The sequence below is a fragment of the Phocoena phocoena genome, chromosome 2 (assembly GCF_963924675.1).
Source record: "Phocoena phocoena chromosome 2, mPhoPho1.1, whole genome shotgun sequence".
NCBI classification, from domain to species: Eukaryota; Metazoa; Chordata; class Mammalia; order Artiodactyla; family Phocoenidae; genus Phocoena; species Phocoena phocoena.
In genome coordinates, this window is record NC_089220.1 from 107,614,817 (window position 1) to 107,682,887 (window position 68,071).

General features: G+C 46.4%; 1 protein-coding gene across 1 annotated transcript; it reads left to right on the top strand.

Moving 5' to 3' along the window:
• Positions 1–25,180: 25,180 nt before the first annotated feature.
• On the top strand, positions 25,181–60,663 carry ANKDD1A (ankyrin repeat and death domain containing 1A). The gene is given in 16 exon segments (XM_065872320.1): positions 25,181–25,218; positions 28,549–28,651; positions 31,052–31,201; positions 35,466–35,564; positions 40,337–40,441; positions 41,112–41,210; positions 44,802–44,900; positions 45,442–45,540; positions 48,418–48,516; positions 51,865–51,963; positions 53,384–53,479; positions 54,550–54,645; positions 57,373–57,577; positions 59,518–59,547; positions 59,550–59,621; positions 60,602–60,663. Coding segments are annotated over 16 exon segments (1,551 nt in total).
• Positions 60,664–68,071: the final 7,408 nt, after the last annotated feature.

Here is a 68,071-nt window from a genome sequence, read left to right on the forward strand (position 1 = left end):
GAGTGGCAGAGCTTGTGCCCCAGAACCCACTTTTCTAACCAACCCTCTGTACTAGATGGACCCCAGAGGGCCTGTGAGGATAGGCTTGCAGAGAGCTCAGCATGGAGCTGGCCCAGGGAAAGCGCAGAAGGGTGGTGCTGTTATCTGTGGAGCCCAGGCCCGGCTGTCCCAGAAGGTGCTCAGCCTGACTTCATGGGCTGGGGCAGGGCTTGACCCAGCCAGGTGACCCCACGGGATGCTGTGGGAGGAGGTCCTCCAAGCCAGGATTTGGAAAAACCATGGCCAGCAGGAGGGGCAAAGGCTCAGGGCCCTGAGGAAGGGAGTTGGGCCACCCCTGAGCAGGACCTTTACTCTCCCCTCGCCTTGGATGCCCCCACTGAGGGCTGGAGCCCGAGAGGAAGCCAGCCGAGTGAGTGATGGAAGAAGGAGCAGGTCACATTCAGTTCTGGCTGACCCCCAGAACCCAGGTTGAAGAGCGTGGGTCCCTTAGAGGATAATTTGGCACTCAGCAGTGAGTTTAAGAATGTGTGCACCACATGGCTCAATGCAGCATTTGCACATCTGAGTGCATACCTAATAGAACTCTTACACGCGCATACAAAGAGACACACACAAAGAAGCATTTCTCCTTAACAGCAAGATCAAGGGAATAACCTGTGTATGTACAAGTAGAGAAATGGATAAAAACATTCATATGTTAGGCCATGATCTCAGGATAGAGCATCATAAAGCAGAGAAACTGTGGATACATCTCAAAAATATAATGCCGCAAGAAGTAAAAGGATCTATCTATACATCATCTTTTAATGTGCGGCAGTTAAAACGTACACCAAAAATAATACTCTTGGATTGTTTGTGAATGCGTTCCTCTATGTGTAAAATGGACTAAAATGATAAATACTAAATGTCTGGTATTGGTTGCCTCTGGAGTTGGAAGAAGAATAGGAATGTAGATGTTGGTAAAAGGAAAGGTTAGTCATATCTATAATAGCCAGAGTGTATAATAATAATAATCTCTTTAGATTAAAAAAATCTAGAAGCAAATATGAAGAAATGTCAACCATTATTAACTCTAGGTCTTGGATATATTATTGTTTGTAATTCTGTGTACATTATCTTCCTCAAAAAATAAAAATAGTACCTTCTCTACATTAAAAAAAAAAAAAAAAAAAAAAGAGCGTGGGTCTGGGAGTGCCCCAGAAAGCAGGTCACCGATACGGCAACTCAGTCAGCTCACTCACTGGGGCTGCTTCTGGGGATCTGGCTTAGCTTCCCTTCCCAGCGCCCCAGGGGCTGAATCCACGGCTGACCCTGAACCAGGGACGTACAGAGAGATGGCCCTGAGCAGAGGGGGCTGCGTCTTGCTCAAGGACCCCTCCTGGCCAAGGCTGGCAGACCTCTAAGCCTGCCAGAGGGGAGATGGGTCTGCAGTGTGCAGCCCCAGGGACTGGAGACACGCATGCAAGCATGCGCGCGCACCTGCAGCACTCAGAGGCCCAGGCTGGGTGGATGCAGAGAAGCCACAAGAAATCCAGTAGCCCAGCTAAATCCAACAGGCCAGAATCCTTGGAGCACCTTTGCCTCCGTTGTCTCACACCCCACATCCAGTCGTTAGCAAACCCTGTTGGCTCATTCCTTCCCCACTGCCAACTGAGCCACCATTGTCTCTCCCCTGAGACTCTGCAATAGCCCCCTCACTGGCCTCCCTGTTTCCACGCTAGGCCTCCATAATCTGTTCTCAACACAGTAGCCAGAGTGATAACATTAAAGATCATATCACTCCTCAGACCGAAGCCCGCCGATAGCCCCCTTTCCCAACACATGTCGCTTAGATACCGCTTCCTACTGCTCCCCTCACTCTGCTCCGGCCACTCTGGCCTTTCTTCAAAAAAGTCAAGCATACCATCCTATCTCCAGTCCTTTGCATGGGCAGTTCCCTCTGCCTAGGACACTCTTCCCTTGGATATCAGCATGGCTTGATACTCAGCCTGCTCAAATGTCACTGTATTTCTCAGCGTTTCAGCAGAATACAGCACTTAAGTTAGGATTACTCGAGGACTATCTGCAGAAGTGTGGATGGGACGTAAGGAAACCCCAAGGGAGAGTGCAGCGCAGCGTGGGGCACCTTTGCTACTCCTTGGCCTGAGCGGGAGGGAAAGCAGTGGCTGCTAGAATCGGAAAGGAGAGCTTGGGGGCGAGGGCCACCTGGCCAGAGCCGTGACCCTCCCAGGGAAAGGCCCTCCTCTCCTCTCCTTCCTGCCTCCCCTGCACAGGCTGCATCCAGCTGGAGGGCAAATGCACGTCCCCCAGTAACCTCTGCTCCTCTGCCCCCAACTCCCAAGTCCTCTTACTTGGCCCTGTTTTCTTCCAGGGTACTTCTCCTAACATATTTACATTTTCACTCTGGTTATTTTTATTGTCTGTAAGCTCCAGGAGGGCAGGAATTTTGATCTCTTTTATTCTCTACTGTATCCCAAGAACACTGACTGGCACATAGTGGTCATCAATAAATAATCCCTGAATAAATGAATGCCCACTCAGTCTCCCTAGGCACCTGGGGGAAGGCCTTTGGGTCCCTTGGGCCCTGCCTGGTGAAGGAGTGGGTGGAGAACGCTATTGTCTGGGGCTCAGGATCGGCCCGGCCGGCGGAGCCTGACTGGGGTGGGAGGCAAGCCTGAAGGCCTGTGTTCAGAGCAGCCTCCCCTATCTCTGGTTCCCAGAGCAGATCCCTGCCTCTCCCCAAGGTTGTGATGTTGAGACCAGAGGATTGTCCTTGGCAAAGGCATTACTGTGTTTGATCTCCTGAACAAGGCACCACTCTGTGAAATCTCCTACCTTGTGAATCAGCTCTCTGAGGGCACATCTGGCCCCTCTCCTGGGCCTGTAAGGAATGTTTCTTTCAAGGAGGCCTGAGTTCACCCTGCAGTGGAGGTCTAGGAGTTATGGCCAGGCCTCAGGTTCCCACAGAGAGGGCTGTCGGGAGCCTGTCTGACCCCAGGGCTGCCCTTTGGGCTCTTGGGTTCTTTCTCGATAGGTACCCAGAGTGCTGGGGCTCCCCGACATGGCACTGCCACCCCCTCATTAAGCCTCGATGTCCTATGGAAGAGAAGATTCAAAACAAGGTGACTTCCAGCCCCGCCCTCCAATTGTAAAGTTGTGCGTTTTCTTTACAGGGTCTGTCAACTGAAAGCTATTTCAATCCAAGCACCAATAGGTGCTTCTGAGAGGAAGCCTCAGAAAATGATACGAATCTTCTTCTGGAAAAATAAACATTTGAAACTAGCAGGAAAATTCTGAAAAAGGAAAGGAACGCTCCACATAAAACTCAGAAGTCTTAAAGTAAAAGATTGATAAATTGAACATGTAAAAACATTGAAAAACCTGAATGGAGAAAATTACAAAAAAAGGCAAAAGGCTATAAAAACTATTTGTAACACAATGTCAGATAAAGAGCTAATCTCCTTAATATACACATTTCAGAAATCAATATAAAAAAAAAACCAAATTTAAAAATGGGCGAAGTATGTAAACAGACAATTCACAAGGAAAGAAAAAATTTTAATGAACAGTTATTACATGAAAAGATACCCATCTTCACTCAAAATTAAAGAAATGCATAATGAAACAGCAATTAAATATACCATTTTCAACTGCCAGATTGGCACCAATTAAAATGTTTTACAATGGATAGTGTCAGTGAAGTTGTGGGGAAAGTCAGACTTGGACATTTTTGGTGGAAATGTAAATTGACCAACATTTTGGAGGGCGATTTGGAAATAGCTACTGTGGTGAAGTAAAGGTATCCACAAATTCTTTGACACTTCTCCCACAGAGAGATGGGGTCTAGGTCCCCTTCCCTTGAACTTGGGCTAGTCTATGAGTTCTCTGACTAATAACCCTAAATCCAAGTGTATTCCCTTAACTTGTCCAGTGGGTTCCACTTCTTACCTCTTACTTAAACTGTGATTACCTGACATCACCTGCTCTTATGAAGGTCAAACCATGTGGCAAAGCCCTGGAGGATATAACAGCATGTGGAGAGAGAGAGGTCAATGAGCACTGAGCCTCAGTTATGTAAGTGATGAAACCAGCTCGGAAGAGAATAAAAGATGAGCCATCCAACTGAGCCCTTTCTGACCTACCAAATCATGAGTAAGATAAAATGGTGCCATTAAACACTGAGTTTTGGGGTAGTGTGTTATACAGCCATAGGCACCTGGAACAGCATCCAGATTTAAAGGTATTCTTTGAGCCAGCAATTGCACTTCTATGAATCTGACCTACTGAGATGTTTGCACAAGTGCACAAAAACACCTGACTGAAGAAATTCATCACAGCATTGTTTGTGATAGCACAAGACTGGAAAAATCTATCTGCCCATCATTAGGGGAATGGCTAAATCAATTCTAATATATCTAGTTATACACTGTGCCTGCTGAAACCCTGAGACAAGAAAAAGTCTCATTCATGGTCCTGTGAGCTTCAGGTGACATAACAGAATAGTTAAGAGCATAGATTCTGGAGCCATAGACCCTGTCTCTGCCATAATTTATGATCTGTGTGATTTTGGGAAAAATTGTTTAATCTCTCTACACCACATTGTCCTCATCTGTAAAATGGGGATGATAATCATCGTACCTACTTGATGGCTGTGGTGAGAAATAAGCGAGTTAAAATGACAAGCCTGGTATGTATCTGTGCTATATGTACTTTGAAGATGCAAAGAACTTGGAATTTAACTTGGGTTGGACAAGACTGTCAATATCCTAAAGGGATTGCATAGCAAAGGATCTGCCAGATTGCCATCCTAGGACAGGGAAGGGAGAGTCAACAAATAAAGGCTTGAAGGCAGTGGTGGGAGAATGTTTTTCAAGAAGTGGACTCATCCTGGGACTTCCCTGGTGGCGCAGTGGTTAAGAATCCGCCTGCCAATGCAGGGGACACGGGTTTGATCCCTGGTCTGGGAAGATCCCACATGACGCGGAGCGACTAAGCCCGTGCACCACAACTACTGAACTTGTCTAGAGCCCTTGAGCCACAACTACTGAGCCTGCATGCCACAACTACTGGAGCCCCCGCACCTAGAGCCCGTGCTCCGCAACAAGAGAAGCCACCGCAATGAGAAGCCCGCGCACCGCAATGAAGAGTAGCCCCCGCTCACCACAACTAGAGAAAGCCTGCGCGCAGCAACGAAGACCCAACACAGCCAAAAATAAATAAATAAATAAAAAATTTAAAAAAAGAAATGGACTCATCCTGTACTTTCTATTCTGCATCTTGCTATCTTTCGGAGATTCTTCCTACCTCAGTTCTTTTCAACAACTGCTCAGCATTCCATTGAATGGCTGCACCTCAATTTATTTCACCATCCTCTGTTGATGGACTCTTGGGTTGGTTCCAGCTCTTTGCTATCATTACAGACAATACTGCAGCAGACATCCTTGCACATTTATCTCTGCCCTCTCACTGCTATTACTTTTGTGGTGTAGATTCTTACAAATGGAGGTGTTCAGCATAAAGTCTACGTACATTTTTAAAAATTCTGATAACTCCTGTCAAATTGTTTCACTATCTGGTCCCAGTTTCCTTCCACTGCTTTTGTTTCCATACCTTTACTGTCTGTTTTCACATGTTTGTTTTTTTAAGTGAACTTTAGTATCGTTTTGCCAAGTATTATCAGGCCTTGTTTTCGAATGAGTTTAGGGATGAATCAGCCACCATGCATGCCTTGAAAAGTTCACCGTCTGGCAAGGAATGGAGTGGAGAGAGCAGTGTAGTGGGGGATGATAGCTGCAAACATTTATTTCCATCAAGGCCAGGGCTGGCACCAAAGGCTGGACCATGGGCTCTGGGAACCCCCAAGAAAGAGTAGCATTTTGGGTCTGGGGCAATAAGGGAAGTCCCCACTGAGAAGGTGTCCTGCCTAACCTTTGCCCTGGTTACAGTGCACTTTTAGAACACTGACTCATTAAGTTCTCACAATAGCCCTTTGCATTAAGTAGTAGTATTATCTCCACCTTTCAGATGAGGAAACTGAGTCCTGGAGAATGAAGGTCTTGCCCAGCTCCATCCTCCCAGCTCTTAAATGCCTTTCCCTTTCTCTTTGCTGTGCTTCCCCCATCACCTCTACCCCCAGCCTCCTGCCCCACATCCTGTGCCATGCTGGCTGGGCTGACAGAGCCCTGGGCTGTGGGCACTTGCCTATGGACTCTGCCCAGGGCTGGGTATCCTCCTTCCAGAGGCCTTGGACCCAGACCCCACTGTCCAGGTGGACTGGGCTTTCACAGCAGGCTCGCCCCTGCCACTGCTCTGAGGCCCAGACCACACGAAGCTGCCTCATTTCCCAACCCAGGAATGCTAGGTCATCCTATCCCATCCCTTCTCCAGGCAAACATCTCCTTCAGAAATTAGGCCTTCAGAAGTTCTTTTGGGTTAAGCATTTGCCACATTCTACATTTTTCTAAATGCACATCACCCTGACAGGAACCCACAGTAATTCCCCAAAGTTCTGTGTGAATAAAGTCATTCTGTCTTTTCCCTCGGGTTAAGAAAGGCCTGAGGCTCTCTGACAGGTCCTTGTGAAGTGGGAAATAAGGGGAGTGGGAATTAAACTGGCAGTTAACCCCACATTACTAACATCTCTGCCGCAACTCTTTCTCCCTCACCCCGGCCTCACCCAAGTACTTAGCCTGGCGTTCAAGGACCTTCACTGGGAATTCTGGGGAAAGCCTCATAAAGCAGAGCAGCAGGAAGCCCGGAGTGGAGGACCCAGCAGGGAGAGCCTCCTCCTTCACTGGAGGACATGGCCAACCTCAGGTCAGACTACAGCCTGTGTCCATCAGCCTCTCTGGTGATGGGAACAGATTACGTATGCGCACACTGGAGGGAATTACGGTATTTCCTGACTGCGGCTCTTTGCCGGCTCTGGCTCCCCAGTGTGTCCAAAACAGGAACTGCAGTCGAGCCAAACCGGCTCCGCCCACTTCCGGCGGAGTTCCTGGAGGAGGCGCCGCTTCTGGAAGCCGGGCCGTCACGCGCGAGGTAACTCTCTCGTCTGTTTCCTCCGTACAGGGGGACTTGCTTGCGCTGTTTTCTGAGGTTTCCCCCCAAGTCGCTTTCCTTCCTGACGACAGAGCTGCCCCCTAGAGTTGGGGTGCCCAGCGGAAGCTGGCCCGAAAGACGTCCTCGGGCTTCATCTGTAGCCGCTCCCGCGGCCCTGCCCGGGACCAGCACTGGCTGCGGCGCCTTGGGGACCACTGAGTTCGCCTTTGGAGAAGCCCACTCTGAACTCTTCAGTTGCTTGCAGTGTGTCTCTGGGCGAGTCATTAACCTTTCTGAACTTCACCTGTCTCCTCTGTAAAATGGAGCTTAGATTTACTAGCCCTTGGGTTGTAAGGTAACTCAGTGGGATGATCCAGGTGGCAGGTGGAGAGCAAGATAGTAATCACCACCATAATGGGACACTCACTGTGTGCAAGGGACTGCTCTAGGCATTTTGAAATGGCCCTATAAAAAGGTATCATCCACAGATGAAGAAATTGAGGGAAGAAACTGAGATTTAGTGATTTTCCCAGAGTCAGACGTCCAGAGAGGCAGAGCTGGGACCGGACTCAGGTAGACATGGGTACACAAGTGCTGGGGGTGTGGGTGGTGGTCCAAGGTGTGTGAGTTTAGGGGTGTGCTCAGAGGCCTGAAGAATATCCAGCTTTGCCTCCTTTTGTGTCGTTAATCAATGCTGGCTTATAATGAATTATTCATGCCTTATTGATACAATGCCTCAGTGGGCAGGGACCTAAAAGACCATCCATGGGCTTCCCTGGTGGCGCAGTGGTTGAGAGTCCGCCTGCCGATGCAGGGGACGCGGGTTCGTGCGCCGGTCCGGGAAGATCCCACATCCCGCGGAGCGGCTGGGAACCGTGAGCCATGGCCGCTGAGCCTGTACGTCCGGAGCCTGCGCTCCGCAACAGGAGAGGCCACAACAATGAGAGGCCCGCGTACCGCAAAAAAAAAAAAAAAAAAAGAAAGACCATCCATGCCTATTTCCTTATGAAGAGCCAGGGAGAGACTTGTCCAGGGTCACATGGTCCGGCAGCTCAGAACTGGACTGGAGCTCGGTTCTGTCCCTGTGCTCCTGCTCTTCCACCCATCCTCCTGATTTGGGGGGAGCAATTCTAGGAGAGGGGGAATGCTCCTTCCCACCCACAATCAAACTGCCCACTCAGTACAGGCTCCTCTCCAGGGGCTGCCCACTGGCCACTCCTGTCCCCACTTGTCAGGACCTTCTGCCACTCCCTTCTTCTCCCTCCTGCACACACTCTGGGCCTCTCTCCCCTCACAGGGGTAATGCTCTAAGCAGAGAGGAAACCAGTGCAGCCTCTGGCTCTCAAGGGCTGGCACAAGATCAGCCAATATTTTACCACTGTGTGTGCTTGTGTGCCTGCGTGTGCACTTGTTGTCAGAAAGGGGCTAACATATATAGCAAGTGACTGACAGCGGCATCTTTGGGTAGATGAATTGTGGGTGTTTTTTTCCTTCTTTGCATTTTAAATTTTCTTTAGTAATAAACAAACATTATTAATAAGACAAGAAATAAAAGTTGCTCTAAAATTCTGTTAAGAAAAAGGCTGGGACTTCCCTGGTGGCGCAGTGGTTAAGAATCCGCCTGCCAATGCAGGGGACACGGATTCAATCCTTGGTCCGGGAAGATCCCACATGCAGGGGAGCAAGACTGCGCAGCAACGAAGACCCAACACAGCCAAAAGTAAATTAATAAAAATTTGAAGAAAAAAAGGCCAACAATCATAAAAATGAGCTAGAGGTAAGAACAGATTGTTCGCTGAAAAAAAGAAAATGTTTCTTAAACATAGAAAAAGACTGCTCATAATGATAGAAATGCAAATTAAAATTACACTGCGTTAGCATTTCTTACCTATCAGATTGGCAAAAATCCAAGTTGGACAAGTTCTGTTGGGAAGGCTGTGAGGAAACACTTTCATACATTGCTGACGGGAGTGCAAAATAGTCTAGATCCTACCTAGGGCATCTGGCAATAGCTAGCAAAATTGCGTGTGTAGTGTGTATTGACCCTTTGACCCAGAAATCCACTTCTAAGAATAGATCCTTTAGATGCACTGGTTAAAAAATTACCAAATGATGCTTGCAAGAGGCTAGTCACCATAACGCTATTGTAATAGCAAAAGACTGGAAACAGGGCAAACATCCATCAGCAGGAACTGGTTGAATAAGCCACATGCTGGAGGACTCTGAGGCTGCAAAAGGCATAAGAAAGCTTGTACGACTGCAGAGAGATGGCTGAGGTGAGCTGTTCTGTAAATAAAGCAAGGTAGGTGTCCAGAATAGGCAAATCTGTAGAGACAGAAAGTAGATTAGTGGTTGCCTGGGGCTATGGGAGGATGGGAATACTGGGGAGGGGAAGGAAAACTGTAGGGTATGTGGGTATGAGGTTTCTTTTGGGTGATGAAAATGTTCTAAAATTTACTGGTGATGATTACACATGAAAACCATTGCATTGTACACTTAAATGAGTGAATTGTACAATATGTAGCTTATATCTCCATAAAGCTGTTACTAAGAAAAGACAATGTGAGAAAAGTGTGTATAGTATGCTACTGTAGGAAAGGGAGAAAAAATTATGTACATATGATTGAATTAAACAATATAAGGGTAAGCAACAACAACAATAAAGGTTTTATCAGTCAGGATTCAGTTGGGGAACAGAATCACTTTGAGGTTGTGGTATGGAGGCTTTTTAAAAAAATTTATTTATTTGGGCTGTGCTGGATCTTCATTGCTGTGCACAGGCTTCCTCTAGTTGCGGTGAGCAGGGGCTACTCTTCGTTGCAGAGCGTGGGCTTCTCATTGCGGTGGCTTCTCTTGTTGTGGAGCACGGTCTCTAGGCGTGCATGCTTCAGTAGTTGCGGTGAGTGGGCTTAGTAGTTGTGGCTCACGGGCTCCAGAGCGCAGGCTCAGTAGTTCTGGCGCATGGGCTTAGTTGCCCCATGGCATGTGGGATCTTCCTGGACCAGGGCTTGAACCCATCTCCCCTGTATTAGTAGGCAGATTCTTAACCACTGGACCACCAGGGAAGTCTGGGATGGAGGCTTTTTGATGGTAATTCGCTTTGCACAATTGTGGAAGAGCTGGGGAAGACAGAGACCAGAAGGGGAGTAAGAGCATCAGAGGAGGCACTAGCCACTCTGAGAAACCAAGTTGGTCCAGCTGTGAAATGCAACCAGAGGTGAAGCTGCAGGAGGTCTGTGGGAAGCTGTTTCCTCTGTGTAGAGGATGCCACTGGGTCTGCCGCTGAGCATCTGTGGTGGCAGGAGGCCACTATTGGTCAACTGTGTCATCAGCTGGGAATAAAAGCTGGATATGGAGTGAAGGAGAGAGAGAATAAGGTGGAAGCTGCAGGTCTTAGACAACTGACTATGACAACCTTCAGAGACCTGACTTTGAAACTTGTAAACATTTTAAATAATTCTAAAACAAAATTAATGTTAAAAAATATCTAAAGGGCTTCCCTGGTGGCGCAGTGGTTGAGAGTCCGCCTGCCGATGCACGGGACGCAGGTTCGTGCCCCGGTCCGGGAAGATCCGCGGCTGGGCCCGTGAGCCATGGCCGCTGAGCCTGCGCATCCAGAGCCTGTGCTCCGCAACGGGAGAAGCCACAACAGTGAGAGGCCCGCGTGCCGCAAAAAAAAAAAAAAAAAATCTAAAGAGTCACTGCTGTATGTTATATATCGTAAGACTTCTCATCACAGGGAAAAAAAATTTTTTTTCTATTTCTTTAATGTTGTATCTACTTGAGATGATGGATGTTCACTAAACTTATTATGGTGATCACTTCATAATGTATGTAAGTCACATCATTATGCCATACACCTTAAAGCTACACAGTGCTGTATGTCAATTATAGCACAATTACAGCTCAATAAAACTGGAAGGAAAAAAAATCTAAACAGCAAAATGAAACAAATAAGCCTATGCCTGTTGAGTTAGTAGCATAATCACATAGAGAGGAACTGTTCCAAGTGGTTTTAAAACAGTAGTGTGACTATACAGTTATCCCTCGGTATCCTGGAAGGATTGGTTCCAGGACACCTGATACCAAAATCTGCAGATGCTCAAGTTCCTTATAGAGTGGCATAGTGAAACAGGAGGGAAGGGGACAGGGCACGACCTTTAAAAGAATGACACAGCCATAGGACATGACAAAAACTTGTTAGAACCGATTAGGTCCAAGATGGCAGAAGATTCAACTTCCAGTGGACCTTGAGCCTCATTACATGCTCCTTGTAATATGTTAGCATGTAAATAACATACCCACCAGCGCCATGACAGTTCTGAGGCTGACCATAAAAGGCCAAAACGTGGGCAGTGGTCCAATTTCTGGAAATCCCTGCCCCTTCCTCAAAATAGTTGTAATAATCCTCCCACTCATTAGCCTGTGAAATTACCCAGTCCATAAAAACTAACCACGCCATATTTCAGGGCCTCTTGCCTTCTGAGATGGCCCACGCTGTCTATGGAGTGTGTTTCTCTCTAAATAAATCCACTTCTTATCTATCCCTTTGTCTCTCACGGAATTCTTTCTTCGAGGAGACATCAAGAAGCTGAGCTTCATTAAGTCCTGAAACCAGATGTGTGATCTCAATTAAAAGACCTACAAGGAGTAGGTCAAGTCCCAATCTGGGTTTTGGCAGGGTTCGAGTCCAGGTACGTGGGTTCAAGTCCCAATAGGAATCGCACGGTTTCAATAGTATTTGCATATAGCCTACCCACATCCTCCCACATACTTTAAATCATCTCTAGATTACTTGTAATACCTAATACAGTGTAATGCTATGTAGATAGTTGCCAGTATGCAGCAAATTCAAGTTTTTTTTTTTTGAAATTTTCTGGAAGTTTTTTCCAAATATTTTCGATCTGGGGTTGATTGAATCCTTGGATGCAGGTCTTGCAGATATGAGGGCCAACTGTATGCCCCTAGTGGGATATATCCAAATGACCAGACAAACTTTAAAAACAGTTTTCAGGAATCATGTTATTGGTTATTATGTTGAAATTGTTATTCCGAGACTGCTGTGAGTAGATTATAGGGTAAAGTGAATGCAGGATTTCCAACATGGGAGAAGGAAAACACAGATGTAATTTTGATGATGTTAGGTAAAACCCTGTTGTCTTGAATTTGAGTTGATAGTCATGAATATGAATTCATGATGCATTTTATCAGAAGAAAAACAAATGAACAAACATTTCCTAGCCCTATCCACTGAAAGGTCCCAGAAATAAGACCAACCCAGTAGCAGTTATCATCCCTATGTTTACCAATGTATTATAAAAGGATATAACCCAGGAACAGCCAGAGGGAAGAGATGCACAGGGCAAGTATGGGAAGAGGGTGTGGAGCTTCCCCATCCACTCTGGGTCGTTGCTCTCCTGGAATTTCCACGTGTTCACCAACCTGGAAGCTCTCCGAACGCCCTCCTTTTGGATTTTTATGGAGGCTTCATTACATAGGAATGATTGATGAAATAATTGAATACTGTTGACTGATTCAAACTCCAGCCCCTCTCCCCTCCTCAGAGGCTGGGGAGGGAAGAGGACTGAAAGTTCCCACTGTCTAATCTCAATTGGTTCCCCAGGCAACCAGACCCCAATCTTAGGTCACCTAGAGGCTTCCCAAATCACCTCACTAGCATAACAAAAGACACCTTTCTCGCTCTCCACACGTGGGAGATTCCTAGGGTTTTAGGAGCTCTGCTCCAGGAACAGGGAAAAAGACCAAATGTATATTTCTTATTATGAATCACAATATCAGAGTGGTTAAAAAAATGGATTTAGGAAATCATCAACGGCCGCTAACATCACACAAAGAGGGACAAGACGTTGTGTATTTTCTGATAGAAAGGAGCCTCTCCAAAACTCCGTTTACAAAGCTTTGATCAATCTACCAGTTTATAGGAGACACAGGCGACAGAGGAACGTGTTAAATGACATCCTAGGGAAGTCATCAGCAAAACAGACTGTGGGAATCTCTACAGGTTACACGACCCAGTACAGTGAATCAACAAATAAATTGTGAGAGGGAGGGAGGGAGGGTGGGAAGGAGAGAGAAAGAGAGGGCGGGAGAGGGAGGGAGAGAAAGGGAGTGGAGTGGAACTTGTAGACTAAGAGACAAATCAGCCAATTTCCGTGTATGGAGCTTGTTGGAATTCTGATTCGAATAAACTGTAGTAATTGGAGAAAGTTGAACACCGACTGAATAGTTGATGATATTAAGGAATTACTGTTAGTTTTTAGGTGTGAAAATGGTATTTTTATTATGTTTTAAAATGAGGCTTTACTTACAGAGATACTCACCTTTATGGATAAAATGGTATTTATGAATATGCTTCACAATAATTCAGGAGGAGGAGAAAGTTCGTCATGGATTGTTAATTGTTGAAACTGGATGGTAGATAGGTATGTGGGGTTCATTATATTATTCTCTCTATCTGAGTATATTTAAAAATTTCCGTAGTATTTACGAGACATATCTCTTAGATAAGATAAATATGGCAAAATATTAATATGTGGTACTATTCTTTCAACTTTTGTGTAGGTTTAAATTTTTCTAAACAAAACATTAGGAGAAAAGAAATAGTTGCTTTGTCTTGATCCTTTTGCCCCAGCAGGAGTCCTCACAGCCCAGACCTTGTGCCCCCAGGGGCCCTTCTGAACAGTCCTTTGGGCTTGGAAGAAGTCTTATGGTCACAGGATACCACCTGGAGCAGCCTCCCGACCCAGCAAGGTCAGAGCTAGGAATAAAATCCAGGCATTTCTGGACTCCTCCCAAGTGTTGCCTGGGGCACCTGGAACTTCAGACCTTCTTTGTTCAGGGCTCCCATCAACTTAGAGAGTCCTGTACAGTTGAGACTTGCCCTCCACTGTCCCTCCCAGTGATTTAATGGTGAACAAAAGTGCTTAAAGGGAAGTAGGGGAGGTAGCTAACAAGCCAGTAAACAAACATTCACGTGACATATTCAAAAGTATTAAGCTGGGAGTCTTCACAGCCTCTGAAGGAGGAGACTGGCTGCTTGGGGGTACCCCACAGGGCTGTTGGGGCAGTGGAGGAGATCCCAGTGGCAGGAAGAGGTGCGCGGTGCGCGGGCCTCTCACTATCGCGGCCTCTCGTTGCGGAGCACAGGCTCCAGACGCGCAGGCTCAGAGCAGACAAAACTGTTCTATATGAAAAGCAAGGCTGCGCAGAGAATATTTGGATGTTACAAACAGTCTGGTTAAGGAGAAGAGCGGCAGAGGAGATTTGGAAGAAGTAGGGGCCCTACTGGGATGAGTGGACCTTTGGGGAAAGAGATATTGAAATACGGTTTTTAGGACATTTTTCAGTGTCTGAATTTCCCTGAAATCCTTGCCACTTGTGTATTGGTTTGATATGATTTCAAACCCACTTGTTTATGACTTACACGCAGCTGTTTTAATCTACTTATTTGTGTCAAAGACAAGCAAAAAAAGAGTTGTTTTTAGAAGTAAAGTTGTTTTGATATGAGTGAAGTAAGCTGTGTCAGGATGTCTTCATCTCATCTGTTGCTGTTGATAAGCACTTAGTAGCTCAGCTGCTGAGGGGCCGCAATGGGGGCTTATCAGTAAGAATGTGTGGAGAAGCCACTATGGCAAGGGGCATTTAAACTATAAATACTGAGAGTTTTGCGGGGGATATATGAGAGTTTCGGTCTGGGCAAAGCTACCTTTTGCTGATCTAGCTCTCCGAAGATCCTGGGACATTAGCTCCTGCCCTGGTAAAGACTACTCCTTTATCAGCGGTGGTGACAAACCTTGCAGCCTAGAAGGACACCTGCCTGCCAGATAATACAGGTGCCATCGTTGCCTAGCAACATGATCTAGCAACAAGGGACTTTTATTTTTGCATTGATAGCTGAATGTAGCTGTCTGTTGGCAAAGATGTCTCTCCTGAGAAACCAAAACTGGTAGAAAGGGTACACCTCAATTGAATTTGGGCTTTGTGCTCTACATCTGCCCCTGCCTGGAACAATAGTGTAATTAATCTATCGTTTGTTGCGGAGCACAGGCTCTGGATGTGCAGGCTCAGCGGCCACGGCTCACGGGCCCAGCCGTTCCACGGCATGTGGGATCTTTGCGGACCGGGGCACGAACCGTGCCCCCTGCATCGGCAGGCGGACTCTCAACCACTGCGCCACCAGGGAAGCCCTGTTATTTCTTTATTGGCTTTTTTTCTTTTTTTAGAAGATGTTGGGGGTAGGAGTTAATTAATTAATTAATTAATTTTTGCTGTGTTGGGTCTTCGTTTCTGTTCGAGGGCTTTCTCTAGTTGTGGCAAGCGGGGGCCACTCTTCATAGCGGTGCGCGGGCCTCTCACTATCGCGGCCTCTCCTTGCGGAGCACAGGCTCCAGACGCGCAGGCTCAGTACTTGTGGCTCACGGGCCTAGTTGCTCCGCGGCATGTGGGATCCTCCCAGACCAGGGCTTGAACCCGTGTCCCCTGCATTAACAGGCAGACTCTCAACCACTGCGCCACCAGGGAAGCCCGGCTTTTTTTTTTTATAAAACATCTTTATTGGAGTATAATTGCTTTACAATGGTGTGTTACTTTCTGCTTTATAACAAAGTGAATCAGCTATACATATACATATATCGCCATGTCTTCTCCCTCTTGCGTCTCCCTCCCACCCTCCTTATCCCACCCCTCTAGGTGGTCGCAAGACACTGAGCTGATCTCCCTGTGCTATGCGGCTACTTCCCATTAGCTATCTATTTTACATTTGGTAGTATATATAAGTCCATGCTACTCTCTCACTTTGTCCCAGCTTACCCTTCCCCCTCCCTGGGTCCTCAAGTCCATTCTCTAGTAGGTCTGCGTCTTTATTCCTGTCCTGCCCCTAGGTTCTTCAGAACCTTTTTTTTTTTTTTTTTTAGATTCCATATATATGTGTTAGCGTACAGTATTTGTTTTTCTCTTTTGGACTTACTTCACTCTGTATGACAGACTCTAGGTCCATCCACCTCACTACAAATAACTCAATTTCATTTCTTTTTATGGCTGAGTAATATTCCATTGTATATATGTGCCACATCTTCTTTATCCATTCATCTGTCAGTGGACACTTAGGTTACTTCCATGTCCTGGCTGTTGTAAATAGAGCTGCAATAAACACTGTGGTACATGACTCTTTTTGAATTATGGTTTTCTCAGGGTATATGCCCAGTAGTGGGATTGCTGGGTCATATGGTAGTTCTATTTTTAGTTGTTTAAGGAACCTCCATACTGTTCTCCATAGTGGCTGTATCAATTTACATTCCCACCAGCAGTGCAAGAGGGTTCCCTTTTCTCCACACTCTCTCCAGCATTTATTGTTTGTAGAATTTTTGATGATGGCCATTCTGATAGTTGTGAGATGGTACCTCATTGTAGTTTTGATTTGCATTTCTCTAATGATTAGTGAAGTTGAGCACTCTTTCATATGTGTGTTGGCTATCTGTTGTATATCTTCTTTGGAGAAATGTCTATTTAGTTTTTCTGCCCATTTTTGGATTGGGTTGTTTGTTTTTTTGATATTGAGCTGCATGAGCTGCTTGTAAATTTTGGAGATTAATCCTTTGTCAGTTGCTTCATTTGCAAGTATTTTCTCCCATTCTGAGGGTTGTCTTTTCGCCTTGTTTATGGTTTCCTTTGCTGTGCAAAAGTTTTAAGTTTCATTAGGTCCCATTTGTTTATTTTTGTTTTTATCTCCATTACTCTAGGAGGTGGGTCAAAAAGGATCTTGCTGTGGTTTATGTCATAGAGTGTTCTGCCTATGTTTTCCTCTAAGAGTTTGATAGTGTCTGGCCTTACATTTAGGTCTTTAATCCATTTTGAGTTTATATTTGTGTATGGTGTTAGGGAGTGTTCTAATTTCATTCTTTTACATGTAGCTGTCCAGTTTCCTGCACCACTTATTGAAGAGGCTGTCTTTTCTCCACTGTACATTCCTGCCTCCTTTATCAAAGATAAGGTGACCATATGTGCGTGGGTTTATCTCTGGGCTTTCTATCCTGTTCCATTGATGTATCTTTCTGTTTTTGTGCCAGTACCATACTGTCTTGATTACTGTAGCTTTGTAGTATAGTCTGAAGTCAGGGAGCCTGATTCCTCCAGCTCTGTTTTTCTTTCTCAGGATTGCTTTGGCTTTTTGGGGTCTTTTGTGTCTCCATACAAATCTTAAGATTTTTTTGTTCTAGTTCTGTAGAAAATACCATTGGTAATTTGATAGGGATTGCACTGAATCCCTATCAATTTAGGGATTAGCAATTTGTAGATTGCTTTGGGTAGTGTAGTCATTTTCACAATGTTGATTCTTCCAATCCAAGAACATGGTATATCTCTCCATGTGTTTGTATCATCTTTAATTTCTTTCATCGGTGTCTTATAGTTTTCTGCATACAGGTCTTTTGTCTCCTTAGGTAGGTTTATTCCTAGGTATTTTATTCTTTTTGCTGCAATGGTAAATGGGAGTGTTTCCTTAATTTCTCTATCAGATTTTTCATCATTAGTGTATAGGAATGTAAGAGATTTCCGTGCATTAATTTTGTATCCTGCTACTTTACCAAATTCATTGATTAGCTCTAGTAGTTTTCTGGTAGCATCTTTAGGATTTTCTATGTATAGTATCATGTCATCTGCAAACAGTGACATCTTTACTTCTTCTTTTCTGATTTGGATTCCTTTTATTTCTTTTTCTTCTCTGATTGTTGTGGCTAAAACTTTCAAAACTATGTTGAATAATAGTGGTGAGAGTGGGCAACCTTGTCTTGTTCCTGATCTTAGAGGAAATGGTTTCAGTTTTTCACCATTGAGAACAATGTTGGCTGTGGGTTTGTCATATATGGTGTTTATTATGTTGAGATAAGTTCCCTCTTTGCCTACTTTCTGGAGGGTTTTTATCATAAATGTGTGTTGAATTTTGTCAAAAGCTTTTTCTTTATCTATTGAGATGATTATATGGTTTTTCTCCTTCAATTTGTTAATATGGTGTATCACATTGATTGATTTGCATATACTGAAGAATCCTTGCATCCCTGGGATAAACCCCACTTGATCATAGTGTATGATCCTTTTAATGTGCTGTTGGATTCTGTTTGCTAGTATTTTGTTGAGGATTTTTGCATCTATGTTCATCAGTGATATTGGCCTATAGTTTTCTTTCTTTGTGACATCTTTGTCTGGTTTTGGTATCAGGGTGATGGTGGCCTCATAGAATGAGTTTGGGAGTGTTCCTCCCTCTGCTATATTTTGGAAGAGTTTGAGAAGGGTAGGTGTTAGCTCTTCTCTAAATGTTTCATAGATTTCGCCTGTGAAGGCATCTGGTCCTGGGCTTTTGTTTGTTGGAAGATTTTTAATCACAGTCTCAATTTCAGTGCTTGTGATTGGTCTGTTTATATTTTCTAGTTCTTCCTGGTTAGTCTCGGAAGGTTGTGTTTTTCTAAGAATGTGTCCATTTCTTCCATGTTGTCCATTTTATTGGCATATAGTTGCTTGTATTAATCTCTCATGATCCTTTATATTTCTGCAGTGTCAGTTGTTACTTATCCTTTTTCATTTCTGATTCTATTGATTTGAGTCTTCTCCCTTTTTTTCTTGATGAGTCTGGCTGATGGCTTATCAATTTTTTTTATCTTCTCAAAGAACCAGCTTTTAGTTTTATTGATCTTTGCTATTGTTTCCTTCATTTCTTTTTCATTTATTTCTGATCTGATCTTAATGATTTCTTTCCATCTGCTAACTTTCGGGGTTTTTTGTTCTTTCTCTAACTGCTTTAGGTATAAGGTTAGGATTTTTATTTGAGATGTTTCTTGTTTCTTGAGATAGGATTGTATTGCTATAAACTTCCCTCTTAGAACTCCTTTTGTTGCATCCCATAGGTTTTGGGTCGTCGTGTTTTCATTGTCATTTGTTTCTAGGTATTTTTTGATTTTCTCTTTGATTTCTTTAGTGATCTCTTGGTTATTAAATAGTGTATTGTTTAGCCTCCATGTGTTTGTATTTTTTATAGCTTTTTTCCTGTAATTGATATCCAATCTCATAGCGTTGTGGTCAGAAAAGATACTGGATATGATTTCAGTTTTAAATTTACTGACGCTTGATTTGTGACCCAAGATATGATCTATCCTGGAGAATGTTCCATAAGCACTTGAGAAGAAAGTGTATTCTGTTGTTTTTGGATGGAATGTCCTATAAATACCAGGTAAGTCCATCTTGTTTAAAGTATCATTTAAAGCTTGTGTTTCCTTATTTATTTTCATTCTGTATGATCTGTCCATTGGTGAAAGTGGGGTGTTAAAGTCCCCTACTATGAATGTGTTACTGTCGATTTCCCCTTTTATTGCTGTTAGTATTTGCCTTATGTATTGAGGTACTCCTATGCTGGGTGCATAAATATTTACAACTGTTATATCTTCTTCTTGGATTGATCCCTTGATCATTATGTAGTGTCCTCCTTTGTCTCTTGTAATAGTCTTTATTTTAAATTCTATTTTGTCTGATATGAGAATTACTACTCCAGCTTTCTTTTGATTTCCATTTGCATGGAATATCTTTTTCCATCCCCTCATTTTCAGTCTGTGTGTGTCCCTAGGTCTGAAGTGGGTTTCTTGTACACAGCATGTATACGGGTCTTGTTTTTGTATCCATTCAGCCAGTCTGTGTCTTTTGGTTGGAGCATTTAATCCATTTACATTTAAGGTAGTTATTGATATGTATGTTCCTATTACCATTTTCTTAATTGTTTTGGGTTTGTTATTGTAGGTCTTTTCCTTCTCTTGTGTTTCCTGCCTAGAGAAGTTCCTTTAGCATTTGTTGTAAAGCTGGTTTGGTGGTGCTGAATTCTCCTAGCTTTTGCTTCTCTGTAAAGGTTTTAATTCCTCCATTGAATCTGAATGAGACCCTTACTGGGTAGAGTAATCTTAGTTGTAGGTTTTTCCCTTTCATCACTTTAAATATGTCCTGTCACTCCCTTCTGGCTTGCAGAGTTTCTGCTGAAAGATCAGCTGTTAACCTTATGGGGATTCCCTTGTGTGTTATTTGTTGTTTTTCCCTTGCTGCTTTTTTGTTGTTGTTGTTGTGGTACGCGGGCCTCTCACTGTCGTGGCCTCTCCCGTTGAGGAGCACAGGCTCTGGACATGCAGGCCCAGCAGCCACAGCTCACGGGCCTAGCTGCTCTGCAGCATGTGGGATCTTCCCGGACCGGGGCATGAACCCGCGTCTCCTGCATCGGCAGGTGGACCCCCAACCACTGTGCCACCAGGGAAGCCCTCCCTTGCTGCTTTTAATATTTTTTCTTTGTATTTAATTTTTGATAGTTTGATTAATACGTGTCTTGGTGTGTTTCTCCTTGGATTTATCCTGTATGGGACTCTCTGTGCTTCCTGGATTTGATTGACTATTTCCTTTCCCATAGTGGGGAAATTCTCAACTATAATCTCTTTAAATATTTTCTCAGTCCCTTTCTTTCTCTCTTCTTCTTCTGGGACCTGTATAGTTCGAATGTTGGTGTGTTTACTGTTGTCCCAGAGGTCTCTGAGACAGTCCTCAATTCTTTTCATTCTTTTTTCTTTATTCTACTCTGCAGTAGTTATTTCCACTGTTTTATCTTCCAGGTCACTTATCCATTCTTCTGCCTCAGTTATTCTGCTATTGATTCCTTCTAGAATTTTAAATTTCATGTATTGTGTTGTTCATCATTGTTTGCTGTTTAATTCTTCTAGGTCCTTGTTAAACGTTTCTTGTATTTTCTCCATTCTATTTCTAAGATTTTGGATCATGTTTACTACCATTACTCTGAATTCTTTTTCAGGTAGACTGCCTATTTCCTCTTCATTTGTTTGGTCTGGTGAGTTTTTACCTTACTCCTTCATCTGCTGTGTGTTCCTCTGTCTTCTCATTTTGCTTAACTTACTGTGTTTGGGGTCTCCTTTTCGCAGGCTGCAAGTTCATAGTTCCCGTTGTTTTGGGTGTCTGCCCCCAGTGTCTAAGGTTGGTTCAGTGGGTTGTGTAGGCTTCCTGGTGGGGGGGACTGGTGCCTGTGTTCTGGAGGATGAGGCTGGATCTTGTCTTTCTGGTGGGCAGGACCATGTCTGGTGGTGTGTTTTGGGGTGTCTGTGACCTTATTATGATTTTAGGTGGCCTCTCTGGTAATGGGTGGGGTTGTGTTCTTGTCTTTCTAGTTGTTTGGCGTAGGGTGTCCAGCACTGTAGCTTGGGTCGTTGAATGGAGCTGGGTCTTAGCGTTGAGATGGAGATCTCTGGGAGAGCTTTTGCTGTTTAATATTATGTGGAGCTAGGAGGTCTCTGGTGGACCAATTTCCTGAAGTCGGCTCTCCCACCTCAGAGGCACAGGCCTGACACCTGGCCAGAGCACCAAGACCCTTTTAGCCACACGGCTGGAACAGGAAACTGTTTCTGTTCAATTGTAGAACAAAGTGGGGCTGGAAAGGGGACTTGATTGGGGTTTTCTTTTCAAAATCCTCTTTAATGAAGCAGGAGTGGGTGAACTAATCCAAAGTGAAGTCTGTTATATCTTGCTGGGGCTTGGAGCTGACATCCTCAGGCTTCTCTTGGTGCCTGCAAAACCAGTAGATCTCTGCACCCACCCACGAGATTCTTAAGAATTTATATAGAGGCCTGAACTGGGTTCATGTAGACCATCCAGATGGTCTCAACAATGCACTTCTGTCTCAATGCTGTATTCTTGAAAATGGCTCCCTCTTTATTGGCTTTTTAAGAGACATTATCCTGTATGCTAATAGCTTGTGAAATTATTATAATTTCTGCAGTGAGCCTATGTTAAATAAACTGTTGACAAAGACAATATCGCTTGTATTCCTTTTCTTTTTTTTTCTTTAAAAAATATTTATTTATTTATTTATTTTGGCTGTGCCAGGTCTTAGTTGCGGCACACGGGATCTTCGTTGTGGCATGTGGGATCTTTAGTTGCAGCATGTGGACTCTTAGTTACAACATGCATGCGGGATCTAGTTCTCTGGCCAGGGATCGAACCCGAGACCCCTGCATTGGGAGCATGGAGTGTTACCCACTGGATCAACAGGGAAGTCCCCTGCATTATTTTTCAAGGCTTTGGAACCATGCTAGTGATTCTTTTGAGTATGAAATGAAAGGGCATTGGGCTCTGAGTGGGAATAGGTGGACCCAGTGTTATTTGTGTGTTCCAAAATTACAAATTGTGACCTCTCTCTGGAAGAAAAGGCATCATAGGGAGGTTGGGAAGAGTACAGGGAATAATGCTGATAAAGAACTGATACAGTGGCTGGTACACAGCTGTTGCTCAAGAAATGACGACAGCTCAAAGAGATTAATTAGACCTGCTTGGGAAAATAGGCATAAAAGCCCGAAAACGACGGATTGGAATGAAGTAGCGTTGACAACTTAGAGCAGTGCTTCTCATATTTTGATGTACACAGGAATCACCAGAGGTCTTGTGGAAATGCAGGTTCTGATTCAGTCAGTCTGGGGTGGGGCCTGGGATTCTGTCTTTCTAACGGAATGTCACCCAAATAACAAAGGAGCATGAAATCAACTAAGTAGATTGTGAAACACAAGTCACAGTTCTATTTTGTAAAACAAAGAAACCCTCTCTAATTTCTTAAGATACGAGGTAAGAACAAAGAAAAACCAGGAGGGCCATCTTGTGGAGAAACCTGTCACCAGTGCTAGAGGCCCTCAACCCACTTGAGTGATCTTAGGAAAGATCACTGTGCCTTGTCCAACCATGGACCATCAGGGCTGGATGGTTCACAGGCCCCACCTCCAACCCAGTGGTTTTAGGAGACCGAGGCCCACAGAGGGGAAGGGACTGACCTAGATCACCAGCTAGTTATGGCATCTACAGGGAGCCTTCCTGGGAGGGGTGGGTGCTGTGGAGTTGAACTTGAAGGATGAAAATAGGTTGGATAATGGGCCAGTTTGGTCCAGACCGAAATGGAAGTGTGCAGTGAGTTTGAATCCAGCCTCTACTATTTGTTGCTGTGACCTTGAAAAGTTATTGGACCCTTCTGAGCCTCAGTTTCCTCATCCATTAAATAGGGGTGACAATGTCTGTTTTGTAGAATTGCTGTGAGGATTAAGTGGGATAATGAATTTAAAAATCCCTGGCCAGAATGTGGGATCATTGAAGGCTGGGGAGGCCTCCTAGAGGAAGCCCATAGAAACCTCTGGGTTTACCTGGAAGCACTGGATGGGTGTGGCCTAGCCTGGGTCAGGGCGGCTGGTCTGGTGGGGACAGCCAGGCTTCTGTCAGTCACCCACTTCCCAAGGGTTTCTCTAATACTGACTCATGGTCACTTGGGTCTCACCTCCAGGTGCCCCAGGGAAGGTGTGGAGACAGACTATCTCCAGACAGCAGTGGCTGCAGGAGGAAGATGATAAAGCAGCAGTCACTTCATTCTGCTGGTTCAGGACCATGGACATCAAGGATGGCAGCTGGGCAGCTGTGCCAGCCAACTGCTCCCTGGCACCTCTGCATCCATCAGGGAGGCCAGGACTTGGAGAGTGACCAACTACCAGCTGTCTGCAGGTTTGGCTCCATCAGTGTCCTTTCCACCTACCAGATGTTCATGCTGTGGCTCTTAAATCCGACCAGCTGGGTTAGAACCCTGGCTTCACCACTTACTGTGGGGGTAGGAAGAGTTATTTACCCTCCCTGTGCTTCAGTTCCACCCCCATAATCTGGTGGTGATAATGTCCATTTCATAGGGTGGTTTGGGGGACAAAATGAGATAATCCACACAAAATCTTACCGTGGGGCTCATTAACTGTTAGCTATTATCATTATGTTATTTTTCAAAGGCCATTCCAAGTACTTCCTCCTCCAGGAAGCCTTTCTGATCTACACTAATGACTGAAAGATATTTGTCCTCCTCTGATCCCACAAGAAGTAGCAATGACTTCTTGCCTTGGGATAGAGATGTGTGGGACCCCACTATCCCCAAATCTAAAGAGGCTGTAAATGCCTAAAAGGCAAAGAAGAGAAGACATGGACATCCCCCAGGGTCTGAAGTACAACCCATTCTGATATGTTTAATGTGTATCTTTTTGTTTGTACTGTATGTACCTTTGCAAATCTGTGTTGTTTTGTGTGCAAGCATTTTTATTGGTATCGTGTTTTAGGTCTCATTTGGTTGTTTTACTCTTTCTGCTCAGCACTTGGTGTTTCAGTCCATGTTGCTGTAAATACACGTGGTCCTTGCATCTGTAGTTGCGTAGTAGTACCACATTTTACCTATCCATCTACTCCCCCAGTGTGGACACTTAGGTTGTTTCCAGCTCCCAGTAACCACAAAACAACCCAGCAACAAAATCCTCTTACATGTCTCCTGATGAGCCTGCAAGAGAAGGAACTGGCTTTTAGGGTCAGAGTTCGCTGTGTTTAGTTTCCCTCATTACTGCCAAGACTCTTTGCCAGAATGGCTGTCCCAGGCTACCCCCACCAGCAGTGCACCTGGCCATGACACCCCTCATTCCCCACCACCATTTGGCATTATCCAGTTTTTCTAATTTTTGCCAGTCTAATCGGTGTAAGTGGTATCTCACTGTCATTTTAATTTGTATTTTTCTGATCATGAACAAATCCGACCATCTCTTCATATGCCTGCAGGCTTGCTGAGGTTACTGTTCCTTAAATGCCCACCCAAGTGCTTGCGGTCTGACTTTCAGCGCCTGGGGGCGCCAGACCAGGCTCCCGAGTCGCGAGCCACGGGCCTGCGGGAGGTCGTGCATCCGGGACCGGGAGGCTGGGACAGCTCGCAGAGGAGACATTCCCAGGGGGACCTGCGGAGCCCCAAGTGGCTCCGAACCGCTGGGCCGTGGGCTGGTCGAGGGAGCCCGTAGAGAGACCCGCAGTCTGGCCCGGGATGGGAGGCGGTCGGGAGGTCGGAGCAGCTGCGCCCGCATCGTACCCAAGAGCCGAGGAGGGGCGAGGGCTCTGGAGGAGTGGCTGCCGCCTGCACTCCGACGCTCCCGGGAGCCTCGTCCTCACCCCCGGCTCAGCTCCTCCTCCCTCAGCTCCTGGGCCCGGTCGGGCCGACGGGCCGCTCGCGACCAGGCAGAACACAGAGGAGCTCCGGAGCGGCGGCATGGAGGAGGAGCTGGCGTGGGAGACCCAGGGCCGTGAGTCCGCGGGGCGGGGGCCGGGACAGGGGCGGATAGAGGCCGAGAGGATGCGCCGCAACCCAGCGGGGGCGACCGAGCCTGAGATCTGCGCGGTCCGCGTGGCCACCTGCGTCTTGGGCTTCTTTGTGGCCCCGAGAGGAACTCGCACCTGGCGGAGGGGACATTGGCTGCTCACCCGGGACTGGGGGTGCTGCCCGCCCTGGAGCGGGGAGCTTGGGTGGAGGAGACATTAGCTCGAAAGAAGATGGGAATACGATCCTTTATTGGGTGCTTACGTTGTGTACCGGACTGAGCCGGGCTGGCACTTCATTTGATCTCCACGGCAGCCTTCTGGGTAGGACCTACTGTTATCTCCATTTTGCGGAAGAGAAAGCTGAGGCACAAAGTGGTTAAACAAGTTGCCCAAGGTCACACAGCCTTAAAGTGGTAGAAATGCTGAGGGTCCCAGCTCCCTTAGAATGTCAGGACTGGATGGGGAGTGGAGGAGGTATGGTGTGCTGCAGGGGGGATCAGGGCACCTCAGAGGCCCCTCCAGGAGTGTGCCTGGCTGCTAGGGCCTCTGGGCCAGGCAGTGGCATCCCTGTGGACATCAGCCAGCTTGGGGGACCTTTGGCTGCACTGCCTGGTAAAGGGAGAGAAGGACTGTGCCATTTTCCTCACTGGGATGCAGATGGGAGTGGGGGTTCTATCAGGTGCTAAGCCTTTCAGACAGGTACAGGGTCCTGCTTGGGGCAGGCATCACTTGAGCAGGCCCTTAAAGAATGTGCAGCAATGGATCATTGGGGTGCGTGGGAGGGAATTCTGCGCAGAGGACCCAGCATAGGCAAAGGCTCAGAGGCCAGAGTGCCGTGTGCTGTTGTGGCCAGAAAGAGGATGCATGGATTGAGATGCATGGAAGAGATGAGACTGAAGTTGATTTCACTGGCACTCTCCAGGGCCTCCATGCTCTTCTTCAGGCTCTTGGCTGTTTGCTAACACAAACCAGGCCACTCTCCCGGCTTCCGTCAAGAGAAAGGGAGTCAGAGCTGGTAGGAATCTCTACAGATCACTTTTTCACCCTCCCCTGATTCTACAGTGGAACTGAGTTCCCCAAGGGGGATGTTTCCTGCTGTTAGAAGGTGGCAGTGCGGGAACTAAACCCCAGCTTCCCTAAGCTTACGCCTGAACTACCAGATCTTTTGCTGAACCTGGATCATGGTGGTTTTCGTCCAAGAGTTTAAGGAAAGGAATGCTCAGGACACAGTTGCTTCCCGGAGGTGTTTGAGATCTGAGAGGGATTCTTCCAGAAGGGCCCTCTCCTCCCCTATAGGAAAGGCAGACCCTTTTAGGGGTGAGGAAGAGTGGCGCCATCAATGGGGACCACACTTGGAAGGAGATGTTTCCCCCTTTCCCCTGAAGTATTGACATGAAGCTCCCCCTGTCCCCATACACCTCTTTCCTGCCATTTACCTGAGCTTGTGGTTTGGTTTTCCAGGGAACAAATGAGTCTCAGCTGGGGCCACATCTTATATAGTTCAAAAGCCCTGAAGAGACTTAATGACTTGTGTGTCACTTATTCATTCAGCAAATATATGCCAGGGCCTGAATTTAGGGATATAGTAGTTAACAAGTCAGACAAAAATCTCTCCCTTCATGGGCTTATATTATAATGGAGGAAGCAGACAGTAAAGCTAATAAATATGTAAATATAGCATAGGCAAGTGGCGAGGGGTGGTGTGGAGAAAAGCAGTGCAGGGAGGTGGGTAGGGAGGGTGTTTCCTTGGTTGGGGCTTCACTGGCTCAGAGAGCCCTGAACGAAGGAAGCCCCACCAACCCCCAGGTCTCTGGCCGCCAGAATTTATTCTCTGACCCTTTGTTTTGGAGGAATAATAGTGATGATGACGATGGTACTATTTGCCAGATACCATGCTAGGAGCTTTTCACATACTTACATCCAATCATTACAATAACCCTGCAGGGCAGCTCATGTCCCCATTTTGCAGATGAGGAAACTGAGGCACAGAAAAATTAAGTAACCTAAGTCACACAGCCAGGAAATGGCTCAGCCACAGGGCAGCAGCTCTGAGGTCCATAGGTTGCATCTGTGAGGCCTCAGAAAGCCCCAAACCCTCTCCTGTATTTGGAAAGCCACGTGGAATTTATCTGGAAAAAACAAATTGATGGCAGTCTTCTCTGTCACTTTAATGTGACAGCCTTCCCTGCCAAGACACTGGCGACCTGTCCCTGGATACACAGAGGGGCTGGGTCTGGACATTTGTAGTGGACCAAATGTGCAGGATGTAGGCTCAGCCGCAGTAAAACCTCAAATTACATGCCCTGTACTGATTGTGCAAAGGGCCAGCCAATATTGGGTTGGCCAAAGAGTTCATTCGAGTTTTTCTGTAAGATGTTATGGGGAAACCCAAACGAACTTTTCGGCCAACCCAATATTTGTCCCTTGTGCTTGTGTATCTAAGCCTTTCTGAAGTGGGGACAGGCATCTGTCAGCTTGGGGATTATCAGTGTCGCTCATGGAAGCAGAGTTTTGTGGATTCCTCCATGTGCTCAGCTTTGGGCCCACTGTGAAGTGTGGGTGGGTTGGCAAGTGTCAGGTGTGGCCAGAGCCCCCAAGGAGCTTGAGGTCCAGCCAAAGAGACAGGACATCCTTATAAGCCAAGAGCAGTCAGGATGACAGCAGCATGGGGTTCTGGTGAGATAAGCCCTGGACTACGTCATCAGGCCTGAGTCCCCCTGGCCTGGCCACCAACCCTCTGAGCCCACCGCTGGCCATGGCAAGGGGCTGGAAGCGGGGCTTGGAGGTTCCTTCTAGTCTGAGACTGAGATGAAGGTGCAGTGACAAGGATGAGAGGAGTGCAGAGACCACAGAGAAGGCAATCAGAGAGGGCCCCACAACCAGGAGGCAAAAGCTGGTTAGGATTAGGGGATGAGGAGAGAAGAGGTGGAGGGACGAGGACAAAGAAGCCGGGTGAACACGCGCCTCTGGCCTCGCCCAGGCCTGACGCAGTGGGTGGCTCGGTAAATCCTGGCTGCCTTCTTCACTGATGGAGCCATGGGAAAGGTGGTTATCGACTCCAGTGGGAATGAATTGCATTTCCTTCCTCAAGAACAGCAATAGCAGTCAGGACAACTGGATGACAGGGCACCTCTGAGAGGGGAGGGGCACACACCTGGCTCCTGTGGATGGTCTTGCCCACGGTCTCCCAGCTTTAGGGTTCTGCCGAGTCCTGGTCACGTGGACATGAGGTGCGCTGGAAGGAGAAGCAGCCTGTCTGGGGAAGTCTCCAACATTAAGAAAGAGGAGAAGCATCCACCCACCATTCTGAGCTGGAAGACCCCCTGCCCAGGAGATATTCAAGCTAGGAAGGGGCTGTTCCCTGGGAGGGAGGATGAAGGAGCCGATCGGGAGGAGAGTACACATCAGGGCCAGAAATCACGTGTGTAAAGGGGCTCCGGCTGGGAATAATGCTATAGTGTCACCTCCACACAGGAGGGACAGTTCCCGGAGCCTGGGGCAGGCACATCGGCACGTGTTAACTTGGGGGAGGCTCAGGCCCTGGCCTCCTTGACCACTTTGTCTCAAAATCTCTGAGGCCCAAAGTCAGGGTCAGGATTCCAGCGCTCTTAACTCTTAATCCTTGTGACCCATCCAGAAGGCTCCTCCAAGAAACAGATTTAGATTCAGGAGGCATGGGGGTCAAAGGTCAGGAGTCGGAGGCTGGCAGATAGGGACAGGCACCTGGAGAGACAAACGTGGCCTGGTGCCTCTGGTCAGAAGTCCAGGGGTTCTGGACCAAGGGAGGCTGATGTGTCAGTTGCAATTTTTTTTTTTTTTTTTTTACAGTGTTTTGTTTTAAAATCTTTATTGAATTTGTTACAATATGGCTTCTGTTTTATGCTTTGGTTTTTTGGCCACAAGGCATGTGAAATCTTAACTCCCCGACCAGGGATCCAACCTGCACCCCCTGCACTGGAAGGCGAAGTCTTAACCACTGGACCACCAGGTCCCTGAGGCATCCTCCCAACGTGGTTCTGGCGGGCAGCCTCATGGAGCTGCCTCTCCAGAGGACGCACGGTGTGGACAAAAAGGGGTGCAGGACCCCCGACACTGTGTAAGGAGGATTGGGGAACAGCCCCTCCCTGGCCTGAATGTCTCCTAGGCAGTTCAGTTCTCTGAGGGCCCGCTGTGCCTACTGAGTGTGTAAAACTGTTGTGGGCCCAGGCCTGCCCTTGGCCTGGTGAGGAGGCAGACCAGGCCTCAGGGAAGGGTGCAGGTGGGGTGGTTTGCAGCCCTGCTGGAGAAGGGGGCAGAGGGAAAAGCCATTCTTCTGGTTGGGGACACTGGGGATGGGCCTGGGTACCACGTGGGGTAGCCTCTCCATGTGTTGGGGCTTCTAGCTGTCAGGAGCATCTTAGAGGAGATGCCAGGGCCTGGGTGAGAGGTCAGTGGAGGCTGAAAGGGTTGGATGCAGGATTCCTGACTGCAGCAGTTATCCTCTGTCTGGTTTGATGTGACAGGGGTACAACTTGGGTCTTCACAGCCTGCCTAGGGCTCAGTAATAGTAGCAGGAATTCTAGGGTGTGTCTGGTGTATTTTGGTTTTCAGAGCACTCATCTACCTGTTTCCTGGTGGTTCTCACTCACCCCTGGAGAGGGGAGGAGAGCAGGAAGGATTGGTCCTATTTATAGATGGAGGCAGGTACAGAGGAGGGCAGCAAGTCACCTTAGGTCACACAGCACATTATTGGTGACTGGAACCTTGGTCTCATCTCCTGGACAAGCACTTGCAAGGAAACATGGACTTGCAAGTTGAACTTGCATCTTATGGATGATAGGATGCTAATGCCAGATTCAGTCATTCATTTACTCGTTGAATGATTCATTTGTTCAATAAGTATTAAGGGCTTACTCTGTGCTGGCACTGTGGTAGGTGATGGGGACAGCAGAACCCATGGCAGACATGGTCCCAGCCCTCTTGGAGCTGATAGTCTTGTGGGGGAAAACAGACATTAAATAGAGTATCTCACAAATAGTTCATTCCCACTGTCACAATTTGAGAGCATGTGGGCGTCAGAGGGGCCCTCTCGGCCAGAAGTCCTCCCAAGGAAGTGGCATTTTTGTGGGAGCCAGTGAAAAAGGGCAGTGTTTTCAGGCAGAGGGGACAGAATGGGAAAGGAAGGGACAACTCGTCCCCAGAGATACCACACAGAAAATTAGCGTTTTCTTTTGTTGCCCCATCACATGCTGAAAACTGTGGAGGGAAGTGGGTTCATGGGTTGGAGGCTGGCTTCCCCCAGGCCTGCTCAGATGTGCTGAGGGCCAGAGACCAGGGTGAACTGCCAGTGCAGTCTGACAGTGAGTTTGGGGGTGGGGGGTAGGTCAGAACCCTTCAACCCTGTTCTGAAGGAAGGAGGGGACAGAACCCAGGCACTCAGGATTCCTCAGGGACTTGGAAAATAATCCTCAGACACAGGTGGCTGCCCAGCAGAGGGAGCAACAGGAACAGACTTAGAGACAGGATGTTGTCTGGCATTTCTGAGAAGCAGTGCCAGGCCATGCAGGGCCTCATAGGCCCAAGGTTTAGGCGTTTGATCCAAGAGCAGTGGGAAGCTGGGAAGAGTTTTAGGTGGGGGACAGACGGATCTAGACATGGTGTTTTACTATGTTCATTTCAGCAGCTGCAGAGTGGAAGAGGAGGGGGTCAGAGTGGGGCTGTGGCCCCAGCCGACTGGTCACCAGAGCCAGCAAAGGTCCTTCCACCCCGCAGACCAGCTGTCCTGGCCGGGAGGTAGGGAGGCTGTGCGAGGTGGGCCGGGCAGCCAGCTGGTGCCTCACAGGTTTCCTCTCCCTCCTGGCGGGTGGGCAGGGTGGCCCTGCACCGGGCTGCGGGCGCAGGGCACAAGCAGGCTGTGCGGCTGCTCTTGGAACACGAGGCTGCTGTGGATGATGAGGATCTGGTACGGGTCCCCTCACGCAGGCATGTCTGTGTGCGCATGTCCGTCTTCCTGTCTGTCTCAGGGTGGGGCAGGGGCATCAGAACTCATTCTGGGTCTATGAGCCAGCTGTCATTGCCGAGGTTGTCACTGATACACGGACGAACAGGTGCAGGCTGGGCAGTGGGTGAGTCTTCAGGGGCCAGTGACAGTGTACCAATCCTATTTTCCCTTTGCACAGTCATAAAGATGTCTTCATTTTCAAGGGCCTTTCAGTTCTCAGCCTTTTCAGTCCCTCGTGATGTCATGTGAACAGGGAGAAACATGGGCTATAGAACAGGTAATTGGGTGGGTTGACAAAGGCCTCATTAGTAAAGTCATCGGGAGGGAGGTCTCTCATGATATGCCACAGGGCTCTGCCCTGACAAACACTAACCCACAACCTGGATAAAGACTAACAGTCTTACTTAACAAATTGGCAGGGAGCACACTGCTAAGAGAGAGAGCAGAATAGTAACAAGGTCTACAAATTTATCTCTACGGGTCTGGATAAAGAGTTGAATCTGACAACAGCATTTGACAGGGATACATTTTTAAAAAATTATAAACTTCTCTGCAGAAACTTAGCTTCCATGGAAATACTTTTCTTTGTCCTGACTTCTCTTTGCTCTGAGGACCCACCATGAAGGGGGCTTGATTACAAATCAGGGCTGGGGGTGGGGCAGCAACACCTACCTCCCCACTCCCTCACCCCATCTCCTCCCTGCTCCTGCTTAGACCTCATTTAGAGATGACCCTGGAAGGACAGTGTCTGGTTTCCTTAGTCTGAGTGTCCCAATAAACCACTGGAACTTCTTGCATCAGCCTTTTGCCCACAAAGACCCTCACTGTTGGGACTTCCCTGGTGGCATAGTGGTTAAGAATCCACCTGCCAATGCAGGGGACACAGGTTCGAGCCCTGGTCCGGGAAGATCCCACATGCCGCGGAGCAACTAAGCCCATGTGCCACAACTACTGAGCCTGCGCTCTATAGCCCGTGAGCCACAACTACTGAGCCTATGTGCCACAACTACTGAAGCCCGTGCGCCTGGAGCCTGTGCTCCACAACAAGAGAAGCCACAGCAACGAGAAGCCCGCACTCCGCAACGAAGAGTAGCCCCCGCTCACCGCAACCAGAGAAAGCCTGCGTGCAGCAAGGAAGACCCAACGCAGCCAAAAATAAATAAATAAATAAAAAATTTAAAAAAGACCCTTACTATCACCACCATGCTCTGTTATTTCTTCCTTGAGGGACTGAGTGAGAAAAGAAGATATGAGGGAGAATAGTAAGAGAGGGTGCTTACAAATCTTCTCTGTTTCCTTTGCAAACAGCAATAAATACGTTTTGAAAAATAAGAAGGCTGGTAAGCGTGCCTGCTTTAATAACAGGAGGGGAGAGGAGACACTGGAGAAGGGAAATCCTGTTGTTGGGGGGAAGGTCTCTAGTGAAAAGCCACAGGGCTCTGTCCTAGATAGTTCCTGGAACTAGGACAGTGAGATATCTTGGGGTTCGAACTGGCAAGAGGCTCTGTCTCCCATGACTCTCCTCCCCCAGCCTTGAGCCTTGACCCTTTTCATTCCCAAGCTCCTGTGGGCTTCTCCCCTTGGACTCTGTCCTTTGTCAGCCAGCAAGCCCACAGTTACTGATATTCTACCAGTAGCTGAGCTCTGAGCCAGTGCTGGGTCTCCTGGCCTCTTTGGTTCTAGCTGAGACCAACTCTAGTCCCCATTTGAGGTGCTATGGTGGATCCAGCACCTTCCCAAGGTTTCAGGAGGAAGGGCTTAAATTCTTGTGGTCACTCTTGACTCTCACTTCCAGCTTCTGCTCGGTTTTCACCGTCCTCTTGAAATTTTGCACATAGTCCTTTGTCTCTACCTTGGCATCACCCCTAACATGGATCACAGTCCTTCTCCCCACTTTCCATTCACACACTTTGATGTGGGGCAGGCTTTCCAAAATAAGAGATGGAGGGGATTTACATTACACACAAAAACAATGTAAAAATCCTAAAATCCTGTCTTTGACATTCCTGTTCTTTATTATTTTCTTTCCTTTACCATATGCTTTCTTTTTTTCTTTATTTTAAATTTATTTTTTAAATTGAAGTATAGTTGATTTACAATGTTGTGTTAATTCTGCTGTACAGCAAAGTAACTCAGTTATACATATAAATACATTCTTTTTTATACTATTTTCCATTATGGTTTATCCCAGGACACTAAATATAGTTCCCTGTGCTATATATACAGTAGGACCTTGTCCATCTATTCTATATGTAACAGTTTGCATCTACTGACCCCAGACTCCCAGCCCATCCCTCCCTCCTCCCCCCCTCCCCCTTGGCAACCACAATTTTGTTCTCTGTGCCATTCCTGTTCTTTAAAGTCCCTTGGTCCTTTCCTTGTCTTGGACTTGGCCTCTTCCCCTGCCCCACTTTCAATGCTGTCATTGTCTGCACTGTCCCCGCCCTGCCTCCAAATTCCTGCCATCATGCCCAGTCAGTCCTTTCTGGGTTTCACCTTTCATCCCAACCACTGGTCACAGCTTTTACCCAAACCCAGTTCTGTCCCTAAGAGGGATTCTGGTGCCAGCCACTAAGACCCCTTTTCCTGGTGCTCCCCCAGAAGCTCTTTGTGGAGCCAAGTGGGGAAGTGGTTGTGACTAGGATGCTCTGTGCAGGTGCTGGGGTGAGGCACCCTTTCCCCCAGAGGTCCAGACTGTGAAATTGAGGCGGATTCAGGACTAGGCCAACCCTGTTCTTCTGGCAGCTTAGAGTGTGCTGGGGATGAGGACACATCAGGGGACACTGATCCCTTAGCCCTTCCTGAGGTGGGCTCTGCATTTCTGCTCCCAGCTGGACTTGGGAGCATTTTCCCACTGCAAGCCTGCTTATGCTTGTGGGGAGATTCTGTGGCCCATCAGTACCAGGTCACCCTGTGGGCTCATTCTATGAATGACAGGCTGTTGGCCTCACCAGGGGACCCAGAGCCACACATGACCCTGTTTCTGTGGGAAAATATGTTCTGGTCTTTGAACGCCCAACTTGGAGACAAACTTTGGGGCTGCCCAAAGCTGAAGGAGGCCAGTGCAGTCTGTAGGCAGAAGGTGGTGATGATCTCCCAGACCTCTGTTCTGCTCAGACCCTGCCACATCCCACCACACTCGAGGAAAGACAGAGAGAAACCACTTCTAAGAGGGCGGCTGGCTGTCAGTGCATCCTGGGAGGTGAGTTTGGAGGCCTGGGGGTGCTCTTCACAGAGAAGGAAAGACTCAGTAGAGGTGGGGATGAAGCCTGCCCTCAGATGCAGAACCCCACGAAGGTGGAGGGCAGTGCAGGGGCTCTGGTGACCTGGAAACACTTCGCAGATGTTGAGGAAGAGCATCCTGCAAATAGGATCTGGGCTGCCATCAGAAGAAGGCCTAGATGTATTTTCAGTTGCTCCAAAGGGCCAGTAGGGTGGAAAGCACAGGGATGCAGATTTCAGTTCCGCATGAGGAGGGACTTTTCACGGTGAGAAGTGTTTGACGGTGCAGTGGTTGTCTTGTGCAGCGGCGAGATGCCGTCCCTTCATGTGCACAGACCTAAGCCATCTGCCTGGTGGATGTTTCGCAGGAGATTCAAACAGTTGATTCTCAAATGCCAGTCCAGGGTGAGGTCTTCACCAGTCACAGCAAATCAGAAAATTAGAACAATGGAGTGTATGTTTCATGAAGCTGTATTTGGAAAGAGTATACTCTGAGATCAGCTCCTTCCAAACTTTTTTGTGGTAAAACGGTTCATCTTTGTGAACTGGTGGTGAGAGGAGATGGCAGCTCTTTTATTTTTAAGGTTTATTCGGTATCCCCACAAAAGTTTGCAGTTGTTGGGAGAGTAAATCCTCAGAGTTATCACAGGGAGAAAATCTTTTTCCCTTTTTTCTTTTCTTTCTTTTTATTGTATCTATGTGAGAAGATGGCTGTTAGCTGAACCTACTGTGGTGATCATTTCACAATATATGTAAATCAAACGATCATGCTGTATGCCTTAAACTTATACTGTGATGTATGTCAATTATTTGTCAATAAAACTGGGGGGTGGAAATGTTTGCAATAGTATATCAGCCTCTGTTTAAAACAATTTCCTGGACTCTAAATTCCTAAAGCCCAGAGCTCCCCAGCCTGGGTGAAACTTAAGGTCCCTTATGGTTACACGATTGTGCAAAACACACTTGGGCCCAGGTGGCACAGCCACGCCCCCTCATAGTCTCCTTCCTTCCCCCCCCATGTCCTCTCCCCTAGTTTGGGATGAATGCGCTTCTCCTTTCTGCCTGGTGCAGTCACTTACGGATCCTCCAGATCCTGGTCAACTCCGGGGCCAAGATCCACTGTAAGAACAAGGTAAGGCCTCAGCTGGCAGCCCACTTGCCCCCTCTCTACCTCCTGCTGCACAGGGCTGCCCCCACCTCTGCTGCCTGTCCCCATCACTGCCCCCTCTGTCCCCTCATGTGTCTCTGTCTGCCCCAGCTTGCCTCGACCCTCTGAGAAGTGTCCTGAACCCCCACCTGAGCTCAGCCTTGTGAAGCTGGAACCCTCACTACTTCCACTGGGGCTGGGAGAAGGGCCTGGGGATGCCTCTTTCATCAGCATTGAAAGCCCCTGGCTTCTGATCCCCCTACTCTTTACCACTCTGTGATGTTGGGACAGTCCCCAGTCCTCTGGCCAGCCTCTTGTTCACAAAGGGAAATTAAAGAAACACTCTCAGAAGATTAAATGAGAAGGAGGTAGGACCTTCTCCCTCCCACGGGGCCCCGGCTCCCCTGTGGTCAGTATGGCCAGGTAGAAGGAGCAAAGCACCATTTACCAAACTTTGGGACCTTGGGCAAATTGTTTTACCACCCTGAGCCTCACTTTTCCCATTTGGAAATAGGGGTGCTAGTACCCATCTCTGAGCTGAGGCAGAAGTAATTGCAGTTCTGTGTCTAAAGTACCTGACCCAGTGCCTGGCATGTTAGCGACCCTGGCAGTCCCCCGTTGCTCACTGGTGTGTACTATGGTTTGAGGGAGGAGAGCCCCAGGGAGTCAAGAGTGCCCAGAATCCCTGAACTGGTGTCTCAACTTTTAGGGGGTTGGTGGCCCTTATGAAAATGCAAACATTTCTGGGCCAAATACCTTCAGCCAGGAGTTCTCAACCTTGGTCCTTAGAGAGACAGAATTTGGGGATCCATGAACTTTGAAGGGAAAACAAGGACCTTTTTTTTTTAAACTGCCCTCTGCTTAAAATTTTAGCATTTCTTTCCATGATGAATGCAGGTAGAATTAATATTACCTGTGACATTGTCTCTAAGACAAAATGTAGCTCTTTTCATATCACATTACAGTTTTTGCAGTTATCTCAAAATACTGTTTACGCTCATCATTACCTTGAAATCATGGCGGTAGTTATTAGACCTTTCCTAGATCTTGTTGTTTAATGGATCAATAAAGCACATATGCTACTAGATAAAAAATTTGGGTTTTAATATTTTGATAATTCTATTTCAATATCATTGTTTTTCTTTTCTGGTAGGCAGAATACTGTCTGCCCCAAGATGTCCATATCCCTATCCCTAGAACCTGTGAACTCTAGAACCTAACATGGCAAAAGGAATTTTTCTGATGTGATTAAGTTAAGGACCTTGAGATGGGGAGACTATTCTGGATTATCCACATGTGCCCACATGTCCTTTTAGGGGAAAGAAGGAGGGAGGCAGAAGAGTCAGAGAAGGAGATGTGATTGAAGGAAGCAGAGGTTGGAGTAATGTGACCCACAAGCCAAGGAATGCAGGTAGGCTCTAGAAGCTGGAAAGGCCAGGAAATGGATTCTCCCAGAAACTCCAGAAGAGAAGCAGCCCTCCCAGCCCATTTTAGACTTTTGACCTCCAGAACTGTAAGATAATAGATGGGTGTTCACCAGACACCAAAAAGGGCCATGGCACACAGGAGGTCTGCCCTATACCATTGTTAGGATCTTGTTGGCAGTGGTAGAAATGTCTGACAGCTCTCAGTGAAGGATACCCCTAGGCTATGGGCCACAAGATCCAAGCCCAGAGTGTGGGATCCAAGCCCAGTTTCAAGCTGAGGGCCCTCCTGTCCAGTCCTGCCTGTCTGGCTTAGCCTTAGAGAGAGTCTCAGTGGTCTTGCAGAATCCAGTAGCTGTTGGCGATGAAATTTGCTATCAACACAGAATGAGCCTCAGTGTTCTAGAATGAGGGAGGTGAGGTCTTAAGTATGTGTGGAGGGCAGGGCTCTGAGTAGTGGATCTTCTAGTTAAGCAGGTCCACTGCATATTAGTTTTCTGTTTTTGGTAACAAACCACTCTAAAATGTAGTGGCTTAAAGTAACATTATGATTTTTCATAATATCATTGGCTGGTCAGTTCCTCCGGCCTTGCCTGGGCTCACTTATGAGGACACAGTCAGCACATGTCTGGGGCCTCTGCAGGAAGAGGGAACGTCGCGGATGGTGTGGCCAGTGTCTCCAGGTGGTAGCTGACATTCATGGAGACTTCCTTCTGTGACAGCCCCAGGACATCAAAAGAGCAAGAGTAGAAGTAGCAAGGTTTCTTGAGATATTACTTCTATCGCATTCTACTGGTCAAAGCCCATCATAGGGTCAGCCTCGTTTCAGGGGGAGGAAAATATCGGATTCCTCCTCTTGATGTGAAGAGTAGCACAGTCCTGTTGCTTGATCTTGGGACAGTTTCTCAGTCCATCCTGTTTTTCATGACCTTGCCACTTTTGAAGAGTACTGGTCAAGTATTTTGTAGAATATCCTTCAATTTGGTTTTGTCTGATGTTTTTCTCATGATTAGATTGGGGTTATGGAATTTGGGGAAGAAGACCCCACAGGTCAAATGCCCTTCTCATTACCTCCTATCAGGGGGCATGTGATACCATTGTGATTCGTCACTGGTGATGGTCTCTTGATCCAGTTCTGACACCAATTCCGATGCGTGTTTTTTCCACGTCACCAAGCAGTTAACTCAGTTCCCCGTGGACACTGACCGGGAGTCCACAAATTTAACTCATTTCTGAGACTACTTGGAGATAGTGTCAGATTCTGCCGGTTAAGGGTTCAGTCCTACAAGACTGCCCACGCTTTGGATGTTAATCACAAGCCCAGGTGGTTGCCTAGCTATATAATTGCTTGTAAATCAGAAGTTCCCAGAACCCCCTCCCCAGGTTCGATTAATTGCTAGAGCGGCTCTCAGAACTCAGGTAACCGGTTTACTTACTATATTTCTGGTTTATTACAAAGGATATTAAGGATATGAATCATCAATGGCCAGATGAAGAGATGCATAGGTCAAGGTCCTGAACAGCAGGTGCTTGTGTCCCCATGGAGTTTGGGATCCGGCACATGGATGTGATCTGATTCACCAACCTGGAAGTTCTCCAAGCCCTGTCCTTTTGGGGTTTTAATGGAGGCTTCATTACATAGACTTGATAGATTAAATTCTCAGCCCTTGGTCACTGACTGAACCTCCATCCCCTCTCCTCTCCTCAGAGGTGGAGAGGTGGGACTGGAAGTTCCAACCCTCTAATCACTGTTGGTTCCCCCGGCAACCAGCCCCCATCCTTTATTTACTTAGGGGCTTCAAGTCACCTCGTTAACATCATAAAAGACACCTTTATCACTGTTACCATTTAGGAGATTCCTAGGGTTTTAGGAACTCTGTGCCAGGAGCCAGGACAAAGACCGAATATATATTTCTTATTATAAATCATAATATCAAGCTTGATCACTTGGTTAAAGTGGTGTCGGCCAGGTTTCTCCACTGGTATGTTAGCATTTTTCCCTTTCCATACTCTATTGTTAGAAACTCTTTGTCGTTTTAATTTGCATTTCAATAATGACTAATGATGTCATATATTTTTTCATGTGCTTATTTGCCATTCCATATATCTTCTTTGGTGTACAGATTATTTTTTAATTGGGGTATAATTTCTTATTGATGAATTTTTAGGGTTCTCTGTACATTTTGGATGCATTTCAAAATAAATTGCATACATCAGTGTACTTCCCTCTAAATATGTCAGCATGCATACTAGTAACTAGAGTTCAAATTCTTTGTATACAATGAAATACAAGCTGAGTCTTTTTTTTTTTTTTTTTTTTTTTTTTTGCGGTACGCGGGCCTCTCACTGTTGTGGCCTCTCCCATTGCGGAGCACAGGCTCCGGACGCGCAGGCTCAGCGGCCATGGCTCACAGGCCTAGCCGCTCCGCGGCATGTGGGATCTTCCCGGACCGGGACACGAACCCGTGTCCCCTGCATTGGCAGGCGGACTCTCAACCACTGCGCCACCAGGGAAGCCCAAGCTGAGTCTTTAAAAAAAAAAAAATTATATATATATATTTTTTATTTGGTTGCACCAGGTCTTAGTTGTGGCTTGCGGGCTCCTTAGTTGCGGCTCCAGGGCTCCTCATTTTAGCTGCAACTTGCCAGCTCCTTCGTTGTGGCATGTAAACTCTTAGTTGTGGCGTGCATGTGGGATCTAGTTTCCTGACCAGGGATGGAATCTAGGCCCCCTGCATTGGGAGTGTGGAGTCTTATCCACTACACCACCAGGGAAGTCCCTACACACTGAAATTTGGCAAGTGCTACTCCTCTGTAACCCAAACCACTGTCAAGATGTAGAAGACTGTTCCATTGATTTTTATGACCCATTGATGGTTACAGTCTATTTGGAAAAGTACTCCAAATAATCTAGCTGTAATGCAAGGCCAGGGTAGAAGCTCTGGACTATAAACATAGGATTTGCAAACCTCCCTCACTTAAATATTGCTTCTGGGGCTAAGAGACCTTCAATAAAGCGAAGCACAATAAGCCTGTATTATCTTAACTTGACCTATGAGGAAATGGGGGCTCAGAGAGGCATAGGTAACTTGCCGAAGACCCCAGAGCTGATAAATGCTGGAGCTGGGATTTGAACTCTGGCATCCTGAGTCCCACCAGACCCCGCGAGACTAAGTGGGTCCTGCGGATGTCCCAGGGGCCTATCCCCATTTTCAGTGTGGTTTCCTTTGGAAAGCTGTTCTGATCCTAAACACTCATTGTCTGGGAGACAGCTAGTGCGTGAGCAGGGCCTCCCTTCGCAGACTGCAGGGATCACCCTGGCCTTGTTTCCAGGACAGCCTGACCTTACCGCACTATGCAGCCCAAAAAGGCCATGTGCCAGTGCTGGCGTTCATAACAGAGGACCTGGAGGACGTGGCCCTGGACCACGCTGACAAGGTGAGTGTGGCCTCAAGGCTGTGTGTCCTTCCCATCGGGCTTGGGATTCCTGGGGCCTCTCCTGTACATTCCTTGAGTGCATCCCTTGAGCCATGGGTAGTGCAGACTGGACCCCACCTCAGGGAGTTGCTGGTCTAGAAGGGGCATTAGGGCACAAATGAGCAGGACGCCAGCAGCACACGGTCAGATCCCTCAGAGAGACTCTCATATGGACTAGCCAGGTTAGAGAAGGGAGACAGTGCTTTCTGCTTCCTGGAGGAGGTGGAATTTGGTAAATGAATAGATTTCATCAGTAAGATTAGAAAGCAAAGGACATTCCAGATGGAGAGACAATTGCTAGAGCTTTAGAGGAAAAGGGCTTTTGCTGTGTGAATTCAGATGGGTTAGAATCTTGGGAATGAAGGCCTGAGAGGTTGTTAGGGGCCTTCATGGAGCTCTCAACCCCCAGCCTCAGAAATGGGTCCTTTATTCAGGAGACACAGGAGGATTTCAGTGGGGGAGGGACCCACCAAGTGGGGTCTTGTTGGGAAGATGTTCTGGGCTTTCCAGGCAGGGTGTATAAGGCAAGGTGGGGGAGAGTGTCTGGAGCACTGCAAGCCCAGTGTGGTTGGGAAACTGAGGCCAGGTGGGCAGGGCGAGGAAGATTCACTTTGTTCTCCTCCCCCACCAGCTGGGAAGGACAGCATTTCATTGGGCTGCAGAGCACGGGCAGCTGGATTCTCTGGACTTCCTTGTGGGTTCTGGCTGTGACCACAGTGTCAAAGACAAGGTACTGTGACCATGGGTCCCAGGGGGAGGGCCGGGCTCTGGGCTGCTGACCGGGGTGGTCACGGGCAGCTCACCTGTGTCTACTGCCACCTGCAGCGTGCTAGAGGGGCTGGTGCCCCAAAGAGCAGCGTGTGTCTGGTGCTCATGCAGCAGGCATTTTTTGAGCACACACTATGGGCCAGCCGTGTGCTATGGGTGAAGAGCACAAAGATGCCCAAGACACAGTTTCTTTTTTTTTTTTTTTTTTTTTTTTTTTTTGCGGTGCGCGGGCCTCTCACTGTTGTGGCCTCTCCTGCTGCGGAGCAACAGGCTCTGGACACGCAGGCTCAGCGGCCATGGCCCACGGGGGCAGCCGTTCTGCGGCATGTGGGATCTTCCCGGACCGGGGCACAAACCCACGTCTCCTGCATCGGCAGGCGGACTCTCAACCACTGCGCCACCAGGGAAGCCCAAGACACAGTTTCTTAATCAAGGAATTCAACCACAATCCTAGGAAAGAGCTGTGAGCCAATGTGGGGAGCCAGGATGGCAAATCTGATAGGTTGGTAGTGATGCCTGGAGTGGGTTTGAGCAGGGCTGTGATTCCACTGGGGATGTCTGTTGCTGGGGGGAATGGGGAGGAGTTGGGGGACGGTAGCCACATGCCTGCTGGTTATTTGCTTTCTTTGTGTTTTAGTAATCTACTATGATTATGGCAAAAGTAGGATGAGACCGCTGAGGAGGGAGCAGTTCATTCAGGGTAGAGAGCTTATAAGCAGGAATTCACCTATCTGAGAATAGATGAGGGGTTGGGACCCAAGGGGACTACCCTACAAATGACTTGTATCAATGGACCATTGCGAATCATTAGGCAAATGTGTTGCAGCAAATTCTAAACAGTGCTTCCAACAAAGGGAAGAATTCCACTGTTAATTTTCTGATTAATATGCTTGGCTAGGATACAAGGAGTTCTGTTTACAAAGCTAGTGACAGAGCTCACAGACCAATGAATCACAGGATCTTAGATCAAGGGCCAGTTCAACCTTCTCGTTTTACAGATGTGGAAGCTGAGGCCCAGAGAAGGGGATACTGTAGCCAAGGTCACACAGCAAGACAGAGGTCGAGCTGGGTTTGGAGCCAGCATCCTGATGCCCCCCTGTGCTCCTCCTTCATCAGGCTGCCTCCTGCGGCCCTGAGCCCTGGGGGTCTGCACCAAATCTGTCCACCCACACTCAGCCTTTCAGGATGAAAAGGCTAAGTTAGGTTCTGAGATTCAGATCAGGCTGATTTCCTTCATTTCAGAAACACGGGCGGAGCAGGTTGTGCTCTGTGCCAGGCCCTGAGCCAGGAACTGGGAGTACGGACAGGGGTAAAGCATGACCCTTGCCAGGACACATCTACCCAGGAGGCAAAAAAAAAAAAAAAAAAAAAAAGATGTACTCAGGGCCCCAAGAGAGCAGAAGCACCAAACTAGAAAGCAAGAAAAGTTCAGCTTTGGTGAACTCACCCAGAATCTTGCAATCAGAAATGCTAGGAAGAAGCTTTTAAAATTACATGTCCCTGTTAAGTGTTGTATTTTCCAATGAGGAATGTTTTCATTTTGAATTTCATCTGGGGAGAGGGCACAGTACGCTTTTCAAGGCTTTGGGCCACTGAAGGCCTGACTCGTGCTAGGACCCGCCAGCCCGTGTAGGGGGACAGACCTGTCAGAACAGATGACAACATACCTCACACTGCAGGTGCTATGGTAGGGAGGCATTGAGAGCCCGGAGAGAGTGATTAATTCCTTCGGAAATGTCAAGGAGAGGCTGACAGGGCCCCACAGAGGTGGAGAGGCTGGATGTCCCCACGGGTGGAGGGGAGAGGCCAGGCCCAAGGCCAAGGCCTCCTTCCACCCAGCCCCCTGTCCTGCCTGGGCAGAGTGTGAGGACCCTGGCAGGGGGTCCGTGCCATCTGCAGCTTCAAAGGGTAGGAAGTAGATATTTATAATCCAGAAGGAAGAGGGAAGCCCTGCCCTGTTTCCACAGCTCTGCTAACTGGGGGCACGTGCCAAACCCCAATGTTCACACACTTCCTTCCGGTCTCTTTGAACACAGAGACTTCAGGCTGTGGCTACACCGCCCACAGCCTGACCCTTGCCTGCTGTGGCGAGCCGACCACGGAGCGGGTGGGAGAAGAGCCGAAAAAAGCTGTTGAGGGGATTTTTTAAACTTAATTTTATTTATTAATATAATATAATGATGATCATAAAGGAAATGTAGATGCTTCCTCCTTGACCCTGTAAGATAGTTATAGCTGTTTATGTGTGTGTGTTTATCTATCATGGGGGCAGGTATGTTTTTAACTACTTTAAGTACTGCTTTGGCTTCTGTATGTGTTCACATCCTCATTGGGCCCTTTATAGATATCTGTGCCTAAACTGAACGTCTTCTGGGGAAGGTACTGAGACAGGCCAGGGCAGAGGAAAGCACTGGTTCAGCTCGATCGTCCCCATGGCCTTCTGGGCATGATACATGGCTGAAGCTGGGTCCTCCCTTCTGGGTGCTTTTGTGGGTCCCTCCAGGGTCCTTGTCCTGGTCCCCCATCTGTGGTTCCTCTGTAGGGACATACCTTTTCTCGGGCTGGCCACGTCCAGCTGCCACTTCTTCCCTGGGGCCCCTTATCCTCCTGCAGCAAGTTCCCTTTAAAGACGATCCCAAATAGGCTGCCCTCTGTGGGACCACTTCCAACACAAAGAACACTGTGCCCTTTGCCCGCCCAGTGGAGCCCCCTCTCTTGGCTCTGTCACTGTCACCTTTAGACTTCTCAAGGGTGAGGCTGCTCCCAATCCTCTGGTTCTCGAGTTCCAGGAGACACAGGTCAAGCTCTCCATCACATTATGTATTATCATTGAACAAATATCTACTGAGTGTCTGTCACATGCCCAGGCCCTATTCTAGGCACTTGGGGAAATTTCAGAGAACAAAATGGACAAAAATCCTTGCCCTTGTGATGCTTATTTCCAGCCAATAAACAACAAGCATAGTATACAAGTGGATTGTAGAGGGTGTTAGGTGGTCAGTGCTATGGGGGGACAGGAAAAGCGGAGCAGGGTAAGGGGAACAGGAGGTGGGAGTTGTGGTTTTCAGTATTGTGGTCACGGTGGGCTGCACTATTCAATGAGAAGCTGACATCTTGGGCAAAGGTGCAGGAGGCGAGCGATTGGGCCGTGTGGCTGCTGGGCACAGCCTGAGCACAAGGAGAGTCTCTGGGGCTGTGGCCTGAGCAGAGAGAGGGGATGCATCCAGGGTCACCGAGTTGGGACTGGCTTTAGACTGGAGCATGGAAAAATAGGGATTTAAAAAAAAATTTTTTTAAAGTAATATGTCCGTCTTAAAGTGTACGAAAAGAGACCAGAACTTGGCCCTTGAAAGTGCCCCTGGTTTTTGGTAGTTTTTGGCACAGTTCTCAGAGCAGGGTGGCATTGGCCCAGCGTGCAGGGCTGCAGCTCGTCACCAACTTGCTCTATAACCCTGGACATGTCTCCCCTCTCTGGATCTCAGCTCCAGCGGGTCCCCAGGGCCTGCAAGGGTCTATGATTCCACTGACCCCTCAGGAGCCCTTCTCCCTGCAGGAGGGGAACACAGCCCTTCACCCGGCCGCCCGCTAGGGCCACCTGGCAGTGCTGCAGCGACTCATGGACGTCAGGCTGGACCTGGAGGAGAGGAATGTGGTGAGTCACCACCTGGAGGATGCAGAGATGTGTGACACTGGCTTGCCCCCTGCCTTCCAGGAGCCCGCAGCCTGTGGTGCAGCCTGATTTCCCCTGGTAGGGGCTCTGAAGCCAGGAGCGAGGACGTGTTCTCAAACAGCCCACGGGGAAAAGATGAGCAGCAGCACAAAACTCCAGGCTCGGTGGGGCACCGGGCCTGAGGGATCACGGAGCAGTCATACGCACAGTGTGCGTTCAAAGAAGGGAGAGGTCACTGTGGCCAGGATGGAGTAGGAGGGAATAGACAGAGCAGGGATGAGGCAGCTTGGAGGGCAAGGAGAACACGAGCAGAGCTGTGGCAGAGGGAGTGAATGCACCATATGCCCCTCAAGGTGAGAATCAGGGGCGGGGCTCAGGGAACCACAGATCACCAGGTCATGTCTGCAGTAGCAGGGAGGGGAGAGCTCAAAGAGCCCTGGAGCCCTGGCAGAAGGGGTGTCCTCCGGTCTCGGGCTCTGGCCTCAGCCTCCTGCCATCCTCACACCGCTCCCCTGTGTTTCAGGAAGGTGTGACTGCCCTGCACGCAGCTGCTGAAGGGATCCACCCCGACTGTGTGCAACTCCTCCTCGGGGCCGGGAGTAGCGCGAACGCCCTCACCCAGGTAGCCGGGCCTCCTCACGACTGGTGTGTGCCCTCGGCTGCCTGCAGAGACGTGACTGTGTCAACTGTAGGAGCCACGATGATTCCTGAACATTGTGTGAACAAGGCTGTGAGGGAACAAGCTCAGCTGTTGAGCTCTGTGACTTTGGGCAAGTTACTTAATCTCTCTGAGCCTCCTTTCTCAACTATAAATTGGAGGTGATATATACTATTTTATATTGCTATGAAGGCTAAATACCTAGCATATTGCCTGGGACATAATAGGAGCTCAGTACCCATTAGTGTCTTACTGCTGTGCACATGACAGTTCACAAAGCCCTTTCATAACTATTACCTCAGAAAAATTCCCCCCATTTTACAGATGAGAGAGGTTCAGTGACTTTCCCAGGTCACAAGTTGGTAAGAAGCAAAGCTGAGTCTGAAAAGCCTATTCCCCTGACTCCAGAGTTCATGGCCTGAAACGTTTGCCTTGCCCATCAGGGGTAGGGGTGGGGTGTCCGCAACATGAGGCCCACACCGCAATTAGAGCCGGAGCCTGGGTGTGACTCTGGCCTCTTTCTCCCTTACCATTGCACTCTGTGAGTTGGCCATTAGAAATTCTCTGTGTCCTTGAAAAGGGGGTTGTGGCCTTTCTTTAGGTAGGAAGTTGGTGTTTTTGTTTTGTTTTGCTTTTTATTTTTAGATCAGTGAAAAATACTCTTTCTTGGCTGGTTGAACAGCTGCAGAGTCTGGAATTCTCTTTTTGTTCTAAATTTCAATAATGTAGCAAAAATAATATTAATAGTGAATAATATAAATAATAGCAAAAATAGTTTAAAAACAGGAATGAAAATGATATGCTAAAAATATTTAACACAAAAGAAGGTAGTCAAGGGGAAACAGAACAAGAAAAAGCAAGAGACATTCAGAAAAAAATAGCAAAGGGAATTCCCTGGTGGTTCAGTGGTTAGGACTTTGCACTTTCACTGCCCAGTCAGGGAACTAAGATTGACAAGCTGCGTAGCTCGGCCGGAAAAAGAAAAGAAAAGAAAAGAAATAGCAAAATGGCAAATGTAAATATAATAATAATATAAATCGTAAATTCCCTTAAATGTGAATAATGCTTTATAAACCACAAAACATTTAATTTGCTCCCCTGGAAGGTGTGGAGACTACTACCCCAGGGACATAGCGGGGGACATTACAGCCAAGAGGGGGAAAGTAGCTGTCCCAGGGCACCAGCCATGTCCTTCTGTTGCTGGTGAATTTAAGGTTCTTTCTTCATTGCAAAAGAATTTGGAGACGAAGTGATAGGTAAGAATCAGATTTATTTAGAGAGGAACACACTCCACAGACAGAGTGTGGACTATCTCGGAAGGCAAGAGGCAAGAGGCTTCGAAATATGGCGTGGTTAGTTTTTATGGACTGGGTAATTTCATAGGCTAATGAGTGGGAGGATTATTCCAACTATTTTGAGGAAGGGGCGGGGATTTCCAGAAATTGGGCCACTGCCCACTTTTTGGCCTTTTACGGTTAGCCTCAGAACTGTCATGGCGCTGGTGGGTGTGTCATTTAGCATGCTAAGGTATTACGGTGAGCATATAATGAGGCTCAAGGTCTACTGGAGGTCGAATCTTCTGCCATCTTGGACCTAGTTGGTTCTCATTAGTTTTCATCATGTACTGTGGCTATGTCATTCTTTTTTTTTTTTTGCTGTACGCAGCCCTCTCACTGTTGTGGCCTCTCCCGTTGCGGAGCGCAGGCTCCGGACGCGCAGGCTCAGCGGCCATAGCTCACGGGCCCAGCCACTCCGCGGCATGCGGGATCCTCCCGGACCGGGGCACGAACCCGTGTCCCCTGCATCGGCAGGCGGACTCTCAACCACTGTGCCACCAGGGAAGCCCATATGTCATTCTTTTAAAGGTTGTGCCCTGCCCCCTTCACTCCTGTTTCACTTCCATCAGCAAGGTGTTGCTCCTTAGTCAGAAAGGCCCTTTCTCTGTGCCCAGCACTAGGCACTGGGAGGGGGCACAGACAGGTCATGCCATGGCCACCTCCCCGGCAGTAACAGTGCAGGAGCTTAGAGACTCAGGGGGTTAGATCCAGCTGGTGGTCGTTGGTGGCTTGGAGCTGCCCACCTCACCGGCTCTCGTGCTCCAGCCTTGACTTGAGGTTTCTGGCAGAGGCCACGGTCTATTCCGACACTCCCACCTCTGGCAGTGTCGTGCAGCAGGGTCTCTGAGGAGGGGGCAAACCCAAAGTGATTGCATTTCCCACGGGGAGGTGGATGGATTCCCACCCACCCTGTAAACTTGCTCAGACTCGACTTTGGGAGGGTGACCAACTCATCCTGGTCTGCCCATACTGCCTGATTTTAAAACAGAAAGTCTCACATCCAGGGAACCTTCAGTCCCAGGCAATCTGGGACAGTTGGTTACCTAGTGGGTCCTGCCTGAGATGAAGTCTCATCCAGGAGGAAGCCCTCCCTCTGGCCCTGCCAGGCTCCTCTGTGGATGTGCTTAGACCAGCTCCAGCTGGACAGTACATGCTGGGTGGGATTTGCCCTGTACAGGTAAATCTTATTGGTCCCCCTCCTTGAAAACCATCTCCTCAGCATCTATACTCCACGTGTCTTTACTGGCTAAGGAACTGTGAAGGCTTTGGCCTTTGTTCCGGAGTCTGTGACTGGAGGTGAGGAAAATCCTGAGACCATAGTGAACTCCTTTTACTAGTCACCAGGCCTGGGCAAGTCATTGATTTCTCCTGCCTCAGGGTTTAATGGGGATAATAGTCCCATGGGGGTTGTGAGCTGTGAATGGGATGATGAATCTCAAAGTGCTTTGTAAACCCTGCTGTGAGGGGTCCTTAGGATGCTGCACTGATGCCTGTTTCCCTCTAGAAAAAGCAGAGCTGCTTCCACTATGGAGCCCTCGGTGGCTCTGAGGACATGGCCTGGTCCCTCGTCCATGCAGGAGGAAGCACTAACGTGGCTGATCATGTACGTGTGGGGCCTGGATGGAAGGGGGGGAGGCAGGGGATACACTGCCGAGTCTCTCAGGACCTCACTTCTCAAAATAGAAATGGAGAACAGATTAGTGGTGGTGGGGGCTAGGGATGGGGGCGTGGGGCAGAGAAGGGAGGAGAGTGTGGTTATAAAAGGACTACACGAGGGACCCTTATGGTGATGGAACTGTGCTGCATCTTGACTATGTAAGGGATACACGAACCTACACGTGTGATAAAATTACATAGAACACACATGTATACAAATGACTACAAGTGAAACTGGGGACATCTGAGTAAGATGGTGGGTATTATCAATGTCAGTGTTCTGGTTGGGATATTGTACTGTGGCTTTGTAAGATGTTACCATTGGAGTGGGAGAACAGAGCAGATGGGTGTTGAGGGTGGGAAGAAGGCTTTTCACCAGATACCTTTGTTCTTTCTGGTTCTTTAGGTTTCTATAAATAAAATGTAAACCAATGAAAAGCAGTACTTGCTCTCTTTCCACTCCCCCTTCCTACCACATTCCCACAGACCTATTTCCAGGACGATGGAGGCCATATCCAGCCTCCTTGGTTATTTTATCTCCGTGGCCTGCTGCTTCCTGGAGAGCCACCATTAGAGCTCTGATAAGTTTCCTAGCTCATCCGCGTTGTGCACTTGAGCCAGTTTCCAGTGTCTGCCAATTCACTCTCACAGGAGACCTTCTTTTGGCCTGATTTTGATTTCACAGTTATCTAGCAATGATCTGAGGACACTGCTGAAATTCTGTGGTAGTTTTACCTAGGTTTTTAAATTTTTTTCTAGATATGTTTCAGAATACTTTTTGTCATTTATTGCTATTTGGGTTTGGGATTACGTTAAGCCTGTAAATAATATAAGAGAAAATGGTCATCTTTGTAATATTTTATTTTTTCACTACAAACGTGTCTTGCCATTTCTTTATGTCTTCTTTTGAATCCCTCAGTGATGTTCTATGGTTTTTGTTTGCCTTTGTAATAGCCATTTCCAATTATACTCTTCATAGGTACTTTATATATGTTGACCGTCATTGCAAATAGACTGTCTTTTTAAAATATGTCATTTCTTGTGGGCATTCAATACAGGAATGCTACTGACTTTGGTATTTTTATCTTCTATATGACTTTTCATTGATTTTGCTAGAGGTTTTTTTTTTTTTTTTGGTGGGGGTATAATAACTATTTTGACCTGTGTAGATATACAGTCACGTTGCCTACAAGTAATCATATAGTTTAAATCTTCTTTTCCAATATCCATAAACTATTTTTTTCTGGCCTAAACTAGTAATGGCAGTCATGGGCATTTTTGTGGTATGTGTGCGTGTTCTGTTCTGTCACCTTTTGGTACTCAACATGTGAGGCTGTTTTTCCACAGTTAAGTATAGATCTATCCCATTGATTTTTCTGGCTTTGTACTGTTCTACTAGATGTGTGTCACCATACACGTAGACAGAAGTTTGCTGTGGCAGTATCTCCACTTTGTCATGTAGTCAGTGCTCACAGGGAACCACTGGAGATGGAGTCCTCCAGCCTTGAGTGAGGCCTTGGGTGAATGTTGGGTTTGGGTGAGACCTCTGTTCTGGTCCCGGCTGGCTCTCTCATTCATTCATTTCATACATAAATAGTTGTTGAGCACCTACCTAGATGCCGGGGGTAGAAAGTCCAGTAACACAGGGTCTCTATTAGTTACGTGTCCTTGGGTGTGTCATGTAAGTTTTATGAACTTATTAAGTGTTCTCATTTGTAAGGTGAAAGTACGAATAAGAATACCATTCCTATATACTTGCTAGGTTCATGTGTGGAGTAAATGAGATAGCAGAGAATCTTAAGGTGCTGTTGCTAGAAAGACCTCAGCAAGCATCACTTGCCAGATGAAGATGACTTGCCCAAGTCACGTAGTGAGTTCCTGGCATGGCAAGGTCTCAAACTTGGGATTTCAGGCTCCCACCCACCATGAGGATCAATTGTGGCCCAAGGGATTCAGGCTGTGGGCTGTAAATTCCTCAGGCCACTCATGTCATCCGAGATGTGAGAAGGTCCAAACTCAGAAGCACTATCTATACAGTAAGTGCCCTACACATGAACCAGTTCCATTCCGAGAGCACGTTCGTAAGTCCAATTTGTTCACAAGTCCAACAACGTTTGCTTGGATACCCAACTAACACAATTGGCTGTATAGTACTGTACTGCAATATGTTTATAATACTTTTCACACAAATAATACATAAAAAACAAACACACAAAATAAAGAAAACATTTTAAATCTTACAGTCCAGTACCTTGAAAAGTACAGCAGTGTACAGTCCAACAGCTGGCATCCAGGGGCTGGCACTGAGTGGACAGGCAAGAAGAGTCACTGACTGGAGGGGGGAGAGGAGGTGGGAGATGGTAGAGCTGAAGGATGGTCAGCAATAAGAGACAGAGAGCAAGCTGCAATTTCACTCATGCCTGACTTTGACGGCAGAGGTTCTGGTTCCTTGCTGGATTCAATTCTATCTACCCTCTTTAAAAAATGATTCAGTGATGTCTGGGTAGTAGCTCTTTTTTTCTCATCATACATGACACAGCAGCACTGGATTGCATTCGGAACGGCTGCTGCAACTTTCGTGTACCTTTCTGTGTTCGGGTCCTGTGCCTCAAAAACTAACAGTGGGGCTTCCCTGGTGGCACAGTGGTTGAGAGTCCGCCTGCCGATGCAGGGGACGTGGGTTCATGCCCCGGCCGGGAAGATCCCACGTGCCACGGAGCAGCTGGGCCCTGTGAGCCATGGCCGCTGAGCCTGCGCGTCTGGAGCCTGTGCTCCGCAACGGGAGAGGCCACAACAGTGAGAGGCCCACGTACCGCAAAAAAAAAAAAAAAAAAAAAAAAGATACAAGTTGTCAAGTGAAAAAAAAAAAAACTGACAGTGCCTCCTCAAATGAAGAAAATCCCCTTGCCATTTCCTGTGTCGTGAATCACTTCGTTTCTTCAGTTACTTCTTCTTCCTCTTGTGTCTCTTTGTCCTTTCTCCGAGCCTTCAGTTCCATCAGGTCTTCATCAGTAAGCTCCTCGTGTTGCACAGCAAAAGTACTGTACAGTAAAGTACACAAAAGCACGACTAGTAGAGGATGCACGCATGTGACAATGTACGCCAGACATGTGAATTAATTTATGTGATCGGACACGCGCACGCACGCTCTCATCTTTGAAAGTTCGCAACTTGAAGGTTCATACGTAGGGAACTTACTGTACTCCTCCCAACTCCCATCTTCTAGCACCAGCCTGCAGCTGGGCAGTCCTGGGAGGGACCCATCAACTGATCTGTGCCTCTCCACCGCCCCCAGCAGGGCGCCTCTCCTGTGCACATCGCCGTGAGGCACAACTTCCTCATCCTGGTGCAGCTCCTCATCGACACTGGCAGTGACCTGGATGCCGTTGACAATGTAAGTGGCTGCAGAAACCATCTGGGCCCCATGGAGCCTCTGGGCACCCTCCCAGGTTGGCAGGGCTTGACTGTGGTCTACTAGCCTGGCCCAGAATTGAGGAATCACTCTTTCAGCTTGTCAAAAGTTGTTTGAATATTTGTTGAAGGTAGCATTATTTTATCAACCATTCCTCTATTTTGAACATTTGAGTATTTCCAAGTTTCTGTCATGATGTATAGAACACTGTGGTAAACATTTTGCTACATGCAACCTTTTCCTTTCATTGATTTTTTTTTTTCCCTTAGGGAAAATTCCCAGGGCAGGGGTGACTGGGTTAATTTCGTATAACAAGAGGCCTCTGAGTCCTGAAGTTGTGATCAATCAGGAGCGTTTTAAAATCCCCATCCCCACAATCCACCCCCCAACCATACAATCCTCAGGGCCGCCACACACAACCACTAGTGGTGGAAAGCAATTTGACAGAATATAACATATACCTTTGAAATGGTCAGTATTTGCACGTCTGAGAATTGAGCCTCAAGAAATATATTAAGAGCTCATGCACCAAGATATCTGTTGTAGCAGTCTATCAGTTTTCATTTCAAAAAGGACCCCAAATACTTAATGAGAGAAGTGCTCGGTTAAATTATGGTATAGGCGTAGATAGGCTCTTATGGAGTTATAAAAAATGGTGTTTATAGAGTTTATAATATGCAGGAAGTTATACAGATGCAAAATGTGTACACAGGGTGAACTCAAATATGTAAAACCATAAAACTAAAAACATTCTGCATTAAAGAAAATACTAGAAGAAATGTACTAAGACCGTTATCAGAGGTTGACTTAGGTGGGATAGCGAGTGGTATTTTTTCTTTGTTCTTTCTACTTTTTTGTTATTTACTAAGTTTGCTGAGTATTATGTTTATGATTAAATCCAGTTTGCCCTCCCACATAACTTCTTTTTTTAATATAAATTTATTTTATTATTATTATTTTTTTTATTTTTGACTGAGTTGGGTCTTCGTTGCTGCACGCGGGCTTTTCTCTGGTTGTGGCAAGCGGGGGCTACTCTTCGTTGTGGTGTGCAGGCTTCTCATTGCGGTGGCTTCTCTTGTTGGGAGCATGGGCTCTAGGCACCTGGGCTTCAGTAGTTGCGGCTCATGGGCTCTAGAGCACAGGCTCAGTAGTTGTGGCACACGGGCTTAGTTGCTCTGCAGCATGTGGGATCTTCCCGGACCAGGGCTCGAACCTGTGTCTCCTACATTGGCAGGTGGATTCTTAACCAGTGCGCAACCGGGGAAGCCCCACATAACTTCTTAGAGAAACTCTGTTAAGGCCCAGTTGGGAGTGTACCCACCTTAGTCCTGTCCTGGCTTTGAGCCACAGACCATCTCTACATGCTTTTCTGCTCTCTGTCCTCTTGGTTTCTTTTCCAGAGGCAGCAGACACCCCTCACCTTGCCGCCGAGCACGCCTGGCAGGACATAGTAGGTATTCTCCTCATTGCTGGGGTTAACTTAAACCTGAGAGATAAGGTACCTCTGCTCACAACCAGCCTCCCTTGCAGGCTTTCATGACTCCCTCTTTGCCAGAGATCCTGATGCAAATGCCTCCTGCTCCCAGAATGTTCAAGGCTTCCCATCTGTTATATATCAGCTCAAAGGCAACCTCCTCCAGGAAGCCTTCCTGCCCCTCCATCACCTTCCCCTGCGTCCTCTGAGGTCCCTCAGCACTTGGCCCACCCCTCTCCTGGTCCTTGACTGTGATATGTTTGTCTTCTGTTTCATGGCCCCCATCAGACTTTGAGCTCCTTGAGTCATCTGCTGGGGAGAGGGGAAGAGAGCTAGAGGAACAGCATGTCACCACCCCACAACTCCGTACATGTGAAACAGGGTTGGGGGAAGCTTCCTGGGTCATGGTGCTTCTGGGGTGGCCACCTCCTCAGGTGGCCAGAAGTTTGAGAAGAGTTGAAGGCTTAGTATGAGGCTGAAGAGGTCACAGGCTCATGAGGCAAAGGGCCCTTGCACACGTGGCCCAGCCCTTGGGATGGTGTGGGAAAGAGATGGGGGCAGGGAACAGGCCCTGAGGCTGGACCTGGGAAGGGCTTCCTGCTTCCTGGGAGGGAAGCTGGGGCCCAGGGCAGCTGGCCAAGCTTGAAGAGGAGCTTCCCATCTCCCCGCAGGTCCCTGGAGGTGGTGGAGGCCAGCACTGTGCCAGAGGCCTGGAGCAAAGGGCTGGAAACCTGAGGGGAGGCAGCAAACTTGACACAGGAGCCCAAGCCCCTTCTCTGGGTTCTGGTTTCATCTGAGACATGAGGCTGGTAACATCTATCTCACAGGTGACCTTGAAGACTTATGCAGGCTGAGTTTTATAAGCTTTAAGTCCTCCTATTCTAGAAGAACACAAGAGGTGGTTGTTGGAATTATTTTCTTATTCTACCTGTGACTTTTCCACACCCAGAGTTACTCCCAGAAAACCTTCTGCTCTCCAGTGTAGACTGCTGGAAACCACTTTCTTTGGGCAGGAGGGTCTGTAGTCAGTGCTAGAGGCCATCCTACACCCTCTTATAGGAGCTCTGGCTTCCCTTCTCCCTTCTTACCCGCAGCAAGGAAAAACTGCCTTGCCAGTGGCCACCCACATCAACCATGTCAGCCTGGTGGACATGATCATAAAAGCCGATCGCTTCTACAGATGGGAGAAGGTACTGAGACCCTGTGCTTGGTCTCTCCGTGTTGGAAAGGGAGTGGCCATGGCTTCAGGTGGAGTTGGCTTTGAACCCCATCCCTGACCAATTCAGGGACCCCTCAGTTTCCAAGCGAGTGATAATCCCTGCCTTACCTAACACTAGGGTTCTTTGAGGGCATCCAGAGATGGGTGAGCACCCAAACCACACTGAAATAAGGCTGACTGAGGTCCGTGCCAGTGTGGAGATACTAGTAGACCCTGCTCTAGCTCCTGGTTCATGGATGAATGCATTCATGCATGAATAAAGAAATGGCAAATTGGTTCCAGCTCACTGTCAGCTCCAGGTGATTGGAATTGTGTCTTGGGGTGTTCTACTCAGGCAACTTTCTGAGCCCAGAAGGAAAGTGTGCTGGGATTGATTAGTGATATCTGCTGTGGATTTGGGAAAGAGGAGTGGCAGTTGTAAGGTCCTGCATTTACAGCTCCAGTGTCAGCAAATGGGGGTGGGTTGAGAGATTTTTTCTTGTCCTTAATGGTTGCTTTTATACACAGAAAATAAAATTTTGCATTTATTTCAGTTTTAGAAATTAATACTAAATTGTTTACAAAATTTAAATCCTACTTTTCCTCAAACTTTTAAATTTATTTTTACAATCTTCTTATTACATTTATACAACTAGTAAATTTTAACAGTCACTTTCAAGGAAGCCTTTTGATTAAAGTTTGGTCCCATGTTTAAGCTTAATTAAACTACCTTAAAGGTTTTAAACTGAAAGAATAAATTTAATATAATAGGTTTTCTTTTTAAGCACTTCAAATGCTTCCTAAATTCTTAAATTATCCCATTAAATGCAATAAATTAAACCTATAAAGTGAATCTCAAATACCATAAACATTCTGATATTGTTTACAAATTTAGTAAATTTCTCTTACACTTCTCAAAAAAATCACTGTCCAAAAATCAATCAATTGATAAATTTCCATAGGAATCATAAGATTTTCTCTTTCACTGACGTGCTGGATTCTCGTAAATATTACAACCCCTTTACATACAACAGATTACTCCTAAATATTAATACCAACGGTTTGATGAACTGATTCATCTCTATGCTTAATTTTAAACCACCTCAGGCTTTAAAAGTTTTCAACACTAAGGCAGTGGTGCAGTTAGAATCACAAAGCCCTCCTTCCTGCCCCTAGACCAATTCAATCAGAATCTAAGGGATAAGGGCCAAGCTTCTGTGGTTCTTAAAGCTCCCAGATGATCCCAATGTAAGATGCAGCTCAGAACACAGCTCGAAAGAAACAGTTTTTACCACCCAAGGAGAGAGCCAAGCTCCCAGGTCGTCACCTCCCAGGTGACTGGCCAGACACAGTTAACCAGGATATAAGATTCAGAGCTGCAGATGCTAGAACTCACCTGAGCTTTTTTTTTTTCACACACACACACACACACTGTATTTTATTTTTACAAGAGATAAATAAACTGACACCAAGCATTGTAAATGGATGACCACAACAAAAGCAACAATGATTGCAATTAACAAACACGAAACACACTCATACTATGTCATAATATTGACATTCTGTCCAGTAATCCTCCACTGTAACAGCTGCTTTACTTTGCAGTGGTCACCTGAGCTTTTTAACAACTAGAAATCTGCATCCACATCCTTTCGAGGGGCTTTTGTGGCTTTTTTTTTTTGAATTTTATTTATTTTTTATACAGCAGGTTCTTTTTTTTTTTTTGCATCTTTATTGGAGTACAACTGCTTTACAATGGTGTGCTAGTTTCTGCTTTATAACAAAGTGAATCAGTTATACCTATACATATGTTCCCATCTCTCTTCCCTCTTGCGCCTCCCTCCCTCACACCCTCCCTATCCCACCCCTCTAGGTGGTCACAAAGCACCGAGCTGATCTCCCTGTGCTATGCGGCTGCTTCCCACTAGCTATCTACCTTACGTTTGGTAGTGTATATATGTCCATGCCACTCTCTCGCTTTGTCACAGCTTACCTTTCCCCCCGCCCCATATCCTCAAGTCCATTCTCTAGTAGGTCTGTGTCTTTATTCCTGTCTTACCCCTAGTTTCTTCATGACATTTTTTTTTCTTAAATTCCATATATGTGTGTTAGCATACGGTATTTGTCTTTCTCTTTCTGACTTACTTCACTCTGTATGACAGACTCTAGGTCCATCCACCTCATTACAAATAGCTCAATTTCGTTTCTTTTTATGGCTGAGTAATACTTTTGTGGGTTTAACTTAAGCTATTACATAATTTTTGGTAACCTCTCATTTTATCACCTGCTTTGCATAGAAAGAATTCTGTAATGCAGACCTTCTCTACTTGTCGTTTGGCAAGTTTAGTTCGTGCCTGATTCTTGGCTTGCCTGGTTTTAGCCACAGCTGCTGAGTCATTCTGCTGACCCTCGTGCTATAAGAACACAAAGAAAAGAGAGAAATGGGAAGGCTTCCTGGAAGAGGTGGCACCCAGGTGGTCTTTTGACTGTGGCAATGGGATTGAGAGACAGGGAGGTGAGAAAAGGAATTCTGGATGAAGAAACAGTGTCAGCAACTCAGTTTCCAACACTCAAAGCAAGGCACAGAGTCAGAAACCAGAGTAATGGACACTATGCTCCAGGCCTGTGATGACACCAGTTCTGTGTCCAGGCTCACAAGGGAGAGCCTGGCAGGGATTTCCCCCAGACAGCTGCTGCACTTCTGGGATCTGCCCCACAGGACCAGCTCTCATGCAGGGACCTCTGTGACCCCTCTGGGAAGAGCTTGACCTTTAAGCAGGACCATCGGCAGGAAACACAGCAGCTCTGCTCTGTGCTGTGGTGACTGGCCTCCAGGTACCTGCAGCCCCACGAGTGGAAGAGGCTGGCGTATTGCTGGGAGTTCACCGAGGCCCACGTCCACGCCATCGAGCAACAGTGGACAGGTACCACCTTGCCTTGGTGCCCCAGAGCAACCGGGTAGAGGGGTGGGGGCACGTGGGGTGTGTTCAGTTTTCTGTGCTTCTGGGGGAAAAGCCTCAGCAAGCCACATGCCACTTCCAACACATCACGTGCTCTTCCCCTCTCCAGGCCTTTACACAGACTGGGCCCTCTGCCCCTCCCTCCACATTGACCTGTGAACTTCACATTCTTCACGAATCAGCTTGAGCTGAAACCCATCATTCACACATGAAACTAAAGGTGCTCCCTGTAAAAAGGAGAGGAGCTGCTGTTGCCACTATTATTTAACAACTATTTGGAAATTCGGGCCCTGGTATTAAGGCATGAGACAGAAATTAGAAATTGAGTGTAAATACTGGAAAGGAAGAGAGAGATTTATTAATTTCAGATAAGATACACACACACACACAGGAAGTCCAGAAGAATCAACGGAAAAACTCTTAGAATAAAATAATTCAATGAAATGGCTAAACATGATGAAATATACGAACACCATAGTATTCCTCTGTACCATCATAAGTGGGCAAAATATATAGAGGTATATATATGTAAAAAATATATATATGTAAAAATGTATATTTTAAATATATTAAAATTTAAAAAATATATATATAATATATATTTAAAATGTATGTAAAAGTATACTCCATTTACAATAGTGTGTGTTTCTAAGAAGAAATATGAATGACATATGAGTAAGACAATACAAATTATTTGAACTATAAAAGAAGACTTGGGTAAGTAGAATGACATTCTGTATTTCCAGCTAAAAGAAGTGTCATGTAGATATTGATTTCCCCCATATTAAAGCTTTGATCCAATTTTAATCAAATCAAAATAGGAGGTTTTTGAAACTTGACTAAAGGATTCTACAGTTCGTCTGAAAGAAGAAACAGGGAATATATAAATGAATATTCTGGAGGAAAAAAGCGAAGAGGGTCTAACTCAACCAGACTCAACGTTAGAAAGCTAGAATATTTAACACAGAGAGATACCTGACAGAAACATATGCAAATCAGGTAGTGGACTAGACTGGGGAGTCCACAAGTGAACTCTATTACCGATGTGGATTTCATAGACGATAAAGGAGCACTGGTAAATTACAGGGCTGGGGACAAGGGGTAGTGAATAAATGGGTCAAATGAAACTGCTACATCACGAGCAGCACCAGGAGGAAGTGCCTGCTGGGGGCCCACGGACACCAGAACATCAGGGACGCAGTGGCTGACTGACTTGGACCTGATGGCTGTGGCCCCATGGCTGTGCCAGACCATCTGTCCCCAGCTGGGAGAGCTGACCTGGTCACAGTTGAATAACAAGTTAACCCCACCACCAGCACTGAAGAGCATGGGCACTTATTTTCCAAACATTGTAATCACCTGGGAAGGCTTAACACTGATCTGTTGCCTAGGCCACACCCAGACTCAAGTACTAGGAATCTCAGAACGGGGAGGGGGACCCAGGTGTCAGTGTTTGCTAAAGCCTCCCAGGTGTCTCCAATGAGCACTTATGGCTGAGAATCACTGGTTCAGGGGAAAGAACAGGGCCACTAGCTTGCAAGTCACAGGTTATTGTGAGCCGCCAGAGAGATGAACTGTACAGTCGTGTGTGCATCGTGGTACCACAGTGAATGCCAGTTCTTTCTCTCTTCCCAGTGACACCAATAGGATACATGGTGGATGCTCAGGGGAAAGCCTGGCACTGGGGAGATCCAGGTGTCTCTGACACGAAACTCCACCCCCATCCCATCTGAGGCTGCTCCTCCCCTTCCTCCCATGCCCTCCTCATATCTGGGCTGAGTTCTGCTGGCGCTTAGAGGAGGGTCTGATGTTCCGGTGGTGAGGGGTGTGCTCAGGCCTGGCTCTGGTACGGCAGGCGGGCTTGGCGCCTTCTCTCTCTCTCTTTCTCCCCTCATGATCTTCAGGCACCAAGAGTTACCGGGAGCACGGGCACCGGTCACAGCCAGTGAGAAGCCCAGCAGAGTGCTATTCAAAGGCCTCGTCGCCATTGGCAGGAGGGACCTGGCTGGTAAGTGTCTCCCCTGCCCACCTGCTGCTCAGGGCAGCACCGGGCGTAGAGTCAGAGTTGCATGGCCCCGCTGGAATGCAGCAGGGCCCTCCAAGGCTGCTCAGACCACGGCGCTGTGGCGATGTCTCTGAACCTTTCAGGTTGATGGTCCTAGCCCTGCCTCCTCCTGGAACCCAGACGGAGACTTGGGCAACTCACAGTACCTCCTGGCCCCAATCCCCCCATCTGTGCCATGAGGGTGACCCAGACGATCCCTATCACCTTCACAGCCCCAAGGCCACTGAAGCTACAATCTCTTCCTATCCAGCTCTCTATACTACATTGATTTTTTTTTTTTTCTTTCTCCAGTTTGGAATAAGGTGGGAACAGCCTGCAGGGTTGTTTTTCACAAACATTAAGACCTATGGGCCAAAACTGGCTTAAGAGGAGTTGAACCAGTAAGATCTGGTCAAATAAAATTTCTGAGGCTGTCACAACCTATTTGAGTCTGTCAATCCCAAAAGCGTTTTTTGGGATTTGCGATTCAGGGCACCATGTAGAACCATCAGGCAAGCGGAGTAACAGGTTCTAGTAATGATCCCTCATTAAAAACAAAATTGGTTCATGATGAAAAAGGCTTAAACTCTGTAACCTCCATTGCCATGGTGCATTACAGGGCAACCACAGGATGGGGTACTAGGCAGCCATCCATAGTAATGAAGGTACATCGGTCACTTGGCAACAAGGAAAAGCGTCGATAGCACGTTATCAAGGGGCAAGAGGAAAGTCCCCTGTGTGGTCGGTCTCCCCTAGCTGCCACACACAAGGTGTGAAAACAGTCATTTCAGAGGGGAGGAATTAGGGATGACTTGGTTCTTCTTCCAGCATGTTCTTAAAAGAAGATGCAGAATAATATTTAACACAAGCTCTTGCAGGCCATTAAAACATCAAACTAGCCTTGTGAGGCAGCGCTCAGGCAACAGGATTCTTGTCTTTGGCAGAAAGCATCAGGAAGAAAGCAAACGATGACTCTAGCGCCCCGAGGAGGTGCACAGCCATGTAACTGGAGGGCCTGGACCTTCAGGAGCATGGAACCTCAGAGTGGGGGCCCCTGAACAGAGGAGGACCACCGTTTAAGGGCTTAAAAAACAACTACTGTAAACAGACTTCCAGCTGCTTCCACTGAAACCCATATTAGGCAGGACCAGCAGGCAAATGTTTGTGATCTTTTTCACGGGGGCCTGTCTCAGGTTTTGCAGGTAATCCCTTCCCAGAGGTATGGTCCTTGGCAGCTCTCAGTTTACTTTCATCTCCTGCATCTCACTGGAGCCTCACAGCAGCCCCCTGTGGTGCAAGGGATGTCTTTTCAGAGAGGACTCTGGACACAGGGTGGATAAGCAGCTCATCAGGTGGTGAGGTCAGGGGCCAAACTGAGCATTCCTGTCTCCCCAACCTGGTGAAGGGCTCCATCCATCCCTTATGAGAAGGACCGCCCTAAATTCAATCCCTGACTTTTATGAATGCTGTGCTTACTCCACAACTGTTTCTATTCTCAGCTTATTTGTACATTTTGACAGTTCCAGGAGGCACACACTCGCATTTTTTCCCTCTTTTTCAAAATACCTTTTAAAGTTTTAAACTCTTAATTTTAAAATCATTTCAGACTTAGGAAAAAGCTGCAGAAATAGTTCAAAGAATTTCCAAATACTCTTCACTCAGCTTCCCCAAATGTTAACATCTTACATAACCAGGAAATTAACACTGCTAGGATACTATTTTTTTTTTAAACCTTTTTGTTTTTTAGATGTTGGGGGTAGGAGTTTATTAATTAATTTATTTTTGCTGTGTTGGGTCTTCGTTTCTGTGCGAGGGCTTTCTCTAGTTGTGGCAAGTGGGGGCCACTCTTCATCGCGGTGCGCGGGCCTCTCACTATGGCGGCCTCTCTTGTTGCGGAGCACAGGCTCCAGATGCGCAGGCTCAGTACTTGTGGCTCACGGGCCTAGCTGCTCCGCGGCATGTGGGATCTTCCCAGACCAGAGCTCGAACCCGCGTCCCCTGCATTAGCAGGCAGATTCTCAACCACTGCACCACCAGGGAAGCCTGCTAGGATACTATTAACTCACCTTCACACCTTATTCAAATTTTGTCATTTGAGCCTGGAAGTTCTGCCTGAAAGCCGTTTCTGTCTAATGTGAGCTCTCCTGCATGTGGCACAGCTGGCTGTGGCCAGTTTCGGAGCCCATATCTTAGAAAAGCTCCCCACAAAGTTAGCCTTTGGGCCTGCGTCCTGGGAAGAAGATAGAATAAAAACTGCTAGAGCTGAAAGGGGCTCTAGTTCTCACACATGGCTGGTGGGAGTTCACAGTGGTACAATCCTCTGAAAGGCAGTTTGGCATTATCCACGAAACTACAAATACATTTACCCTTTGACGTAGCAGTCCCACATCTAGGCATTTATCCTACAGAGAAACCTGCAAACATTTTATAATACTAACACACATGCAAGTGAACAAAGGTGAGACTATGCTGTGAGATGGATGTATGGGAACTGTGTACTATCTGCTCAGTTTTCTTTAACTGTTTTTTAAAAAATAGTCTATTTTTAAAAATAACTGAAACTAAAACTTACAAAAAGAAAGAAAATGAGGCTTTGAAACCAACCCACCAGGTTGATGATTTGAGAGGTGTGTCTGGCCTGAGGCCTCACAGTTTGCAGTGGGATTCAGTCCCCAGCACAGTACACAGCCTCCCTGCCATTGTGGCACCCTTCATCTGCACATGCTGTGTTGAGATGCAGAACCTTCTTCAACCATCTATTCCATATGAGAAAGGTATTTCATACCACATGGGACTTGGATCACTTACCTGGATGAATTTTGTTTTTTGTTTTATTTGGTTTTGGCTGCATTGGGTCTTTGTTGCTGCACACGGGCTTTCTCTAGTTGCGGCGAGTGGGGGCTGCTCTTTGTTGCAGTGCATGGGCTTCTCATTGTGGTGGCTTCTCTTGTTGCAGAGCACGGGCTCTAGGCACAAGGGCTTCAGTAGTTGTGGCACGCAGGCTCAGTAGTTGTGGCTCACGGGCTCTAGAGCACAGGCTCAGTAGTTGCGGTGCGCAGGCTTAAGTGCTCTGTGGCATGTGGGATCTTCCCGGGCCAGGGCTTGAACCCATGTCCCCTGCATTGGCAGGCAGATTCTTAACCATGGCGCCACCAGGGAAGCCCTGTTGTTTGTTTTTTGAGATAAAAAAGCAAGTCCATAAATAAAGTTTAAACGTTGAAATATATCTCTCAAGTTCAATACTTATTTCTTTTGTTTGGGAAATCAATAGCAAAATTTCAAACAAGCTATTGTGGATTTTTTTTTTTAAACAGGACTTACAAGATTGATTTATAGGGTTCTCATGAATGATCTCTTGTTGCCTACTCAATCAACCTGTAAACAATTTTTTTAAACTTAAAAAAATTTTTTTAACTTTTAAAAATATTTAGATCAATAATTTTTTATTGAATTATAGTTGATTTACAATATTGTGTTAGCTTCAAGTGTACATCATAGTGATTCAGTTTTTTTTCTGATTATATTCCATTATAGGTATTTATGAGATACTAAATGTAGTTCCCTGTGCTATACAGTAAACCCTTGTTGCTTATCTATTTTATGTATAGTACTTTATACATGTTAATCCCATATTTCTTTTTTTTTTTTTTAATCCCATATTTCTAATTTGTCCCTCCCCACCTCCCTCACTCCTTTGGTAACCGTAGGGTTTTTTCTATGTCTGTACGTCTGTTTCTGTTTTGTAAATAAGTTCATTGGTACTATTTTTTAGATTCCACATATAAGTGATATTATATAGTATTTCTCTGTTTGACTTCACTAAATATAATATTCTCTAGGTCTATCCATGTTGCTGCAAATGGCAATATTTCATTATTTTTTATGGCTAAGATTCCATTGTATATATATACCACATCTTCTTAAGCTGCTCACCTGTTGATGGACATTTGGGTTATTTCCATGTCCTGGCTATTGTAAATAGTGCTGCTGTGAACAGCACTATTCGTAGTGCATGTGTCTTTTTGAATTAGAATTTTCGTCTTTTCTGGATACATACTCAGGAGTGGATTGCTGGATCATATAGCTGCTCTGTTTTTAGTTTCTAAAAAATATTTATTTATTTATTTGGGCTGTGCCAGGGATCTTAGCTGAAGCATGTAGGATCTAATTCCCTGACCAGGGATTGAACCCAGGCCCCCTGTCTTGGGAGCCCGGAGTCTTCACCACTGGACCACCAGGGAAGTCCATATTTTTAGTTTTTTAAGGAACCTCCATACTGTTTTCCATAGTGGCTGAAAAATGTACATTCCCAACAGTGTATTAGGGTTCACTTTTCTCCACATCCTCTCCAACATTTGCTATTTGTGGACTTTTTGATGATAGCTATTATAACAGGTGTAAGGTGATATCTCATTGTGGTTTTGATTTGCATTTCTCTAATCATTAATGATGTTGGCCATCTTTTCATGTGCCTATTGGTCGTCTGTATGTCTTCTTTGGAGAAATGTCTATTTAGATCTTCTGCCCGTTTTCTGATTGGGTTGTTTGTTTTTTGATATTGAGTTGAATGAGCTGTTTGTATATTTTGGATATTAACCCCTTGTATGTTGCATCATTTGCAAATATTTTCTCCCATTCCGTAGGTTGTCTTTTTGTTTTGTCGATGGCTTCCTTCCCCCCCCCCCACACACACACACTGTATTTTATTTTTACAAGAGATAAATAAACGGACACCAAGCATTGTAAATGGATGATCACAACAAAAAGCAACAATGACTGGAATTACCAAACACGAAACACACTCATACTATGTCATAATACTGACATTCAGCCCAGGAATCCTCCACTGTAACAGCTCCTTTACTTTGCAGTGAAAATTGATTTGTATATTTTTTACCTCTGAGTCCTTGTGGGATTTTTTTTTATTCAAACAAAGTCACAAAAATTATAATCATCCTCATCAGTTCACTCAGTCCCATGTAATAAAATTTTTTTTCATCTTGATCTTTTGTTAGCACTTGTATGAATTCATCAGTTTTCCATTAGAGTTCTGAAAATGCTTATTCATTCAGTTCAGCAGTATAGTCAGTTACCAGAAACCTGTACTTGTCAGAGTCTTTTCCATGAATTCCTTGAGTTGAAACCCTTTTATAGGAACATTTTTGCAGAAGCATCAGAGTACACCCAGAACTGTCTGTAAATGACAAGACATAAAAATGACCATGGTTAAAGATTTGATGAAAGTCCATAATAATGCAAATGACAAGGTAATTTAGTTATTTCTGAGATATACTTTTTAAGGTAATAACTAGAATTATGACTTATAACATTATACTAGAACATATAAGATTTTTAGAAATTTCATGTAATGTCTGAAACATTTATATTAACATATTTCCATACAAATAAACCAAAGAAAGTTCAGTATTAGTTTTTTTTCGTTGGTTTTTTATATTGAAGGTTCTTATTAGTCATCAATTTTATACACATCAGTGTATACATGTCAATCCCAATCGCCCAATTTAGCACACCACTATCCCCACCCCACCGTGGTTTTCCCCCCTTGGCGTCCATATGTTTGTTCTCCACATCTGTGTCTCAACTTCTGCCCTGCAAACCGGTTCATCTGTACCATTTTTCTAGGTTCCACATACATGCGTTAATATACGATATTTGTTGTTCTCTTTCTGACTTACTTCACTCTGTATGACAGTCTCGAGGTCCATCCACGTCTCAACAAATGGCTTTGTTTTATGGCTAATATTCCATTGTATATATGTACCAAATCTTCTTTATCCATTTGTCTGTCGATGGGCATTTAGGTTGCTTCCATGACCTGGCTAGTGTAAATAGTGCTGCAATGAACATTGGGGTGCATGTGTCTTTTTGAATTATGATTTTCTCTGGGTGTATGCCCAGTAGTGGGATTGCTGGATCATATGGTAATTATATTTTTAGTTTTTTAAGGAACCTCCATACTGTTCTCCATTCAGGCTGTTTCAATTTACATTCCCACCAACAGTGCAAGAACGTTCCCTTTTCTCCACACCTTCTCCAGCATTTGCTGTTTGTAGATTTTCTGATGATACCCATTCTAACTGGTGTGAGGTGATACCTCATTGTAGTTTTGATTTGAATTTCTCTAATAATTAGTGATGTTGAGCAGCTTTTCATGTGCTTCTTGGCCATCTGTATGTCTTCTTTGGAGAAATGTCAATTTAGGTCTTCTGCCCATTTTTGGATTGGGTTGTTTGTTTCTTTGTTATTGAGCTGCATGAGCTGTTTATATATTTTGGAGATTAATCCTTTGTCCGTTGATTCGTTTGCAAATATTTTCTCCTATTCTGAGGGTTGTCTTTTGGTCTTGTTTATGGTTTCCTTTGCTGTGCAAAAGCTTTGAAGTTTCATTAGGTCCCATTTGTTTATTTTTGGTTTTATTTCCATTTCTCTAGGAGGTGGATCAAAAAAGATCTTGCTGTGATTTATGTCAAAGAGTGTTCTTCCTATGTTTTCCTCTAGAGTTTGATAGTGTCTGGTCTTACATTTAGGTCTCTAATCCATTTTAAGTTTATTTTTGTGTATGGTGTTAGGGAGTGTTCTAATTTCATTCTTTTACATGTAGCTGCCCAGTTTTCCCAGCACCACTTATTGAAGAGGCTGTCCTTTCTCGACTGTATATCTTTGCCTCCTTTGTCATAGATTAGTTGACCATAGGTGTGTGAGTTTATCTCTGGGCTTTCTATCCTGTTCCATTGGTCTATATTTCTGTTTTTGTGCCAGTACCGTATTGTCTTGATGACTCTAGCTTTGTATATAGTCTGAAGTCAGGGAGTCTGATTCCTCCAGCTCCATTTTTTCCCCTCAAGACTGCTTTGGCTATTCGGGGTCTTTTGTGTCTCCATACAAATTTTAAGATGATTAGTTCTAGTTCCGTAAAAAAATGCCATTGGTAATTTGATAGGGATTGCACTGAATCTGTAGAGTGCTTTGGGTAGTATAGTCATTTTCACAATATTGACTCTTCTAATCCAAGAACATGGTATATCTCTCCATCTGTTGGTATCATCTTTAATTTCTTTCATCAGTGTCTTATAGTTTTCTACATAAAGGTCTTTTGTCTCCCTAGGTAGGGTTATTCCTAGGTATTTTATTCTTTTTGTTGCAGTGGTAAATGGGAATGTTCTTATAATTTCTCCTTCAGATTTTTCATCATTAGTGTATAAGAATGCAGGAGATTTATGTGCATTAATTTTGTATCCTGCAACTTTACCACATTCATTGATTAGCTCTAGTAGTTTTCTGGTGGCATTTTTAGGATTCTCTATGTATAGTATCATGTCATCTGCAAACAGTGACAGTTTTACTTCTTTTCCAATTTGTATTCCTTTTATTTCTTTTTCTTCTCTGATTGACAGGGCTAGGACTTCCAAAACTATGTTGAATAATAGTGGTGAGAGTGGACATCCTTCTCTCGTTCCTGATCTTAGAGGGAATCCTTCAGTTTTTTACCCTTGAGAATGATGTTTGTGTGGGTTTGTCGTATGTGGCCTTTATTATGTTGAGGTAGGTTCGCTCTATGCCTACTTTGTGAAGAGTTTTTATAATAATTGGGTGCGAATTTTGTCAAAAGCTTTCTCTGCATCTGTTGAGATGATCATACGGTTTTTCTTCTTCAGTTTGTTAATATGGTGTGTCACATTGATTGATTTGTGTATTGAAGAATCCTTGCATCCCTGGGATAAATCCCACTTGATCATGGTGTATGATCCTTTTTTTTTTTTTTAACATCTTTATTGGGGTATAATTGCTTTACAGTGGTGTGTTAGTTTCTGCTTTATAACAAAGTGAATCAGTTATACATATACATATGTTCCCATATCTCTTCCCTCTTGCGTCTCCCTCCCTCCCACCCTCCCTATCCCACCCCTCCAGGCAGTCACAAAGCACCGAGTTGATATCCCTGTGCCATGCGGCTGCTTCACACTAGCTATCTTCCTTACGTTTGTTAGTGTGTATATGTCCATGCGTCTCTCTCGCCCTGTCACAGCTCACCCTTTCCCTTCCCCATATCCTCAAGTACGTTCTCCAGTAGGTCTGTGTCTTTATTCCTGTCTTACCCCTAGGCTCTTAATGACATTTTTTTTTCTTAAGTTCCATATATATGTGTTAGCATATGGTATTTGTCTTTCTCTTTCTGACTTACTTCACTCTGTATGACAGACTCTAGGTCTATCCACCTCATTACAAATAGCTCAATTTCGTTTCATTTTATGGCTGAGTAATATTCCATTGTATATATGTGCCACATCTTCTTTATCCATTCATCCGATGATGGGCACTTAGGTTGTTTCCATCTCTGGGCTATTGTAAATAGAGCTGCAATGAACATTTTGGTACATGACTATTTTTGAATT